We start from the raw sequence: 72,089 nt of genomic DNA on the forward strand, positions 1-72,089 counted from the left end.
TCACCCTTTACCACTAACAAAAAAAAAGTTAAAGGCAGTTGGGGAAGGGATTCAACTGTCAAAGTTCTCCTGAACCAGGATTAAAGAAGGGGATTTTATTCTTTCTCTGGGAAGAACATATTATAGGGGAAAACTTGTTGCAAGGAAAAAATCTGTTATAGGGGAAAAAAAAATGCTGGATTTCATTGGTTTTCTTCTACTTTTTGAAGTGTTTTAAACTGTTGGTTTTGGAGTATCTTTAAACTGTGTAGAAATGTCTCTTAGCTTATAAATGCCCCTGACTTTATCCTTCTGTATGTTAATAAGATTGGGATAGCACCCTGAAAACGAATCAGTAAAGGAAGTCTTTTTCTTTTGCAGAATTCCAGAGGTTGCTAATTGGAGCTTGATATATCAGACAACTTCTGAACTTGACTGTAAATTATTTGTCACTTTAGATCTGGATCCTGAGAGGTACTTTGTACCTCAGCCTTGCTGAAGTTTAAAGAGAGTGCATATAATTGTTTTGGAACCACATCCCAAAATGGGAGGTAAAATTTATGGAAGGGAATGAAAGTCAAAAGTACTCATTCTTTCTGTCTATCCTGTACTATCGTTGAAAAACATCTGAATCTAATGAGGTGCCTTCTTAATTTGAAGTCTTAATATCTAATATCTGGAAAAAATCTTAACTTAAAAAAACCTATGGCTTTTAAGAAAAAAGATACACGCATGTAAACATAGACTGGTTTACTGTTTGAAAAATTGCAATGACAATACAAGGAAGGAAGGTGCATTGAAAATACAGTAAAAATTACAAACCTGAAAGTATTATATGCTTATGTAAGACTGATGCAGCAGGTATAACAATACCGCTTGTACAGCAGCATGCAGCAGCCTTGACAGTTGGTGTTAGCTCAAGTAACTTGCCTCAAGGAAGATCAAAGTTTCCATCAAAAATAAAATAAACTGAAACCCCTTCAGCCCCTGTTACAGGTACGAGAGGTGAATCATGTAGGAAAGCAAGGAATCATCTATCCACACAATTTTCCAGATAAGCCATCGTGAATCCTGGGTAGGGCGACAGCCTGCCTGATAGGGCACGCAGTTGTTAGCCTGCAGACCCGACTTCTCAGGATCTGCTGGGAAGTGGAGGCAATTCATATGATCTAGTTTTCAAAGATCAATGTGCCTGACCCTTCTTAAAATCACACACACCTCTGTTTTAATCAAATAGAAATTAGCACTCCCACATCCTAATTTCTGTATGAATAAGCTTTCCCTCTTCAATAAGCCCTAGCTCTTTATGAAGTGCTGCATTTGGCTTCTCACTGCTGCTGTAAAGATACTTTGAGCTGAGGTTTAATTTAGTGCACAATGACTCTCACTAAAGGAAGTTGGCTCACACTTGGTGTTGCTACAATACAAGAACTCATAAACACAGAGCCAGTTGTACCTCGCAAGTAGAATTTTCTGCGTATCCTTGTTAGTGTATAACGTGCAGGGAGCAGAATTTAGGATTTTTGTTACAGTAAAAATAGTTTAAAAATTAACTATAAAAAATATGCTTAACTGCTAGAAACTAGTTTAAAAACTATGTTAATCCTTTGGATATTGAATAGTCATCATACTAAACAGTAGGAGAACTACGTGACTATATGCTCCCCATGTAATAAAATCTGGAATCTGTGCTACTGTATTTTGGATGAGTAACTATCAGAGTTAAAATGATTTCAGGTAGTGTCCACGGTGATGCATAGAATTTTCCACTAGGAACTGGTGAAGAACTCTAGTCCCATCAGGTTATCACAGTGTTATCAGATGATAACCACTATCAGCTTCACTAGCTCAAAAACCTCATGGGAATCCACCAGTTTTGGTGGATTCACTGAGAATCATGGTGAGGATGATGATGAATGTAGTATTTCAGCTGTTCCAAGGTTAAAAAACCAATTAATCTCAGTCCAGACTCAGGTGGATTCAAACCATATGAAGCCAATGTAAAGCATTCCATAAGTTGGTCTTGCTTTCCGAGTAGTTTAGCCCTGGGATTTAAGGTCAGCAGCACTGTGGGAAGTGAGGACAGGATCCCTGGCCCTGTGATTGCTGTCATGTTCATTCTGGCTTGCTCTCCCCCATCTCCAGCCTCCTGCCTTCCTCTCTACATGGTAGCTGGGCTCCCAAGGGAAGAGGTCAGGCACAGGCATCCTGGAACTTTCCAGATCCCTCAGGGAGAGCCAGCTCAGCCACAGCACACCTATTCCCAAAGCACATGCTCTGAAGATTGGGTCAGCAGCTACAATCACAGCCGCATCTTTTTAACAAAGAGGAGTGTGACTTGGTTGCTGTGCTACCGGTGAGATTTAGAGGTGCTCTGAGTGCCTGCCAGGTCAGGTATCCCCCAGAGACAGTACCCAGGTGCCACTCTGGCTTGCCTAGGACACAGACTGGGCAAACAGGTGCTGAACACACAGTCACCCAGGGGGAGCAGGTTTGCAGAGGCTAGTGCTCATTTTTCAGGAGGCTCTGCAGCCTAGAACGGAGACACTCACGTGGAGGCATCCTGCAGCTGAAGGAGCAGGTGTGTTCTGTGTTGGCATTTTGAACTCTAGCAGTTAATGGCACTTAATTATCATTTTCCAGCACATCAGCTCACAATCTGTGGATGTCAACCTGACGGACTTTTTGACGTTTCTTCTCTTTTCTTGCTTTTTCTGCTTTGCTAGTGCATTTATACATTTCCCCTCTTCCACTTTTTGTTTAAAATTTATACAATTTGGGTAAAAATTAAGCTCAGTCCTTACTCCAGCTGCAATAAGAACACACAGAAGCCCTGAGAGCCATAAAACTCCAGGCACAGAAAAAAATAAAGTAAAATAAAAACACACAAGAGATGTTCAAAAACCCAAGCTATTTCTGGACCTCATGAACTCTTGTGTTGAAGCTAGTTGCAGAGCCATCACAACACAGGTGCACACCACATGCCCAGGTGATAATAAAACAACCCTAGAATGCGATCTTGAGGAGCCTGATGATGGTTTGTCTCTGTAATACATCCATCCCAAGGTGCACTTGTACATCTGTTTCAAATTCAGGATTTTTTTTTTTTATTATTTTTACTAGTAGCTTTAAAGAAAGTCAAGCAGATGAATATCTACATTTAGAAGACCATATGTTAACAAGGGGCTGTGAGGTGACATGACAAGGTAGGTGAAGCACGCTCACCATACCAAAAGTGCTGAACAGCATAAGAGGTTTATAAATGGATGGGACCCTTGAGTTGTTGCAAGAAGAAAAGCTCTCTTGCAGGTTACCCTACACCCAGTCCTGAGGGTTTGCCTGACTGATTTGTGAGGTAACTTTACCAATCAAGGAAGTACCTGAGCTAGGTAAACTCAGTGCAACACTAGTAAAAAACAGCAACATATTTTTTTACTGTAGAGGAGAGCAATGAGCAAAAGGGACACCTGCTAACTGCTGTCTTACTGCTCCCACTCCACAGAAGTCATGCTGGAAGGAAAAGGAGTGAGGATTGCAATAATTTCCCTTCCAAGGAAATATTTCTTGTATCCAAAGTAAAAAGCCAAGTACTGGAGAAGAATTGAGCAGTTGGGTAGCCTCAATTGTCAAATAAGTCAGAGATAGGAATGTCTGATTTCTCACGGAAACTAAATCTCTCCTGGGATCATTGGTTTGAACTCAAGTCTACAGTCTGCTACATGGTAGACCATCTAAAATATGAAAACCCAAGCTATTTCCATAGGCTTTCCAGAACCCATGTGTTCCCGAAAGCAACTTCTGTCCTTGCTCTGAACAATAAAAATGTGTGTAACACCCTTCATTTGGCATGCCATTTTTATTTGATGTCAATTTCTTCTCCATCAAGTTAATATGCACCCTGTTTCATCTAAGTTTCTCTTGAGACATTTCAGGGTCACCCCAAATGCAAAACACTAACTTTGCTTAATGTTACGTTGCAGATTAGGTTGTGCACATCACAGAGTAACCCTGGTAGTGTGACCTACTGCATGAAGACAGTGGATACATTTCAACAACAGTGACCTGTTAAATGCATAACTTCAGTGACTAAGATACTAATCTGTTTAAGGTTTTTTGTTTCAATTTTATTTTCTTTTACTCTATTTTCTGCAAGTGGTGTGGAAAGGTTTTAAAGGCAGCTCTGATGTTATATTAGATGTACTGTTGTTTGGCCAGGAAAATAGTTATTCTTTTTGCATGTTAGGCAGATGACATATTTCTACAAATGATATCTCAGGTCTTCTGAAAGGCATGCAAGAGGTTCATACTGACCATGAGTCTCCCAGTGGGGCTCAGAAATTCTCAGCCCTTCATCTTTTGCCCTGCATTAAGGAAAGTTGGGCTGCTGAGTTAAAAGCTCCTTCCAGTTACAACAAAAATATGCCAGTTTTACAATTTGGCTATAATCTGATGCCAAAGAGAAATTGCAAGCATATTACAATAATAATGAAATTACATTTTTGATGACACTAGAAATAAACATGGAACTAACAAAGAACTGACTGTTTATAGGTGGTTGAAGGAAGTAATTATAATTTTAGTCCATTGCAAAAAACATTACATTTATCAAAAATGTATTGGCTTTTTGAAAAACGATACCTCACAAATAAATCTATAGACAGCAAGACCTGTTCATTTCTTGCATTTCCTTTCAGAAGGAAATAAAATAAAAATATCAAACACAGAGGAAAATACATTAAATCTGTGGTAATTACATGTGCAAAAAGAATGAGGTAATTTCACCTAGCTATTGTGAAAGACGGATCAGCCTCACAACCCTGACTCAAATGCTTTGCAACCAATATCTACCTCTCTACACCCAGATTCTAAACCATTTCTCCAGTAAACTTTGACTGAACAAATCCTGCTTTATATCTGAGCCTCTTATTTTGATTATGCAGTTGTGGACCACACAACGGTTATTCTCTGGTAATTTTATAGGGGAAACATGAGAATGGATTGGGAATTCCGCAGCAAAATAATTTGAAAAATTTTATGGTAAAAATCTGTGAGTTTGAGCTGAGACTTTTCACTGGAATTAATGAGTTTTTGATAAAAATTTCATGATAAATTGTTTCTTAGGCTCAGGAAAGAATCCCTAATGAAGACCCCCTAAGAAGAATGATCCATCCTAGTGTCTTACAAGGGAGTGACAAGAGCCATTTCCCCTTCCATCCACAGACTGTGCTAACCACCAGGTTATTGGTTAATTTAGGATTAATATAAGGATGTGGATATGGAAAGACCAACTATAAGATCAGATCCAGTCCTCCACAGTGATGCACAACTACACACTACAAGTAAAATTTAGAAAATCCAAGGTCTCATTCACAAAGCCATTATTTACCTTGATTTACAACACTCTTTTTGACATGTAGCAATAACATGAGAATTTGTACTAGCTGATGAAAGCCACAACTGCAATGATCCACAGAAAGAAAGGAGGAAAGATCCCAAACTGCAATAATGCGTCTCTTGTTGTCCCATTTTTCATAAGTAAATATTCCTTGGGTCAAAGGAAGCTTGGCCTCAGTTTTACATAAGCTTAGCATTCATATCGAGATGTTTTGCACCATTTCTCAAGGTCAGAAGGAACCAGAATATCAAATCCCATCTCAGATATATTTAGCTCTATTCTGTGCAACCCTGCTAAGAAATACTTTATTTGTTGCTATGGGATATGGAGCAAACATGGTGCCAGGTGACTGTGACTTATTTCTCTTTTCTACACTTTACCAAAAAGGTGTCAATTTTTATACTTTTTACCTGGGAGTGTCTCTAATGTCTATCTCAAAGAAGTGGATTTTAAAAAAAAATATCTAAGCAACTACTTTTCAATGCATAGAGCAAAATTTCCAATTGGTGATAACACCTCGTCTGAAAAACTTATGTGATAGCGGTATGATACAATCAAGCCAAATTTCACTTTTTCTTTAGGCTTAGAACTCAATGCCAGGCCCTAAGGCAAAATTTATGGAAGTGATTAAGCTAGTTTTGGTAATGGGACTTCTAAGTCACTGTGGTGCATCCAAAAAAATGCCACCTTATCTCTAGCTCATTTTGATGCACCTTTTTTTATCAAATACCTGTTCCAATATGAGACCATAAATCTGCCAAGTTGAGTCATGAGTGCACTCAGTTTATTTCAAAGACTTTGAGAACCTTAGCAAACCTTTAGACAAAGTTGGGCTGAGTTTTGATTTTGTAATGAAACTCAAAACCAGCCGAGTTTCTCTTGGTTTTGTGTTTCATTGCAAGAAACTCTAATTCTTAGACGAGTACAGCCCAGAGCACATACATTCATGATCAGTAGTAAATGTGCAGAGAAAGAAACGGTAGAACAGACATCAGATTTTTCTCTGCAGTCGGCAATGCCTGGAAAGCCGCCCTGCTTCATTGCAATGCAGATTTGCAGACTTTGGCCCAAAAAAGACCTGTTGGCGAAGTTTGATACTGAAAAGTAATCTTCTTCAGGAAATGAGTACCAAAGAATTGTTATACCATGTAATATGAAAGAAACAATAAAGATCCCTGGCGAGAAAGTAGTTCTGGGTTGATGGACAACAGTCATTATAAACTGAGCTTTCAAATAAAAATACCTTCAACCTTTTAAAAGGGTTTCTGTATTTTAAATATGGACGTTCACATTTCAGGCTGGAGAGTTTCCAAGTGACCTCCTGACTTTAAAGGTTAAGCACTATGAGAGAACAATTGCAGACACTCAGAATGAGAAGGAAAATATGATTTTATAGCTGGAACAGACTATACAGTATCTCTTCTACATTTCAGATTTGAATTAAAGAGGGAACTATTGGGAATGGTTCAAAAACATCTGAGGCTGAAGAAATGAATGAATTTACTCTTTCTATTGCTCCACAGACACTACTGGCCCAGTCAGTCCTTTTAAAGACAATGAGTAAGAGCTTGTCTGTACTAAGTGCCTGAAGTCACCTGAGGTTGGTGACAAAGATGCGAATATATAAATGGCTGTGACAATAGCTCTGGTGGTGAAGTAAATAGTTACCCAGTTAGCTATGACAAGATATGTGTGCAAATTAATCAAAACAGAAAGGCAAGAATCCCAAGAAAAATAATTCATGCAGTCATTACTTCTCCCTCATTTAAACTTCGTTAAAACTTTGGCTTCTCCATTGCTGTTTAAAGTATCATTGGCTTAAAGTAGGAAAGTGTACTCTGTCCCCACGTTAGTGCGTGTCATATTTGCAAAAGATATAAAGATATGGAGAAGAATCGTACAAACTTGTACTGTGCTGCAAAGGGTCTGGAAGGAGCTGAAAATGGTGGTCTCCTATGGTCTATCAAAATTCAACAAAATACAGGAAAGAATAGAAGAGTGTTACCATCTGGTTCTTTCTTATACCACAAATACATCAAAATATACCCCTCTGCAAATTCTGCCATTACTCAGTGTTCATCTACACTGTGTGTATGGGAAAATTATCAGCCTTTTTTTCTGATGGGGCCTTCTGCCTGAAACTTTATGCACCTTTTTGGGTGGAGAGGTATTTTTCAGAAAGATCTGCTGATAGGAACTGATATGGAAAGGAAACATTAGAAATCCATGATAACGGATAACTACAGTAATCAAAATATGAATAACTATATTCTTTTTCACTAGTTTACACATTGTGTTAAACTATGCAGTGCTACTAAATTTTAAAAAGTGGATTGTGCTTAAAATTAATGGTGGAAATCCTTCTCAGCACCACAGCTTCAGAAAAGGAAATAAACTGATCTCATTTGAAGTTCCTGATGGAAGACTCTACCAGTAACGTAGATCGACCAAAAGAAAAGTATGAAGTCCCATCATCTTAGCTGGGGCAGTTTTTGTTTTTGAGCATCTGAAAATTGTGTCAATCTCAATTTTAAATTGAGATTTTAAAACCCAATTTTAAAACCCAAACTGAAGTAACAAAGGAGGGTTGCTTTACCCTAGGGTGTTTTTTCTATAAACACACACTGGGTAGCTTTGCCCCCTCAGACAGTATTAACAGTCTGTGTGCTTGCATGTGTGTGTGTGTGCAATCAGTTTAGGGGGGGAAAGTACTGCAACCTTCCCTGCTTGGGGGGAGTTCAGTCTCCCACCTCACAGAAAGCTGGAGGCAGCTGGTCTGGGTGTAGGGCTGCTGGGGCCCCTACTGGCCAGGCTTGCACTCTTGGTGGAAGACCATGCCAGTTTTCCTGCCTTGTCTCTGCTTTCACCCTTGCACCACTCTTCAGGGGTGCCAAAGAGGAAAAGACCCACCAGCAATATCCCCTGCTTGGGTAGATACACATGTACCAGAGCACTTCCTGGGAATACCTGAGAAATTACCTCTGTTTACCTTATATTGGCACATACTTCAAAGGTGATGATATATTATAGGTTTAGACGACACTCAGAGGCCTTGGTCCTTGCTTCTCTTAGAGGAGCAGACCTTCAAGGCAGGTGGGTCCTACTACAGTGCGTGGAAAAATTATGTGGGCCACACTAGGATGAGCAAAAGGGAACAAGTTTGTTAGAGGCTCTGCCTCCTCTCTAATCAGATGAAATGCACTGTCCTGTTGCTGTGTCATGAGTTGTCTTCATCTTTCTGTAGCTTTTCTTAAAAAACAGCAACACAGTGTCCTGACTTCAACCTGGTATTTCTTACTGATGTCACAGTTCTTCACTTAGTATGTATGGTTATTCCACATGCATTTTCCCATACAGGAAAAGGTCTTTCAGGAGAACAAATATCTCATAAGTAAAACCGTACAAGTACTGTAAATAATAAATTTACACCTTGTGTGTGGCTGGGGAAAGAATTAAAGAATATCATGTTTCCTCGACACAGAAATACAAGAGAGACAACATGTTCCTGTGCAGGATCTTAGGGTTCAGCTGAAGTACCTTTGTTTGGAGCTGTGATTACCTTCAAATTACATTTTCTGTTTCAATGCTCTTCATAAAACTTGTGCTTGAAAGGGTACTATATTTTAGGTTGATTTGAAATTTATTTGGATTTTACTTTAATCAGCAAAGAGTTGGTGCGTATCTCCTACAAGGTGATGCACTACTTTGAACTCTCATTGAAGAACCATAGTCCCAATTTGCTGAAATTGGTTCTGAATTACAAAACAAACATTATGACCACTGCTAACTATATGAATCACAGAATCACAGGTTGGAAGGGACCTCAGGGATCATCTAGTCCAACCTTTCTAGGAAGAGCACAGGCTAGGCAAGATGGCCCAGCACCCTGTCCAGATGACTCTTGAAGGTGTCCAATGTGGCCGAGTCAACCACTTCCCTGGGGAGATTATTCCAATGATTAACTGTTCTCACTGTGAAAAACTTCCCTCTGGTGTCCAGTCGGAATCTCCCAAAAAGCAACTTGTGTCCATTCCCCCTTGTCCTCTCCATGTGACTCCTTGTAAAAAGGGAGTTTCCATCTTCTTTGTAGCTACTCCTTAAGTACTGGTACATGGTGATGAGATCCCATCTGAGCCTCCTTTTCTCAAGGTTGAACAAACCCAGCTCTCCCAGCCTCTCCTTGTATGGCAGGCTTCCCAGGCCTTTGATCATCTTGGTGGCCCTTCTCGGGACCCCTTCCAGCCTGTCCACATCCTTTTTGTAGAGCAGGGACCAGAACTGCACACAGTACTGCAGGTGTGGCCTGACAAGCGCTGAGTAGAGTGGGATGATGACTTTTTTCTCTCTGCTGGTGATGCCCTTTTTGATGTAACCCAGCACCCTGTTGGCCTTCTTGGCCGCAGCAGCACACTGTTCGCTCATGTTGAGCTTTCTGTCCACCAGGACCCCCAGGTCCCTTTCCACAGAGCTTCTCCCCAGCCAGGTGCATCCCAGTCTGTGCTGCACTCCGGATTATGTTTTCCCAGGTGCATGACCTTACACATCTCCTTGTTGAACTTCAGAAGGTTCTTCCAGCCTATCCAGATCTCCATGCAGAGCAGCTCTCCCTTCTGGAGTGTCTACTTCCCTGTGCAATTTGGTGTCGTCAGCAAACTTCATCACGCTACACTTGATGCCAGTATCCAGATCACTTATAAAAATGTTGAATAACATTGGGCCCAATATCGATCCCTTGGGGACTCCACTAGTGACAGGTTGCCAGTTTGAGAAAGAGCTATTTACCATCACCCTTTGGGTGCGGCCTGTCAGCCAGTTCCCCACCCACAGCACAGACCACTTGTCTAGGCCATAACACATCAATTTCTCCAGGAGGAGACTGTGGGAGACTGTATCAAAGGCCTTGGAGAAGCCTAGGTAGACAATGTCCACTGCCCGGCCCATGTCAACCAGGCAAGTCACGTTGTCATAGAAGGCCACCAGGTTTGTCAAGCACGATCTGCCTTTAGTGAAGCCATGTTGGCTTTTCCCAATCATGTGCTTTATTTGACTTGTGATGGCCCCCAGGAGGATTCGTTCCATAACTTTCCCAGGGATTGAAGTAAGGCTGATGGGCCTATAGTTACCCAGATCCTCCCTCAAGCCCTTCTTGTAGATAGGGGTAACATTTGCCTTCCTACAGTTCTCTGGGAAATCCCCTGTTCTCCACGACTTCTTGAAGATTATGGAGGGTGGCCTTGCGATGATGTCAGCAAGCTCTCTCAAAACCCTCAGGTGGATGGCGTCAGGGCCCATTGATTTGTAGGGGTCAATCTCCTGTAGTAATTCATATGCTAACTCTTCCTTCACTGATGGTGGGTTGGTGTTTGGTTCAATCGGCAATTTTATTCCCAAAGCCTGGGACCCAACAGTGCTGGTAAAGACAGAGGTGAAGAAGGTGTTGAGGACCTCTGCCTTTTCTGCATCATTGGTGATTGATTCTTCTTTTCCCTTTAACAGTGGGCCTGTGTTTTCCTTCTTTTTCTCCTTACGGTTGACATATCTGAAGAACCCTTGTTATTTTTTATGTCTACAGCCAGTTTCAATTCAAATTGGGCTTTTGCTTTTCTAACTGCATCCCTGCATGCTCTGGCAATGCCCTTGTAGTTCTCGGCTGATAATCCTCCACTTCTCCATCTCTGGTGTGCTTCCCTTTTGGATTTGAGTAGACCCAGGAGGTCATGGTTGAGCCAAGGGGGCCTCTTGCTCTACTTACGCCCCTTTCCTTTGTAGGGGATAAATTGGCTTTGTGCTTCCAATAGAGAGTTCATGAAGAACTCCCAGCACTCACTAGCTCCTTTGTCTTCCATGGAAGCTTCCCATCGAATCCCTCCCAACTGAGCCCTGGGTGCACTGGAGTTTGCTCTCTAAAATCCAGAACCCTTGTCTTAGTACCAACCTTCAGCATGCTCAGCAGGATCCCGAACTCCACAATACTGTGGTCACTGCAGCCAAGGCTATCACTAACCGAGATACTACAAAGCAGGCTTTCTTGGTTTGTGAATAGCAAGTCCAGCAAGTGCCTCCTCCCTGGTTGGCACATCTAACATTTGTATCAGGAAACAGTCCTCAATACATTCCAGGAACTTGGTGGATGACATGCGAGCTGCCATATTGTTCTTCCAGCAGATGTCTGGGTAGTTGAAGTCCCACATCAGGAACAGGTTCTGTTGGCCAGAAGCTTGCTTTAGTGCCTCAAATATTGCTTCGTCAGCTTCATCACCGTGGTTAGGAGTTTGATAGCAGATGCCCACTGTGAGGTGCTGCTTGGAAATGACCCCCCCTTTGACTTTAACCCAGAGGCATTCAATAGAGCATTTGCAATTGCCATAGTTGACTTTGATACATTTGAGGTTTTCTCTCATGTAGAATGCTACTCCTCCACCTCTTCTATCCTGCCTGTCCTTACGAAAGAGCTTGTAACCGTCCATTGCGATCCCCCAGTCGTTTGAGTTGCCCCACCATGTTTCAGTTACTCCTATGATGTCATACCCTTCTGAGTGGGCACGGAGCTCCAGCTCCTCCTGTTTGTTACCTAGACTGCGTGCATTCGTGTACATACACTTGAGGTGATTACTCTTCTGTTTCACATCTTGGGAGACAGCTAAGGAACCTTTATCACCACACTGCTTGGCCTCAAGGGAATGGCGTGAAGCAGTGTCTTGCTTTGGTGGAATTGCATTATGTCAGAAGATGGGGTTCTCAGGCAAGACTCACAGTAGCAGTCACAGTTTTCCTTTGCTTTTCCAGTGTATTTTTAATTAAAGTGAAATTGAGATCTGTCAGCTGATGAGTCTGTGAGTCAAAGCAGCATAGAAACTAGCCTTCCAATGAATACCGATGGCTAGAAAAACAAGCGATGGGACACAGTTATATTAAAATAGTCAAAAAGACCATATCATTTTATAGCAGAAATACACACATTTTCCTCTGTACTTCCCAGAATGTTTTTTATCATGTGAGAAACATGGTCCCCAGTAGTCATGCCTGCCATAGCATAATTAGGGTGTTTATAAAACTCAGATAATTTGTTGGTAAGTATTAATCATCATGTAACTAGAGATGAAATCCATCCAGATATATTACTGATTGCTTAAGTTTTGCAAGCATTTTTCAACTAAAGGCTCCACATTTTGTTCATTATGGTATGGGACGAGTGGAAAGGATCCATATCACATAAAGATTAGAAACATAACTTAGTGTTTATAGAAATGGACACAAATACTGTAACTCAGAAAATGTGTTAGTAAGCCCTTTTTTATATATATGCTGTGCTAAAACTGGCTCAATCACTGAAGCAGCCAAACCACACCTGGTGTATGAGATTATCCACTGAATAACAAACATTTGAAGAGAAATATTTAGACCTGCCACTTGCTGTTCTAGGAGAGTTGAACATGCTACAAAGAAGGACATAACCTGAGTGTCTGTCCCAGAAAGCCCAACCTCCCTCTTGAGCATGCACCTGTGGACAACAGAATTCTGTAAGGTCTGACAGCTAAGTACACAGAAGTAGGGATGTATTAGTCATATAGTATACTGACAGTTTCTGTCTTTCCAATGCCTGATCCATCTGACGTGACTAAAGGATATAAACCAGTTTACTGAGTGTAACTTGAACTCAAGTTTCCAAAAAAAGACTTTCATCTGGATATGTTCAGATGTTATCTACACCTCTTACATGTCTTACACCTTCGCTAAATGCTTAGTTTCTGTGGTCAGTGACATATCGTGCAAGAGAAGTAAAGAAAGATTTTTACTGGAAAGTGTCAGCCTATCAGGATTATGACTTCAACTGATTAGAGAAACTGACAATATAAAAATGTGATCCTTGGAAATGTTTCATTATTCGTTAATTCTTGGTAACATGAGAAACTATTCAGCACAAAATGCAGTGGAAGGACAGAATTTTCAGAAGCAGTCCCATTGCAGTGCAGGCAGAATGGTGTCAGAGATGAACGGTTTGGTTAGTATTGCTGGTAGTGCTCTCAACCCTGGCGCAAGTGAAGGTCAATTGCACGAGGCAACACACATAGTATGAAGCAACAGTGATGAGAAGGTCAAAGCAAGGAACAGAACACTTTGAACAAGACCACAATGTCTGTCAAAGCTTTTCTGAAGAGCAAATTGCTTGCAGTATATCCTTATTTTCCCCACCCACCTAAATCATGTCTCTATCAGGCACTACAGTTTTGTGACACAGAGGACAGATCTGGCAGCTTGTGCAGAGCTGAACTTGTCTGTGCCCAGGAACACACTAAATGAACAATCAGTTCACACCAGCTGAGCAGGACCTCATGAATACTGGTGCTCACACATTATTTCTGATCATTGGCAGAGCTCCTAAGCAATGACAGCAAATCCTAGTGCACTCTGATGGCAAGCAGAAGGAAACTTCAGCCCTGAATTTGTGAAAACCGTTACTTCCTGAATACCATACCTACCACACTTCAAATACAAACAGCAAACCATTATCTACACATCTGCCAAAGGTATGAATGAAGCTTGCTAAAACACCTGAAATGATGGCTTTCATTTAGCCACTCTTGGTACTGATCTCCCATCAGACCAGCTTGTATCTCAGTGCAAACTATAACAATTACAGAAAGGATTGTGCTGGCTAGTCTATTTTCAACATTGTCATAACAATGCTCTCTTGAGCTAATTTTAAAACATCCCTGAGCTACCTATGGTTGCTATGCCTTTGACAGTGAGCAGGTAAGCAGAAGGACAGCAGGTCTTACTGCACCGCTTGCATGAAAAGATGAAAAAATTTATAAGAAACAGAAAGGTTTTCTCAGTTCTGTTAGCTGAACCCTACATTCCGTCTGGTGCAGTGGGGGATGGCAGGAGACTGTCAGAGGAAATGTGTAGATGGCATAAGAAACGCATATTTAAAATTCTGTCCAGCTGTACTATAATGTCTGGTTATCACGGGAATTGGGAAGAAATAAGAGAATATGGGGGAATTCTGAACATAGCCTGTTCTTGGTGGCAAAGCATGAACTGCTGCAAATATCCAAATAGACCACAACTTTTAGGCATGGATAAGAAATTAAATATTTCTGGAGGTGTAAAGAAGTGGCTCGGCATGTTCCAAGGCCTGCTGCTGGACAGCTGCAGTGCAATTAGCCACAAGATCATCCGAAGTTTGAGCTGGGTCTTATGGGTTTTGTTGTTTCTCCTCCATCTGCCAAGTAATTCTTCAGTAAGCTGACATCACACATATCATCTTTCCTTGCAAGAACACACTCTATGTTCTGTGTCCTGCAGATTTTTTTCTCAGCTCTTCTGTTAAAATGAGAAACGTGGTCCTTTACAGGTAGTTTTTCTGATTAAGCTGGTATTTTTAAGAAAGGAATGTAACATTAAGCTCTGTAACAAGGTTTATGGATGTGACATCATGTGCTAAAATACAGAGTAAGATGTAAAAACCTGTTATTTATACAACTCTATCAAGTCTTTGATTATAAAGTACAACAACTTGACTACCCCAAATTCTCTCTGAATTTTTTGCCAAATTCTTTCTGACACCCTGTTATCAGTGAATTTTGCCATTTATATGAACTACACTAGGATTTATACTCTTACATTTCTAACTTGTTATTCAGTTATTATGATGGCAATCAATAGAGTATGTCTTGTATCTGATGGCATCCAGGAAATGCATCCCACTGTACAAAGGCAGAAGAAAAAGCACCTTAGAAGTGTATAAGGAGGTAGTGCAAAGACCCTCACTTTGTTTTTCATCCTGTGGCTCCTTTCGTGAAGTGTACCCTTTAAAATGAGTAGAGTACATAGTGATATTTAAAGCTGGAAAAAAGTAATCCTCATGTCCTACTCACTAAGCAGCAGACTGCAGCCATTGTTCTTCTCCACTTGCTTCTTATAAACTCAGAGAAGATATAGATAAAAATATAGATGCAGACGTTATGTGTTTTGCTAAAAGAGGTGTTCTGAGACTGACTGAAGGTAACATTTTAAATGCTGGAGAGGAATTATAATGAGAATTGGCTAGGCTGTGGCACACCCCAAAATGTTTGTGATTATTTCAGCCTCATAAAAGTTGCCAAAGTCTATGAAAACGGCTTTTGTTGTCCTGGTATGGTGTGGTGGAGAGGTCCCAGATTTCCTATGAATCTGAGTGATTGGAGCAATGCAGCTGACTGTGTTAGGTGACACATACCAGGACTTTGAACTACCTATGAAAAATAGGTCTCATTTAGCATTAGTATTAGGCATTTGGCATGCAAAGATGCAAGGTTTTCTGTTGCCTTCAGCTGGTTGTTGGGAGCATGCATTGCTTTCCTGCACGAAGGGGAGGGCCAGGGTGTAGACGTGCTGTGGGCTGGAGGGAAGGCTGGGAGGGAGGAACCACCATGTTTGAGGGAGATCTGCAGCCCACCTAAACCTCTGTCATAAATCTGTCATGGGAGGAGGGATCAAACAGTGCACCATGAACAAATGTGTGGTATAATGATTATAGACTCAGGAGCCCAGGGCTCAGCCCTGAGACAGTTACCATATAAAGACAGAAAGTTTTTCTTTCCCCTGCAGGGCAGGTTCCTTCTGGAAATTGTCCCTAATCCCATGTTTTAATGACTCCCTAGAATTCAGCCACCTTTGGACAGTGGCCTCCAGGACCATCCTAACATAAGATTTGTGTCCTTAAGGAGTCCATGTTGGGCCACTGTCCTGCAAGTGACATGCAGTATGCACTTTTCTCCCTTTTTAATACATTTCACCATTGCAAGGCATCTGTCCTTTTGTCATCAGCCTTCTAGAGCTCTTCTGACATTTCTGAAGTAGCTTTTGAGACCAATCACTGATTTTAGTTCCAAACAGCTCTGCAATGTATGTTTCTTAGTTGCAGTTGAAAAACAGCAGAAAGGAAAAGGCAAAATCCTCTTCTGTGTAAATGAACTGTATTCCCTTTGCCAGCATTTCATTTATGCATGGGTTTTGGCCCAGATTCCTCCTTCTTAACCCTCCACTGACAGGTTATATGAGAAAGGCTTTCGGTAACTGTCCTTCCTTAGATAACTTTGAAATAAAATAATGTAGTGTCAGCACTTCAGAAATGTTTAAAACATTTTGGATGCAGACACAGATTCTCATACTGTACATGTTTTTTTGCTTGACATTTTGTCATAAACTAACAGCTGAGTGTTAGCTAGGATACCGGCCTGAAAATATGTTCATCAGCATCCCCCATGGGAAGCCATGTCCAAATTCCACCTTGCTGATGGTCCTTAATCTACAGTAATTTCAAGAATGTGAAGAGGCTCTTACTGAAGTTTTTCTCCCCTCCCTCAATGGTATAAAGGTTGTACCCCACTCCAGTCCTCTTGACAAAAAGCATCCTAAACCCCTTTGCTCATTTCCAAAACAGTGCCCCAGTAAATGCTGTTAAATTTTCTTGGAAAAGCACAGGTTGAACCTTTTTCATTTTTCTTGGAGGCTTTTTGACATTGCAAGAATGTAGCAGCTTTCCTGCTGCTGCAGACTGTACCTCTGCCACACATCACATGTTCCCTCACAGGTGACATTTTTGCAACTGTACAGACAAGGGGAAGGAGATACATTCATTCCGTACATCTGCATTCGAATTTTGTAGCAATGTTTTTGAAAATATTATTTCCAAAGGTCACTAAAATTTAACCTGGGGACCACATATGTGAGAAGTGGGACATTTCTACCTTAGTAAGTAGCTGTTAACATCATTAAGATGTTATCTCCACGATTTTTAGAACTGGTTTTCTGTTTAGTGTTTATGAACAAGTTACAAAAGACAATTGTTGTTGTACTTTTCAAGTATGGTACAACAGCAAGTCAGTATTTAGAGGTGTTCGAGCAGTAAAACTGGGAGAAGAAATTATGCCCTACAAAACCAGTTTAAGATATGTCCTTTGTAGTTCTGTCCAGTTACAGTTTAGTAATAACTGTGTATAGTAAACAGTGCATACCTTCTGTACAGGCTGGTATCTGATGTACTGGAAGAAAACTGTGTTTGCAGGGAATGCCATGTTCATCCCTTCCACTTGGAGAGTGTTGCCCTTCTGATCCAGACAAAGAAGATGCTTTTCAGTGGTTCATCACTGTCTGTAAAATCACTGTAAATAGAAAAATTCCTACTCCCTTCCAAGTGCTATCATTCACATTTGAGTCCCAGACCAACTCAAACAATTACACAAGTAACAGTGTTACATTGACTAACCTCTCTAGCTACTTCCTGCAAGCTAGAAGAGATTTCCTGCCCCAGTTCTCCTGGTGGGAGTGGTGTTGCTTTTACCACAGTCTGTTAAAAGAATCTACCTTCTATATCTTATCTATAAATGTAAGTATATAAATATAATATACGACAAAGATATTGGTATATCTTATAAAACCAGACACATCTTGGCGCTTCAGTCTCATCAGCACTCTTCTCCTTTGTCTGAAAATACAAGTAGTTAGCATGGGGAAGAGTACTTAGCGAGGAAGATAAGACAGAATTAAGAAAGCAACACCAACTTTGCTTGGTCATTCCTAGAAGGAGAATGGTACACATTTTCTTGGGTAGACTGGCTCCTACCTGACACTATCCCACCTCATCAGTATCCAGCATAATAATAACTTCTGAAACACCTCAGCAACCAACCAAATACACAGAGAATACCATGGGGATCTGAAACAGAGTGCCTTCCTACCCTTGCCTGGCCCGTGTACTTCCTTCACCCCTATATACTCATTATGATCTTACCAGCACTGTTTTTTTTGCAAGCATGCTTTATTGGACTCTCTAGTGAGGCACAGAGGGTGCATGCACAGCAGGAGCTTGAGCTGCTCAGAGTCGGGTGGTGGAAGCACCTGTACCTTGTCTTTGGAGCCAGCATGAGGAAAATCTCAAAAGAGCTCTTTTCCCCCGCGTGAATTATTGCCAGAACTCAAAATAGAGCAACTAACATTTTAAAATCCAAATTACAGCAAACTTCCTTTTAAAATAGATCAGTTTTGATCTGCTAGACAGAGCACAAGTTTTTATGAAGAATTTTCTCCCTACTATGTCCTTGCAGAGGCAGGTCCTTTTCCAGAGATTGTCCTGCAACCCATGTTTTTAGTGACTCCCAACAATTCAACCACCTCTGCACTGTGCCCTCCAGGTCCATCAGAAACAGTTTTCTCCTCCAATTAATTCTGAAGACCATCTCTGTGTCTGCTCTCTGGGCTCTGCTGGTTTCTACTTGCCCTCTGGAGAGTGTTTCTCCCACTGTGTCTTGTACTGTGCTGGGTTCTCAGGCTTGCTGCAGCTATAAATTTGCATTTGTACTTGAGGCAAAAGCCAGCCTCCCACTTTCTCCTCTGACTAATTCAGAAGAGTGCAACTAAGACCAGGCAGCTTTCTTCCTTCTGCCTTACCCCACCTCTTCCTAACAAGACAGACATTATGTTGCTTACAATATAAAATGCAAATAAACAAATTAAATTGTACAATCTGTCACATGGAACTCCAGTACCTCCATTTCTCTTTGGCAGGTCTCAGAGCGCTTGCAGCACAGTACTATCCATATGCGGGAAAGGACTCAGGGTGGACAATGCATCCGGCTGATCTTTCTGCAAGCTGCTCCTCTGCAGTCCCTCAGCAGCAGTCTTTTTCAGTGGGTTTGGGTGACAAATACTTTTGCAGTCAAATCAAACAAGGTCATTTAGTTTGAGCTTTCTATCAAGCACATGGCTTGTTGAGGAAAATCACCTATTTCACAGGTTGGGACTGTGCTATCTCTGCACGCTGGTACATGCTTGGCATTTTGCATTCAAGTACTTTAGACATGCAAAATGGTAGTGAGGATGATCTATGTGGCTAAATGGAACAAGCAACAGAGTAGCAACTATGAAAATTTATTGGTGTTCTTTTTCCCAGATGTTGCTGTCTGTTTGTGAGTGTTACTATGAAGCTTACTAAATCTCTCTGTTGGTTTCTGCAGTTGGACACCTGAATGTAAAGACGCAGTGCTTGTAAGTCAGTCAGAGGGTAAGCTTAGGGACATCTGTAGAAATAGTTCTGAAAGATGAATAATGAGCACAGCTCACCCTGTGTTTTCTGAAATAAAAGAATTCACCGGCTTCCAAGTAATGAAATTAGTCTTATATACACAGGGTCCTTGTGTTGTTACTTCCATTCAGTGGCAGTATGACATTTCCTTGCTACTAGCTGGACAAGGTTTTGAATATGGTAATAATAATAATACTAATAAAAAGAAACTGAAAAAGAATTGGCTTATATCCACTTTGAATCCTCCCACAAAATCCCTCTTCTCAGCCCACAGAGTTCACTAAATCACCCTCTTTTATCTCCCTCCACTGCCTCCCCTTCCTCTATGGTGTTTAACATAAAATACTTTATTTTATTTTCAGAGCCCTTCACAGCCTCTGCACACCAGTTTTTCATCTCTCATTCTCTTATATGTCAGCTCTCCCTTCCACATCTATCACCCACTTATTAGATTTTCAGTCTTTGTGCTTTTTTTCATGCTGCCTCTCATAACTGAGAGTAGCATCCTGCCAATATTAAGAAGTTAAGAACATGCCACGCTCTTTCAAATCTCTCCTTAAAACTCACTTTTCTCTGCAACGCCTTGCCTGTGTGCTGGCCTATCATCCTGTTGTGGGTAAACCCCAGTAGGCAGCTAAGCAAAGCACTGCAGAGCCTCTAGCTCACTTCCACATACACACCCCCCCGCCCGGAGCAAAAGATGGCTAACCCTCCTAAAAAATCCCTTTTCCCCTTTGTATTGCTGAGCATGATGTTGTATGGTGTGGAGTATGCCTTTGGTTAGTTCAGGTCATCTGCCAGGTTGTGTTCCCTCCCAACCTCTTACACACTCCCAATCTATTCTGGTGGGGCAGAGTGAGAAACAGACACTGACACTGTGAAATACTGTTCACCAACAGCTAAAACATTAGTCAGTCTTCATTGTCTTGGCCACCAATATAAACCACAGCACCACATGCACTGCTATGAAAAAATCTAAATCCCTCCTAGACAGACTCAGTACACATGCTGACCATTGCTATCCACTTCTGCCTTTATGCAACCCATCTGCTGTAGTTTACTTTATACTTAGCAATAGACTCTTCTGATCTACAGCCTGGCAGAGTTACATCCTGGTCCTTAGGACTCTGTGATGCTTCAAGGACTACTGATAATCACCATAAAACCACAAACATGACTAGCAGATACATACATTACACAAAGAAACCAATTTCTGTGAGCTTACAAATACACCTCTCTGAAGAATAACCTTCAAACACGTCAAATGGCAGAAATCGGCTAAGACATCCATTTACAATAGTCATAGCAGACCTTTTCTTCCAGTTATGCTGGCAGCTCTTGACCATCATTTCCTAAACACCTACTTCTTCCTTAAATCTTCTGTCTAAGATCTACCAACTATCCTCATGCCTGATTCTCCTTTTCCCCAAGGGACATATCTAGACTCTTTCTGCTCCTGAGTTGAGTGTCTGACACCACTAACCAGCGGGAAAACTTCTTTCTGGACAGCTTAAAGACATTAAAGACAGCACCAAGCAAATATTTTGTGGCCCAGCTGGATTAAGTATCTGTGGGTTATTTGGTTCAAGCAAGCACCACAAACCCCAGGAGACTGTACTAATTTCAGCCTGTGGTCCAAATTTTCTGCTCCCTGAGTGTCCTCCTGGCACAGAGGGATTCAACAGCTCTTCTGATGGGTTAAATAGCTCTGATTTCCTGCTTCTCTCTTATGGTCATACTCTCTTCACTGTTCCATTCTCAATGTTTTTTTGGTCAGTCTGTGCACTGGGGGTGGTCTTCTCATTTTACTACATTGTCTTTGCTGAGAAGGAAACATTCACAAACACATGAATTGCTCTCCTATGGTTGGATGAAGTATGAAAGAGCCTTGTGAGGAGGTGTAAAGAGAAGTCCTTTGCATGTGGCAGCGAATATTTAGTAGCCAAGCTACCTAGTTCCCTGGGGAGAGTCCCCGGATGACAGCTTCCAGGGGAGCAATACCAGCCACCCCACCCATCCTTAATCTCTGCCTTCACCTGTAGCTTTCTTCCATGCCAAGAGCTTAACTGCTCTTTCAGTTTTCAGGTGGTCTGTGGACCACAAAACTTTGTAATGTCTGAGTTTCTTTGCTTCTAAATCCAGAAGAAATTAAACTTCCCTCCCCTTCCACCCTGCCTCCCCACCCAGGAATGAAAAGTAGATAAGTAGTATACAGCACAGGAAAATTCAATGCTGGCACTGACGATTTGTGAGGAATTAATTTTTCATGAACTTTAAGGAAAGTTATAGTCAGCAAAACTAAAATTTAGAAAGAAATCACTTTCTTAACACAGTTTCAGAAAGGGTTTAGAAAGTGTATCCGATTTTTACCTACAGGTTTTTGGCATATCACCTTTGAGACAGGTACTATATCACACAGCAGGGTCTGAAAAATGTCACTGAAGAAATGAATAAGTTATATATATTTTCCTCCTCAGAAACGACATGGCCTCTGAAAGGCCATTAAGATAAATGAAGTTTTTGGCAATATTAGTCTGGAATTGAACTTGTGAAAGACACCTGAAGGAAAAAAGTAATTTGTGACCTCGTGGTCAGTTTGTTGTTCAAGAACCCACCTGGAAAGGTCTGAGAAACCAGATATAAGGTAAAAGAAGCAGTTTTAAAGCCTGTATTTCCTTCTACCGGCTTATTGTATACTTATGCATGTGAGACTAACACCCTATTGCAGCTTAAAGATGCAGCAGTCAGTGTTTAGACTGTCCAGCACTGTCTGCAGCCTGCTTTTTGTTAAAAAATCTCTCTTGTGGTTTTGTTGTAACTTGAACACTAGAAGAGCTTTAGTTACCTTTTGTTGTAGTTGTTTTCTGCTGTAAAAGCTGGCAAACCAGGTACTTTTAATGTGTCATTTAATTTGAAACTTTTAAAACCATTCAGTGAACGAAACTGTAAAGACCTCATTAATTTCTTTTCATTAAATTCCATTTAGTTGGAGTTTATCAAGGCTCACTTTCCTGGCAGAAGGGATATCCTGCATATTGTATTTGCACAGTAAAATAGAAATATTGTTTATGAAAACGCATATGCAACTGATATGTTTAAAAACTTATTTCAGGGTTTCTAGTCTAAAAAGAGAAGAGCATAAAAGATTTACAACCTAAAACACCACAGAAAAATAGATGTAGCTGTAAATATCCATATTACTTTACCTCATACCAGTTCTACCTAAATTTAATAGATGGCATACAAAACCACTATTCTGGCTTTAGTCAGGTAGAAACAATGTTCCTATCATTTTATTTATAAAGAAATAGCTAAAAGGAGGCACTAGAAGGTGTACATCAGCATGTGCTTGAACATTCATTCCCGTGGTACGTAATTGCACTGAGAGGGGTGTATCTTTTATTTTACCACCTAAACATCCTTGACCACAAATGATTCGAACTGGAAACAGACAAAACTGGGCATTTAAGTTAAAGACAGACCCAAACTTCACCTTGAAATTCAAATGGAAAAACTATTGTAAGTTTATAAAAGTTTGGTAACATGTTTCTGTATGGCCTGATTTTTTTACAATTTCTTTGTTTTGACTAAGAACAACAATACCACACCATGTGTGGCCCAGTGTACTTCTGTTCAGGCCAACGTAAAATAAAAATGGTAAGAGTATAAAAATATTATGGATTAAATTTTTACCATTATCTCTAGGTAGAAGACAACCAATGAAGTCTATTTCCAAACAGTGAGCTGCCAAATGGAATAACCTTGGAAATGGAAAAGATGGAATAACCTTGTAGCACCCACTGGTTTCAGGCACACCAAACAGATACAGAGGTCTGAACAGACTCTTCTTTCAGGTGTTATACAGAGAAATCTAGAAAGGAAAGACCTATACTAACAGTTAAAAATACAAGTTTATTTAGCTTTTCATTTACGTCTAAAAGGAAATCAGGTTTCATCAGATTAACAATGCTGAAAAAGAAGTGAAAACAGCTAGTGCCGGTTCAGGGTTTAAATTCTTTACTCTACTAGGCATAAACCTTTCCACATAGCTATGCATCTGTATAACAATATAAGCACACACACTTTTGGGAATAATTGATTATTCAATAAGAGAAGGAATATCTGTTTTCAGACATCCTTCCTCAAAGGACAGATGAAATTTAAAAAGCACACAACACAAATATTTTCTTACCAGGACATGGAGTCCGATAATAACTGATGAAATAAATGGTTTTACTGTAAGTAGAATACTTTTCATATTAAGAAAAACTCACATGCTTATCCTTATTTCTCCTTCCTTTATTTACATTTCCTCTGGTTGTTCTTGCTGTTTGTTAAAGAAATGTATGTTCAAACAAATTTTCAACTCTCAGTGCTCCCTTCAGAGCTGAATTTGTGACATCTTTCTTGTCAGTGGCAAAAGAATTTGATATCAAGATGAGTTCACAACTGCAAATCCATTGCAAAAATAAATGTATCGAAAAGCTGAGGTTAAACTAGAATATAAGGCTGAATAACCTTGGTCAGAGGATGGAGAAGGGAGGCCTGGAGGTTGGTAATTTCTATATAAACCCAGAACCCGTGGCTCAAACATATCTTTGGAAAAGAAGCTGAGTGACAAGAAAGAAATAGCAGATTTGAAAAGCAGTGACGATATATCTTTTTCTGTATTTTCTCTCTCAGAACTATTTCTTAGTGTGAAAACGCAGTTCTTAATAATGCTTCATTTTCGTCATTCCCTATTGCTGTACATGTTCTGTACTTAGATAAGGAAGAGAGCTTGTGGTTTTTTTCCCCTCTCTCATTTAAATAGGTCATTGTCTACAAACCTGGCTGGGACTATTCTTACTCAAGGATGCAGGTGGCACCATCTGTCCCAAGGAGCTATGTGCCAGACAATTCTGGCTTTGCTTTGTATGTGAATATTTTTCCTGCATAAAATTGCCATATGCAGAGCATGTGAAACTGATTCTGCCCAAAACACAGAGCTGCAAATGCACAAAGCATACGAAGTAACAAAGACATCAAGGATTTATTTTATTTCAACAGCATATAAAATGCAAATTTCTGTTTGATGCTTTCCCATGAGGTATCTCAATCAAAGTTAAAAATGACATCCTAAATCCCTAAGGTAATATGAGGGCTGTTTTAGAGGTTTTTTTTTTCCTGAAGAACACAGACATTGTCTGTATTTCTTTCTAGGTAGCCTGAGAATAAAACCTCTTTCCTGTGGCCACAGTGCTGCTGAGACACAACAGCATTTTCAGCTTCTGTACCTGCACTACCAGCTCTCAGGGATGAGTGTCCTACTTGCCCCAGGCATCCAGACCAGGGCAATTCCAGTGCGGGAGGCTTAGTCTCAGATAATAAATCAGCTTGGCTTTGTGCTCAAGATGATGAACCTACTGTCCCACAGAAAGCCTTGGAAAGGCAGGGCCCTCATGGTCTCTGAGGTCCTATTTGCAGACATCTTTCCCATTAGCTGTAGCTCTTGAGCTAGTCTTCCCTGCAGGACCTGTACCTCCACATTGGCCTAGGGTCTTGGAGTTGAAGATTCACAGAACTCTGCTTTTTCACAAGAAAATAACAGAAAGCTCACCATGACTTCTGACTTAAAATCATCCCACCAAGCTGGAGATGTCTAGTAGCAAAGCTCCCCGTTTGTCAGAATGTCCATTTTTAGGGAAAATTTTCCAGGCAAGGCACCAGCCTGGTAAAATGATTTACTGTTAAAGGTGCTTACAGATAGAGTGGGTCTGATCTGTGACTCCACCAAAGTCCACTGAATTTAGTCACTGGGCAACACAACAGAGCTCCACTGGGATTAAACTCTCAGTTACATGCATGCAACCCCAGTGGATTCAGTGGAGATGCAAAGATATATATGATGGCAAAACTTGGCTTGTTGTTATATATCAAGACACAGGTGGCACCATATGCAATGGGTTTCCAGTCACTTGGCAGATGTTCACAGCTGTCTGAGACCAGAGGAAAAACTCACATAGTTAATTCACATTTGGGAAGCGGCCTGTTTGAGGAAAAATTACATTTATTTGCTTTTTCAGTTTGCTGATGTTACTTGTCACTTTGAAGTATGCTGGAGAGAAAAGGAGAAAAAGGGGACACCCTCTCCCCATCATGATTCATGTAGTTATTCATTCCAGGACAAAAACGGACAAACATTCACACAGATTTTATATACTATATACAAACATCTTCAACATACAGGTTGGTTAAATGTTACTTACTGTCTGTTTTTCCACTCCACAACATTGTTTTTGTTCCTAGAGTCCTTTAATCTAATCTATTTATCTATGCAGGTTTTAAAGCTTGCACTCAGCATGTATTTTGGAACGTCAGAAATGTGTGTCATTGTTTCATAGGAAACCTAAATAACTGTCTTGTGATAAAGGACATGGGAGAGAGAAATGCTTAAATGTAAACAATTGTGATTTTACCCTTTGGAAAATCCAAGGGAGGCTATTTGTTGACAGCAAAGTTTATTACTGAATTATGTGAGCAATTTTCTGATCTCCACTGATCTGCTCAGTTGCTTTTCTTTTTTCTTTCCCTTGCTCTGTCTTTTCCCACAGGCATATGTTCAGGCAGCTGTAGATAATAAAATGACCATCATCTCTGCAACATATTCCCATTTGAAGCACAGCTTTTTCAACTATATTGCCACAGTTTGACATTGCAGATTTAAAAGAATTTTTTTGGCAGAGCTTGCTCATGCTGACCGGCCTACAAACACTTCCCAGTCATACAGATTGTGTTACAGCATTTGCAGCGAGGACTGAAAAGCACAGCTAGCCCTCTGCGAAGTAGCTCCCAGAAAGCCAAATCTGAGCGCCTCAAACAGGGCTTCAGGAGGAAGGGGGCTGTTAATGCCGTTGCCCACAAACACCACCAAGGCTCAGAGGAAAATTTGGTGTTTCTCTCTTGCAAACAGTGAAGGCTCACTGCCACCTGTGGGCAGCGACTAGCATCAGCACGTAGTGCGATCCTGCAAAAAGTCAGAGCCAGGAGGTCACTAACTGTGATGGCTCTGCTGATTAAAGACCCTCTGTCGCTAAAGGTGCTGCAGAGCTGCCCATGTGCAAACACCGGTGGGCTGCGGTGCCTGACGTCCAGATCTCTGGCTTCAAACCAAGCCACCAGGGTGGCTTTCTGGGTTCCAGCAGACTGGTCTCCTGGGGGATGGGTTATGCTAAGGCTGGGCAAGAGCTCTGATCCATGGTCTGTTTTGGCGCATGAAGCCTTTGTGATGGCTCTGTCTGTTCTGAGTCCTCTAGCACCCCATAAGGGATCACCACAGGTGTCCCTTCTCTCTGCCTGGATGCTATTTTCTCCAGACTTGGAAAAACTTGGTGATACTGGTTGAAACACTCGTGGTGAGAAGGATGGAAAAATAGAAACAGACAACAGTTCTAGTCTTACAAGCCTTGTAAGTCTTGTAAGTCTTACAAGAAACCTGGGTTAAAACTTGGAGTTTACAACTTAGATATACCTACAATCAGTCCTCTGGATTCAACCTAGAACTTGATTGATAGACAACAAGTTTTCTTTTTAATAATTTTTCTGGAATGGCAACCCTGTTGATCTAATTTCCTATGATGTTTTGTAGGGGAAAAATCAGTCTATATAATTTTCATAGAATCACAGAATATCTTAAGTTGGAAGGGACCCATAAGGATCATTGAGTCCAACTCCTTGCTCCTCACAGGACTACCTAAAACTAAATCATATCACTCAGTGCTCTAAGGAAGAAATTTCGTTGATTTACAAATTATTGGCTTGACCCTAACTGATTTTTAATGTAATATGCATTAGGAAGACCAAAACAAAATTGAAACTATATAAAAAGAAAGCATACAGGTAAGGAACAGCCTGCATTTCTAAAATTGGTAAACTTTTTACAACATAAGAAGCAGGTGAAGTAAACAAATGTAAGCCTATATGCCTGAGCTTAGATTGGTTCTGTATGTACTATTTTATAACTATGTCCTGTGAGAATTTATACATCTACACATGCACATTTACATAACATTGCCTTTAAGTTGTGAAGGCTAGAGCCGTACTTCACACATTCATTTGCATTCATGAACTCAGGTGTAAATTTCTCTACCCCTGAACCAGTAAAGACAGAGCGGAGTACCTAAGCAGAATCCAACCACACACAAACAGACATGCTGAAGTCTGTATGTGCACAACGGAGTGTAAACCTCTCCACTGTGCCTCCACCAAATAAGAATTCAGCTACGAGGAGACTCTTTACATTTAAAATACTCATCAGTAGCTCCCTGCATTAGGGGCTCAATTGCTTTCCTTTTGTTGAATCCCATTTCATACCGCTGCTCAGCTGCAGCCAGGCAGGGAGTATAGAGGTTAGGAACTGCACCTTTAGAAAGCCCTTGAGTGAGCTGTGGCTGTGCAGAGTGGTACATTGCACAACAATGATCAGTTAAGAGCTTAGGCACCGACTGCAACGGAGTTCAGCCAGACTTCTTGGCTCTGAGTGAGTTGCCAAACACCACAATAGGTATGTGATCTTATCTTCTTAATAGTGTGTAAAAAACTTAGCACAATTTGGACACAGTATATATATTGTTGACAGTGTTCTTTAACAAAATTATTCATAGCAGCTTAGTTCCAGCTGCACAGCTCCTGCTATGTCTCTTTCTTAGTAGTACTCGTATAATAAATATTTACAATGCAGTACCTGTTTTCCCAAAAGGTACAAAGATTTGTTTATGAATTATTCTTTCAAAAAAATAGCAATTTTTAATGTATTTCCAAACTTATAATAATTTATTATGGGTTTGGCAATATCTGAGATGGCTGTACATAAAAGGATTTAGGACATCTGTTAATCCTAGGATATGTAATTAAATATTACTACATAAATGTAACAACTTACTAAATATTTACATGCTGAGTAATGTGGAAATACAAAATTTCACTTTATGCCTATTCTTGTGAAGACAGATATTTTCATCAGTGTTCATGAAACAGAGCCAGAATAAAATACATTTCAGCTTTTCCAACACCAAATACAGGATGAGACATAAAAATAGAAGACTGCTCTACTCTAGAGAAAAATACACATATGTATGCTTGTGCCACATGCATGCCTATCTAAAAAATGAGTTAGATAAGCTAATGGAAGAAGGCTTATCAAGGATTATCTAACATGAAGATGCTACCTCTTGCTCTGAAGCCTGCGAGCTGCATGTATCTGGAAGCTGGAAGGTCATGCTGGATGTTCTCAGCATATGACTGTTTTTTCCCTTTTACTTTACCCTAGGCCTCCAGTGCTTATCTCCATGAGATGGAAAACATAGGTAAATTGACCTTTTTCCTGCCGTACTACAACAATTCTTAACTTAAGCTTGTAGGAGAAAGCGAGATCTGTACTGAGAGAAATTTATTCTTTTTATGGGGCAACAGTTTCCTCTAGCTCCCTGCCTTTGCCATGTTCCAGGCTGGGAAGGGGCTTGGGCAGCAGCAGCACCGTGGCCAGGCACAGAGTTCTGAAGCAGAAAAAATGTAGAGTGGACCCTTGGAAGTGGAGCAGATGGACCACTGAACTGTATTGTTCTGCTCATGCACTCCCAGCCTGAGTCCATCTAATCTTACAGCTGTTTTCTTGCTGGTGTAACTGTTATATGTCTTTCAGTAGAGAAGGATGGAGAGAACCATCAGTAGGAAAACAAGCTGAATCCCTTCTGCCAGTCCCCACCTAGCTTGCATTTGCTGCCTGTTGCCTAGAGATCCAGCTGCCTGCTTCTTCTTGCAGCCAGAAAAAGTGGTTTTTCTCATTAGAAAATGATAGTTAATGAGACATCTTAATAAGTGGATTCTGAGTTCAAACCTTCCTGCCCAGTCATTCCCAGTACAAGGGCAAACACTTCCGTTCTGCCTACGTGGGCCTTTACGCTCCGCTGAATACTGAAGTATGTGAGGGAAAGCTGTGCCACACCACTTATGCCAAAGAAAGAGCACAGTGAGGGGAGCAAAAGAAAGAAGATGGGTCCCTATAGTAGACCCCTGAAGAGAAATTTCCTCTTGCCTGTTGACAGTTCCCAAACAAATACAGAACTTGTGCAGCTGCATTTCATGCCATTTCCATCGCATACCAGTTTCCATTTCTCCCTCTCCCTGAATATTTGGCAAACATATATCTGCATTTATGTATTTGCCTTTCTTCTAGTACTGTTGTGTATGGGGCCTGGGAAGTTAACAAATGCAAATATCAGCTCATAACAACTGCTTCCTCCTCATGCACCTGCAAACAGGGACAGTACCAGCCCATTTTGAGGATGCAAGGTCCTCACACTGCTTCTGCTGGAAGCAAAGTGATACTCCAGTATCATAATTATTTCATTTAACTTTAGAATTTGGGGCTTTTAGAGACACATCACTGTGCGGACACAGAATAGCTCTGCATATACTCCTGGTAGGTTTCCTTCACCTTCTTCATTTTGGAGTAATTGTACTCCGAAATGGCCAGAGTGGCTCTTTGCCTTCCTGAAAAGCAACGTAGAAAATACATTCAGGACCTGGGATCTAAGTTTAATAACTATTGGATACTGAAGATCATGGACCAAAGGGAGACAATGGTATATGTTTGCTCCAGCCATGATATATTATCTGATTTAGGCCTGAAGGGGAAGGTATAAAGCAGATAATGAGAGACCTAAAGAAGAGGGCTATGGGGAAACAGGAAGTCTTTTACCTACCTTGTATGCTTTCTTTTATGATTAAAGTTATCAAACGGAGTACCTTATCTAATGCCTGTGCTGGGAAACACAGATACAAAGAAAGAGAGGCCCTGATACTAAAACAGCTGATGAGGACCTCCGTTGCTCTGCTTTGGAGTAGGTTCGGTACCGTGGTGAGACATGATGATGGTGATGGTGGACAGCTAAGGCAGTGAGAAAAAAACATCTTACTTCAAGTGGTTTACACAGGCAAAATTGTTACTGTGCCTCCGGAGGTGCTTCCTGTAAGAGGTTAAAGTAGACTGCAAGTAATGTATTTCAAAATGAATGAATTTGCCTCCCAGACATTGGTTTGACTCAGTGAAGTGCATGTACTTTTCCTACTCGTGTTGCTCCTCAACAGGAAGCAAAGATTCTCAGAATTCTCAGGGCCATAAACACCTCTACTGTAATTCTGCTGACTGATATCAAGTTGCCTCAGGAAAACATTTTGCCCATGGCAATTACCGCCATTGACATGTAAAGCAGCCTCACGTGATGCACCTTCCAACTGGAACAATGCTGTCCCTGAATTACCTATAGGTCCAAAATTCTTTTGCTCTTAGCCTAGGATGCCCCTCCCATCACCAATATTACCCTTGTAATAATATCACCCTTGTTCTTTAGGTTTCTGTTTTTCTGCCAGGAAAATGTAATAAAACTTAGAAAATGTCAGGAAAAAGCCACATAAATACATGCGGATGGCCTTACACTTTCCATTCAATATTACTCCTGCATTTTTTATTTCTTACTCTTTCTTTTACTGAACTTTAATCTTCCCTTTCTTTTCTGTCTCCTTCTCTGTCAATAACTTATTGCATGTTTGCATTCAAAAAAGAATAACATTTTGGATGTCCTGGCAGCATTTTAGCTTGAAGTGATTCCATAGCAGCATTGTAAATTAACTGACAAGTCAGTTAGCACCACCAATGCTGAAATTTAAACGATCAGATTGAACAACTACTTCAGCTACCAAACTGCAAAAGTGAAAAAAACCCAACACAGAGAAAAGCCTCCTTCGCTAACTTGCATTTGGAGCTTCCTTGTAAAAATCCAGTTGCAGTTGCTTTCCAGTGCTGTCCTACACTCATGATCAATCCCTGCTGTCCTGGTGCCCACATGACACTGTGGACCTGATCTTTTTCAAACCTCCTAGCCCTGTCTTCCCTATATTGCTGTTGCTTTGCTATAGGTAGAGGCCTATTCTGATATTCCTTTTTGATACATATTAGCCTCAGGGCCTAATTCTTGCCTGCATTTTAATGGGAGAGTGGAAACACACGCAAGATACTCTGGTACCAAGCAGTGCAGGGATGCCATCCAGTTCTACAACATTTTGAACCTTCTAGTCTAGGGTCAGACTTGCTGCAGAAGTGTCTCTACTTCTATGTTTTTTTTTTCTTAAAAATAAAATGTATTTTACGACATGCCAAACATTTCCACCTGGGTTCACATTCACTCTATGTGTATTTATTTAATCATCTTTAACTTGTTTATTTCCACAATTTTTTTTTTTAAACTTTTGCATGAGTGTGTGTGGAGGTAAAACATTGCTGGAACATGTGTGTATGGAATTTTTTGCAGTGTTTACTCTGGCCATGACACTACAGAGATGAACCTGGCCAAGATTTGTCAGACATGGTGAGTAATTTTATTTTGCTGGGTTTTTTTCAGCACACGGCAGAAATTGTGGGGGAGCCTGATCCGAAGGACCCCAAAAAGCAGCTTGAATTTCAGAAAATAAAAGTAATTTTTCCCTTTGAAAATAGGTATCTTGACTGGGCAGACACCCAGTTGTCCCACTCCTGCTGCTGCTGTCCAGAGCTATATGGGCAAAACCAGCCAAACAGCAAGAGGGCAGAAGGTTACTGAGAGGATAGCTGCTTTTTTTTTTTGTCCTCCAGGTCGCCTTTGCTCCAACAGAATATCCCAGCATCCAGAAACATTAGAATAATCAGAGACAATAAAGTTGTTCCTCCTGGAAATGCAGAGGTCAGAGGTCTCAACCGATGGGAACAGTCTACTACCTCAGAGCAAGGGAAACACAGACTTCTGGAAGGACAGAGGTGTAGCTTGATCCTGAGACATGGGCTGTGGCAGGGAGACAGCAAACTGTTACAATTCCCAGTTAAAGAGGACAGCCTGACCCCAGAGAGGATGAGGAGTAGGCCTCCATCATGCCAAGGATGTGAGTTACTAGAAAACCTCCCCTCGTTTTCATTTAACAATGCTCTAAGCATGGATGTTTGCTGTCAATACTTGCGCTTGCTCCTTTTGCCTGGGGAAGACCTATTCCTGGCTGGAATAGCTACTCCTGCTGGCAGGAGAAGCACAACTCAGTGCACTCCACTGCACCCCAGAATTAGTCATTCTTTTTTTCTCATGATGCGTGAGTTGTGGTTTTTTCCTCATTGCTAGCTTTTGCAGGATAGTTTAGCATGAATTCTTGCTCCTTCTCTTCAAAGGAGCAAGAATTTAAGTACTTTGTTGAGGACGGGCCCCTAAAAGACGTCTGAAATGTTTTGCTGCAGGAAGATGAGTACAGAAAAAGCTTGCATGGATTGAAGCCCAGTCTGTTACTGGAAGGGAAGCTTAACAGTCAGCTTATACTGTCAATTTCCCTTCAGTGCATGTATTGCCAACGTTATCCTGAGAGTTCCTGTGGTTCCATGCAAAACCTACTGCCCATCCATCAGCAGAATACAGGCCTTTTAATTTAGCCATGGTGATATATGTGTAACTGAGCCCAACAAAAAAACACAAGGAAAAATGCAGTTCCCCACTCCCACCTCCTCCCCAGCCCCCCGACCTCCCTCCTTCACTCTGCAGTTGGAAAGTGAAAACAGAACTTTAGCTCTGTTTTCTCTCTCCTGGTAATCCTCTGTCAAGAGGCCGTCTGTCACTCTTTCCACCTCAATGAAAACATCATCAGCTTTTTCATTTTAAGTGTTGACTTGAGAGACAAACCAGCCCTCATTTGTACCTTAATGTTCGTCTAGAAAGTGTTTTAAGATTTCAGGTTACACTCAGCAAGCCAATGCCCAGTGGGTCTAAGGGCTTAGATGGAGCTGGCGTCTCAGCTAGGAATTTATTGATTTGATACAGTTTCTTTTGTTACTTCTGAAACACAAGGCATGGAACAGGGAAAGGGGGAAGATCTAAATTAACAAAAGCATGAAATAAAATGCGTATGTAAAGAGAGGTAAACAAAAGGCTGGGAGCAGACGACATGTAGGAATTGAGTTTGCAAAGATAACACAGTCTCATATTGTTGGAAAATAAAGATAAAAAAAAATCCAAACTTTTCATTCCATGGTTGTTATGGTCACAAGCAAGGCTGTGCATACCAATCCTTCTCAGAAGGTCTGTGCCACACTGCAACTGTGGCTCAGTCAGGACAGTCTACAGGTCTCCCTGTTCTGGTTTTCTACCCTGCACTAGAGTTTATTACAGAAGGAGGAGTAATAGTTTATGAATTTAAATTGAAGAGAAAAATTGATGGAGCTAGTAAAACTGGTTTACCACAGGTTATATACAAGTAATTTTTTACCAGCTATTGTCATTTAGAGGTGTCTGACACACTGCATGTAGGAGAATGGGTGGTATTTTTGATAATACTGGGTGGGTAGCTGCTGGATAGTGCGGACCGTTTTACACAGGCTGTGCTTGTGGTAATCCTTATTTTTGCCTCAAACATCCATGATTTTACTCTGACACACAAGCAGCATGAACCATTTCCTTTCCATACTTAGAGATTTGCTGGCCAATAAATAAAGTAGCCCAGAGATGCTGTATTGTTGGCATGCTGGAAAAGGTACCAGGGTGCACCCTTCACAAGCCCCTAAGACCAGGCAAGGTGGCAGACAATCTGATTTGAACTACAGACTGAGCGTATCCCTGTTGGGTGACTGTGGTGATAATGATGATCAGTAGAACAACTCACACCCCCAAGAACAGAACCAGGCAGAAGAGGGGGCTTAAAATGATATTTAGAAGAAAGTCAGTCCCTATAGTACTTTTATATGCTGTTCTGTCACACGACCTGTACCTTCATTGACTTATTCTGGATTGCCATGAGAGTACATAAGGGTAGGGTCACTTTCATGGTCTAATCTAGTGGCTATTAAATGATGCTAAGCACCCAGTAATGCTTCTGAAAAAATTAGATATTATAAAAATAATAGAAAAAATGAAGGATGGGAACAAAAAGCTGAGTGCTGAATAACTTACAAAGCTGGAGTAATAATTCTCATGGGAATACTTAAAAGCTGTAAAAAGTTGGAAGTGTTTAAGTAACAACTGTTGAATTGTAGCAGCACTGCTGACGAAGACTGACATTAAATGTAATAATTGGATACAAAGACTGCTTTTGCTACCACATTATTTATTAGTTTCATTAATGTAAGATCCCTGGGGGAGTGGAATAATTTGAGGTTTAGGTTTTTGTATTTTTATACCTACTTTATTTTTGCTCTCTATCAATTTTTAAGGAGAATGATATAACAAACTCACTTTGGTAGTTATGTGGGAAAAGACTGCGAAGAGTCTAATCCATATATATAGGAGAATTTAGCCTTTCTCAGAGTAGAAAAGAGGTTTAAAAATGTGTAATTTCCATTACATGAATTATTTTGTATTAACAAAATGAAGCTTCTTAAATGAAAGAGTAATGCTCCCCATCCCCACCCCTCGCCATCTTGTCTGTAACAGTGAAGTGATAGGCTTGATTTACCATTGCTCTTTTCCAATGAATGAGACCTCATGGAAACTATATTCCCTTTTTAAATAAGGCTACTTTTATAAATTAGTTTAACATATGATTGATATTTTAATCGATGCTTAATCTACTTCACTAGATCCTTAAAGAGTCCAACAACTCAATAAATAGTTTATAACCATCTAGAATACATTAATCTCAGTAATACGGCTATAACATCTGTTAATCATTTGTTACCCACTTGTACACCATTTATAAATGCAACCTTTACATAAAGTTTGAGTGAAATATTTTGTGTTTGTACAACACGTTCCTTTCAAGGAATGCAAAACACTTTGTAAGCATCATTTAGTTGAGGCTTATTACTCCCACATGTTGTAGCCTCATTTTACCAACAGACAGACTAAGAAATAGGGTTACATCCATACTGGAAGAAGAAAGCGGCACTTATGAGCTACATCAGATCAACAGAATCTTTCATCCCACAGACTTCCTATATGAATTCCTGCCTTTAACTAGTACCACACAGTGTCCATATTGTGATTCTGGAGCCTCATGCCTAGGCATGAGACTTAGGCTACTGCAAGCCCTTCCTGAAGTGAGTATGAATAGATACAGGCCTTCCAAGGAATGGTCAGCAATCCCTCAGGAAGATCTGCTTGAATCCCAGGTCTGCGTTGGCTTGTGCCTCCTGTACTTAGAGCTCTCAGCCTTCAGGCACGCAGAGATGAAACTTTTTGCCCATAGACATTCTTTAAAGTATCAGTGAGCACTGAAGCTTGGGTTAGAGCCTTGTCTTAGCAGGAACCTGTGCGTTCAAGCATGGATGTGGATGGTGGGTGTCCCTGGTCCTTGGAGTAGGTTTGGATGCATGCTTAGCTTTCATTTCTGCAGTACCCCAAGTCTCACTGTTTTCATGACACAGTGGAGGAAGGTGTGATTTGACCAAAACAAGAGGTCAGGCTTTATTGCTCCATCTCAGTCACAAATCAGTCCTCTCTCCTGAACAGCCATCAGGTTGTACAAATAAAGTTATACAAATAAAATTCCTGCACTCCTATTTCTTTAGAGCCAAAGCCATGACTGTGCCATTTTCTGGGCTGAGTGAGACAGTGCTACCTTTGTAGCTATTGCCATTAGCGAGGATGTCATCTTTGCAAACCACCATTTGGTGAGTCTGTTCCACCCATCACCCTTCGTCTTCCACCCTCCTGGACACCATGTATTTCTACACTCCTTGTTGACCCTACACTCTTTTATAACCACAAAAACCCCACTTATGGACATCTTTTGTTTGCTCCTGAGCAAGGCCTCTAGTCAGCAAGCCAGTGGCAAAAGATGTGTTGATGTCCAAAATACAGCACAAGAGCTGAGCTATTCAGGAGACAAGGAATTCAAATATGAGTGATTGTACTGATTGCCAGACTCCATTCATCTCATTTCCAGTTCGTTGGATGTATTCATATATCTGCTTTCTCACTTGTGACAGGATATTTTACTGACTGTCTTACACATAAGCCTCCAATTCTTCTGAAACCAGGACAGCTTTACATACCATTTCTGCCTAAAAAAAATTATAACCAATGCTTTCTTTGGATCTCATTTTTGTGTTTAGAATGAGTCAAAAAGCTATACCAGAATAAATTTAAAGAGAGTGAATTTGATAAATACACCTGGCCCGAAAGGCTCCCTCAGGTGTGGAAAGAGTTGCAGCAACGTGAATCTTGCTCCAAAGTATCATGACTATCTTGTGGTCATTAGTCTACCTTGGTGACCCCATAACAAGGCAGGATTTGCAATTTGTGGAGTTGGAAGGAGAAGCTATTCAGGCAGAAGATGCAGGGAACACACAGCCTCCCTCTGTGAGATCCTCCACCACAGCCTGGGAGGAATTACCCCTGCAGGCACCTATTAGCACTTGGCCAGCCCTGCAACTGTGCTGCTCTTCGGTCCCACCATGAAGCTGCCTGGAGTGGCTGCTGCTCGGGAAGGCTCATCTCCAGAGAGTGAAACCAACACCGATCTCATCCATCACAGTCCTGTGCACTTATCCACAGCACAGTATCACTCCCTGTCCTAAGTCCAGTGGGACTGGGTCAGGTGGCCTGAAGTTTGCTCTCTGATGCGAACCTGTGATGTATCTACCTTGCAGACTGCTGTGTGTTATGGGCAGATCTGGGTGAGCTGTAAGCAAAGATAGATGGACTCCTGAAAACAATCTAGCTCTGATAGCAGAGCACTTAGCAACACTCCAAATTAGAGGCTAACTCATGCTTGTTTATTCCACAGCTTTAAGCCTTTTCCCCATTTTTCCTTACCTGTTGGGGGAAGTATTTGCTGATGGCTTCCCTCATATTGTGGTACCTAATATACCATACTGTTACTCTACCATAAAGTGACAGTCCCTCAGACTGTGATGCAATTTACCCATGACCACTACCCCAGCTGTCTGACTTTGTAATGCCAAGTTTCTGCCTTAGTTCAGCAGCATGATCACTTTCTACAGAAAAGAGTCGCAAGCCTCCACTTGACTTTATTTGCCATTTCTTCTCCTATCAGACAAAAGCATCATTTCTGTAGACCTTTCGTATCAACCCAGAAACTACCCACCCTTTGGATACTGAGGACTACCCCAATGGTGGTCTCAATAAGTATTGTTTCTTAAGTAAGTTGTTGAAGAAGCACTGATGACTGGAGGGAAACAAAAATAATATATATATATAGGGTATCTGCCTTCTCTCCTAGAAATTTCCTTTAATGGGAAATAAATATAATATTTGTTCACCTCCTCTGGTTCTTCTAATGCAACTACCAGGGCTGCAGCAGGACAACATGTATCTCTCCCTTCTTCTTGTTTCGCTGTAAGAAAGTCACAAAACTCATAAGGCAGTAAATGATATGGCAGTTGGACTTCTTCAGCACAGGTCTGTCCCCCCCTGAGAGCTGTACTATCTTTGCCCAGTTATTAAGGTCCTCTTCTCCTCCACAGAGACTCCATGACTTAACAACTTGTAAATATAATTGTGGGTAGTTTGATCCTGTACTATAACAAATGTCACAGTCTCTCAGTTGTTTTAACAGGCATATCCACTTCAGACACTCCATGAATGACAAGCACATCAATGTAGAGCCTAAAATTTCCTGTTTGTCTTATGGTGTCTGTAACTTCTCCAGGGCAAACATCAGTGTTTATGGTGCCTATAGGCTTGCCTACTAGTGCCCAAGTTTAACTTAATAAATGGCTCATCCTATTTCAGGCTGACACTCCATTCTTTCCCTGTGCAATGTTCCCTGTTTCTCCACTGAGGAATTCCCCTGGGAGAATGGTGCTCTTACACAGTCATAGAATACAGCTTTGCAAGGGATCAGAAAGCCATCTACTCCATCCTTCTGCCTCAGGGAGAGGTAACTGCATTAGGCCACTGCTGAGTTTTCTTCATTGATCACTGGCATTGGCAACCTATTGCAAAGAGCTGTGATCCACCAAAGTTTGTGCACCTTTCTCCTACTGCTGGTTGTTGGTAGAGACTGCCAGTGTGAGTGAGGCCCGAGGGACGCCTTCTGAGGACTTTGTGTGCTGTCCACCTTGATAAACCTGCAGTCCAGCCTCAGCAGACTTCCCTGTGCTTTTGCTTTGTCAGTGGCCACTTCTGTGCCTTGCATGAATTTGTTCATGAGTTTTTTATGCCATGCCCATGCCACCTCCTGGTTCTCTTGCCAGGAGCTCTCCAAAATGCGAGGGCTGGCTTTTCAGCCCTGAATTGACCATATATATTTCACCTTTCTGCACTTATCTGAACTCCTTGTCTGAAAATAAATTATCTCATTTTCCAGTGATATGTAGCTCTCTCCAAACATCTATACCACCATATCATATTTAACATCCTCGGTCCAGGTCAGTTGAAACCATTTAAAACATGAAGTTCCTTAGGGATCACTATTGTCAGAAAGAAAGTTTCTATCAGGTACCATCTTTTTTGCTTGTAGGTACATACCGGTCAATGAGATGCATAAACTTTTTCCACTTTCCCTCCACACTTCTGTCCAGTGTGATGATGCATTAATTGCTTCGTGCTGCTACGGTGGATATTTTTTAGACCCTTCAACTCTTGCTACTTCAGGCTGCCAGAAAGTCAGGCAGAGATGCCCTTCCAGCAGTACTGGAGGTTATGTTGGCTGGCAGCATGTAACACAGGTCCTGGAATAGCATAAGCTGTTCCAAATGTGTCTCACAAGGTACATTTAAAAATTACAGTTCCCCACTTTATTCTCTGTGAGAGACGAAAGTCACTCTTCCCTTTACGACTGGCTGAGAGTCACTTAAATCTCCATGCTTCAGGTACAGGTCCCTGCCTGAAACATGACCAGATGTACAGAATACCAGGATAACAACAGGAACAACCAAACCCTCCCTTGCTTTGATTTCCAGACTGTCACAGCTTTGTATTGCAGCTGACACAGTTGAGTGTGGCAAGGGGAAGGGGGCTCTGTGCTTGCTGGTGCACAGAAAGGTCTCTGACTGTCTTGAAGTAATGAAGGAGTTGCATGGAGATAGTAGGTTACCAGATTCCTCAACTGAAAGAAATATTAGGCTGTTTCCCTGTTGCAACTATCCAGCTGCCTTGTAATGCCTCCTTTCAGGTGTGGTTTCCTCGATACAGCCCACCTGGTCAGCTTGGCAAGCTCCTCACCAACCTGGCAGAGCCCAGGAGCCTAAACCTGCCCAGTATAGAGCACTGCCTGGCCCACACTCCCTCATGGGAAGTAAGGTAGCTCAGCAGTTTGAAGGGTTTTTGCTCTAAAGGAGATCTCCATAACTTGAAGGGTGAAACTCATTCCAGTGAACATATGAGAACCTCTTGTTCTGAAAGCCCTTTCTGAATGATGTACAAAATACTGAACAGACGCAACATGCACTTGGACTTCTTGCAATGCCTATTATTACCAATTACTGCTGAACAAAAGCAGGGAAAGACCTCTGGAGGGCAGCCATACATTTTCAGCTTGTTCCTGAAGGTCTTGCAGTATTTTGGCTCCTCTTTGATCTTTATGGAGCCCGGAAGAGCAGAAGTTACGTATTCAATATATATTTGAACTGTAGGGTCTATAAAGAGCGCAACATATCCTTACATTTTGAAAGAGGTCTTTGCCCTCAGTCTTCTCAACTTCTAAAAACCACCTTTTTTGTGCATTTTATTCTGTTTTGCCCTTCTTGTTGTCCACCTCACACTGAAGTCAGTATGTAATAAATGCTCTTTGATCCCACTGTGGACAAACTGAAGACCAACTGAATGTACGTCCTGAAGGTTCTTAACCTCCCTTAATTTACTGCATGTGCCTCTGACAAGTTCTTTCTCTCAAAACCACTTGGAAATTTGTTTAATACAAAATATTAATAACATAAGTCCTAACAGCTTCTGAAGTTATATGAGCGACAGAGTGTCTTTTTATAAGGTGTTTCAGGCACATCTTTTCCTTACTATCAATCAGCCTTGTGTTTGTCATACCAGTACCTACCAGCGGTAGCAGAGTCCTGAGATTTTGGAGCTATGACACAACTGAAGTAAGGGAGAGTTCAGTGTGCAGAACCCATGGTGTACATGTCTGGTAGGGCAACACAGAGGAAATAGCTTTTCCACAAGGCAAAGTTATCTTCAGTGCTAGGACTAAGTACATGGAAGTCTTTATCTTAAAGACTTTGCATTAGGTATGTCATTAACATGCTCAAGGAACATACAAGATAGCAAGATGGCTTCTAGTTGCTGTTCAAGGTAGTGTTCAGCATCAGGTGATACAGGTGAGTCAGCTGGCTTTAAAGATAAAAGAGGCAGCTAAAGATATGACACAGCCAGTAAAAATATAATTAAACCCTTTCTCTAAAATTATTTTTCCAGTCATTTCAGGCCACATTTTCCCACACTTGCCTCACTTCAGAGATCAAACTGCCTGTTGTTTGGTACTCATATGCATGGCAGCCTGTCCTACAGATCTGCACAGACAAACTGCCAGTAGAAGTACTTCAGGAAAGAAATCTTGGAAAATCAAAGACTAGCTTCAATTTAGGGACCTGATTTTGTTAAATGCAAAAGTCAAGTGAATTCTCCAATTTGCATATATAACATATATAATGTATTTTGCATAATAGAAATGGCTTAGTAAAATTGTTGGCTCTTATTCATGATTCTGTGAGAGTCACATCACTAGCATCTCATGCACTATATGTCCAGTTAAAGCATACAGAAAACTGGAGTGTCATTGCTGATATGATTCTTCCACCTTATACCTTCCCAATAATTACACAGATGGTGACCTGTCTTTAAAATATAGTTCATGGGATACACAAATAATAAGGTCACCTGACTGACAACTTTCTGTGGTACTTTACAACACGAAGCAATCATTCTCTCAAGACCATGTTGAAGTTTCATGCTTGCAGTTTGATTTCCAGAAGGGCACATTCCACCTTGAGTTAGTTTTCAACCACTTGCCAAAAAAGAAAAATAAGCTGCTGCATTTGGGTATGGAGTGTGAAATCACCCGGATGGGAGTAATGTGAGTGCACATAATTGTACACCTGTTAGTTATTTCTGAGAAGGTAACCTGTTCATGCTACAATTAGGTACAGTGTAAATCACAAAGACAGAAAACACATTCAATCAGTTGGACATGGTGACGGAAAAAAGTAATCAGATTTCATGGCTTGATAGAAAAATCACATTAGGGTCTAAATGAATTATTTCTACAACTCAAATAAATTATCACCCAGGCTTACGATGGTATTAACAAGAAGAACATTTTGGGGAGAGAGAGACTTATATACTCCAGGGGAAGGTGGGTGTAAATCATTGCAGTCAAGGATACAGGGGTTTAGCTAGGGTACGCACTGAGAGTTGCTCTTAGGCAGGGAAATGTACTTCTAGGAGGGAGGCCAATGAGAAATTTCCTTGATGTGAATGGTACCATATCTGGTGCATTTTCCAGACATAAGCCCACAAAACTTCCATCTGCGGTGTCAAAAGATGATTTGCTGACATCACATCAGTAAACCCATTTGCTGACATCACATCAGCAAACCCTTGATTTGAAGATAAAATGTAAGCCATTGTTATGGCAGCAGCCTTCAACACCATGTCAATAACACTGAAGGAGTTTGCACTGCATTTTTGGTACAATAGAGAAGTGAGCTAGCTTTAAGCACTGCTGTGGAGTTCAAAACTTGACCATTCATTACCCAAAACACCAGTGGCCTGGTGCCACTCTGATGCTGGCAGCTTGACATGGTGCCATTCCCTTTCTCAGTGGCTGCTGTCTCACGAAATTCACCCTTGTGCTGTTGTGCGATGGATTGTGTGTCAGGGTGCAGCATCTACATGAATCCACTTCCAAAATATACAGTACCTCTACAAGAAGTTGTCTCACTCGCTCCACACTTTTGCTCAAATAAGAGTCCTTATAGTATAGCAAGCAACAGGTTTTGCGGGTTTCTGCAGCCTTGAGAAAAAAAATAATTGCATTTTACCCACATACTTTTAAAGCTCTAACAAAACAAGATCTCCAATGGAGACTCAAAATTTTTGCCTAAGGGTAGTAAAAAAGCTTATACGAATATATTACATGAAATACTCATTCTGTATTGCTGCATCCTGAAATAATGACCCACATAAACAAGCTGTATGTTACAACAAATATTACTAAATAATATTTTTACATGCAACATTCAGCTCAGTAAGCCCTGGGATTTATTTTGACCACATAGGCCTTTATTCAAAGCCCTCTGAAGGCAGTAGGGGTCCTTCATCATCTGCAATAGGCCTTGAATAGAGCATATAATTTTCTGAGCATGCTTACGGTGTCCTTCTGTAATAGTCAGGTGCAAGGCTGATGAAGTCCATGGTAGCACAGCTATGCAAAATGAATAGAAGATGAGCACAGGAGCAGGCACATGCAGCAGCTCTTACAAAATCATCAATCATTTAATTCGTTCTAACATTTAAATTTACTTTGATTTGGAAATGTTCCAAGCCAAAAGGCAACGGCGCACAGCCAACAACTTAAATATCTCTTAACACCATAAATATGATCCTCAGTCTTTGCATATATCCACCATTAGAGTCAATTCCACGTAGACATCCCTTCTGAAGAAGCAGTAGATGGTCCAGATAAATAACCTTCTCTATTACATCTTCAGACTTACAGCGTTTGGACTCCTGTGGAAACAGGTTTTCCTTTGATAGCAATAGGTGCATGTTTATGTATCAGCAAGAGTAATCTTTAGCACTTATAAATCCTGCATAATCAATTCCTGACCTAGGCAGTACTGGTGGCATATCTGTCATGATAAATGAGAATATACTAGTGACTGCAAAAGAGATTATCACAGCAGAACTGGTGGCTGGGTGACTTTGGAGCTTTATTTTGTCTGAAGCTTACTAAGCAGTTCTAAATATTCAAGGTATGAAGCAAGTTAGATTTAATGATGATTTATATGAATATTAAAACCTAATTAATGTATTTATTAAATTAAGGTTTTTTAAATGACACCTTAATGTGCTGTAAGTAAGACGTAAGATGGTCAGCATGAATTCTACTACAGCAAGGAAGGAAGTGTAAGGGAACTCAGATCAGACCATCTCTGGAGTGTGTGCTGCTAGTACTCTAACAAGAGGAATTGCCTCTGTTCAGAAAGAAAAAAAAGGAACGGTAGATACGGACGGCTGAGCTGGGGTTTACAGAGTTTAAGTAGAATAAAAAATAACAGGGCAAGTGATTCCACTTAAAAATAGAAAGTGTACACCCTGTGGACACAGGGCTAGCTTTGTGATGCCAGTCTCTCTCTAACAGTAGAATATGTCCCAGTGTTGGCCACCCTTCATCTGAGGGGCAGCAGGATTCTGGCCACCTCAGTGCAGCTGGGACTGTGCCTTTTTCTGTGTCTCTAAAATAACTACTGTGCTTTGAGCAGTCTGCTACAATAATAAACACTGACATGGATGATGGGAGTGGCGAAGCAATCAGCTGCACTTTCTGCTAAGTTCATTTTGAGTCTCATTGCAGACTGAATATTTTTTATTTCATCTTAATGCTGAAACCACAACTCCAGCAAAGTCAACCTGGGAATTGCGAGCCAGGTGAAATAAGTGTTAATTTGGTAAATTCTTGTACAAGATCCTCTTTCATGATTAGTAACTGAGGTGTGGACACCAGGCCTGCTTGAAGGGGTGCGTCTGTCACCATTAACAAGATTAGAGCATACAGGCTTCGAAACAGAGGAAAGCTGATCTCCTAGTGTAGCTTGATGCCTTCAACACAATTTCCAGGGTATCAGCACATCTGTAAGCAAAACAGAGCAAGGACATGAGACTAAAACAATGTGTGAAAGAGCAGGAGAACAGCCAAGGCTCAAAGTGTCTTTCCACCCTGCAGCAATGATCCCCTGGCTAGCAAGGAGAAAGAGAGCAGATGGAAGGATTGGCAGATGATGCTTTCCCACAGGGAAAAAGACTTTATGATTTACAGGAGAAGAGCAGCCTAGAGTCTGGAAAAGAAAAGACGGACTTAATTGTAATTTTTACCTTTGGAAACTGCAATGGTCATTGCACAATCTGTTGGACAAAACTGCACAGCTCAGGTAATTATGAAAGGTACAATGCTCACACCTTCCCCTTTGTTCGCAGGGAAGAGACAGAAGAGCAGATGGCATGCTGGAAAAAAAGGTTCCTAGTAAAAGAAACTAGCAATAAATTCAGTTCCAAAATTTTAAAAACAGGTAGTTATTCCCAGAAAATCTGAAGGAAACATGGTTGCATTTCACCTTCTATGGGAGAGACTGCTGTGCATCTTGGCAAACCCAAACAGAGACGTAGATGCAGGCCTTGTTGCCAGGGGCAGCAGAGACAGCAAAGCTGTGTTGGTACTGAGAACCTGCAGAGACCCTTTTGGTTATGCTTGGTTTGGATCTGGGCAGCCACTTCCTTCTGAACTGGAAGTCTGCAAATTGTTCTTATGCTGTCAGTGCCTACAGTAAATGTAAGTTGTTAAAAGAAAAAAAAAGACTATTTTAAAGCTCTTTATTTAAAATATATTTTAAATTGAATTAAACTGCACATGGTGCAGGCAGAAAAAACTGAGTGCAGGAGGATGAAAAGTGGGCACCTATGAGATATCCTGAACAATTCATTCCTGAAAGAGCAAAGTGATCTATAATGCTTACTGCTTCTTTTTTTTTTAAATGTTTTTCTCTTTAAGTCTATTTATCGTCCAAGTCCAGCGGGTTCTCAGTGTCAGACCAACATAATGATAGCTTTGCTCTGTCAAGAGAGACAAAACAGTTTGCTACATGCTTGCCTGACACTCCTCATTATCATCTGTGCAAAACAAGCACTGAAAGAGAAGAAATAAGAAAAACTAACTCCCTCTTCCTAGAGTCATTCATCAAGAGCTTTAGTAGCAAATGTTCCCAAACTTGCAACACAACCTCTTGAAACAAGAGCTGACTTCTTGCTAAATTCCAATATTAGTCACAGTTCTGCGGTCACAGCTCTTTGTTTTTAAATAGAAACCTTTCTCATGGCTGTGACAAGTTACTCTGTGGAGGTAAGAAAGGAAGGTAAGTGAACTTAGGCTGCTGTTTGCTGTCCTCTGTGGCAGGTGACCACAGAGGGCAGGGCCATGGGGGAGGAACAGAACAAGCGCTCCAGAGGCTGACAGATGCAGGGCTTTCTGGAGAGTGAACAATGCAGGCAGTGTTACCCGCAAATGGGACCTTTCAACACCCTTGGAAAGGAGAAAACTTAAAAAATTAAACACTCTACAGTGGGTTCCTAGTGGCTTACACTCATTGCCAGATATAGCCAAACAAGCTTGCTTGTATAAGCTTGTTAATGGGGAGAAATACATCTGATTGGTATGGCATTTGAAGATGATTAATGAGAGGGCTTCTGACAGGATAAACTTTCTTTCCTTTTATGTGTCCTTGGCTTTAGGCAACACCTGTTCACTTGCAGTGACGCGCTATCTAGAAATCTGTCACTGGAGCCGGCCGCATGCGTCAGCGGGACTTAAAGGGCTCTTGCATCAGGTGATGCAGAAGGATGCATTAATAATGGTAACAGAAGGAGTTGGGGGTGCCAGGCCTTATGGCAAAGGTCCCACCAGACGTGTACTCTGGCTCCCTCGTACCACGTGGAACAGCCATATAAGGGCTCATGTGAAATGCACGGTCTCAGCCTTGCTTCTGGTGGTCTTATTCACACACACCCACCTCTCCTGATCACAGAAGCAAGGCTGCTGACTCAAAAGGGCTGGAGATGAAACTGCCCTGTCAGTTAATCCATACTGGAGCCCTCTGTGGAGGAGGCCTCTTCTGCTGCTGCTAGTGCCCCTGCCACCCCTGCTGTCAAATATGTGCAAGCCCTCAACTTTTTTATTCTAGTCTCTGTTGAGCCCCTGATCACTCACCCACTCAGTGGTGAATTTTCCTCCCTCCCCATGAAGGAGGAGGAAACAGGGGTCAGCCATCTCGACGGATACCAGGGTCTGAAAGGTTTCTTCTGTCTCATGAGAAGCCAGGGAAAGGCTGGACCAGGAGAAGCAAAGCCATATGCTGTCATCTAAATCCAAACTTCCAGAAAATTTTGATCAGAGCACAACAGGTCTGATATAACTTATTGAAAGCTACACTCAGAGCCATGCAAAAATCTCTGTTAGCTGTGGAACATAAACATCCCATCTGAGCAAATGTGGTCAACAAAGCAGCTAGGACAGTACGTGTCGTGGACTCCTTTTCTCTGATCTGAGGGGTTGGTGCATTCTCCTTTGCCTGCTCATACACAGGAGAAATCAAAGGTCTCATGCCATCTCCACCTCCCTCCTGGAGGGAATGACATCCTCTCAGACCTCAGCACCAGGAGGTCTCTCACAGTGCCTGTCCAGGACCTCTGGCTGCTGCTGGAAGTGTTACTGGCAATGACCTGCACCACTATCATGGCCTACCCCTCTAACATGAGCACCCCCACCAGCTTGGACCACACCAGCATTGTCTTCTTTTCAAAGACCTTCCACAAAGTAAGAGAAAATAGGAAGAAAGCTAACTCAATAAAAACTGAGTATTTCCAGGCTTAAAGGTCTTGTCTTCTTTACCCCTAGTATCTTTCCACAAGGAACTTCAGTAGGTAGCATAATCCCTGGTTTTGTTGTCCTTTTTCACCTTGCCCACACTGCTAGGAGAACTGTATATGAATTCAGCTACCAGTGTGCCATAGCACTGAGGCAAGAGCACAGGGCTTAGTACTAAAATTCACAGGGTTTGGGGATCAAACTACATATTAAGCATGGTCTTCCCCACCAACCATGGAGGAATACTAACAGAAAACTCAGCTAAAGAGCTTGAATGAGCATTTCCTAGCACCAGCCCTCATTCTTTATCATTCTTGAAGTTAACAGCATGGGCACCATCAGCTCATGAATTACTGATTTCAGCCTATGGGAATTCACTGCTCCATTGTAAAAACAAGTGGTTTGTATCTCACCCTGTTGTTCTAATTGTTCCCAGAAAGTTTTAACTTACATCCACTAAAAGTTGAGCCAAACTTGAATGAGGAAAGATGAATAAGGACAGGATTGAAACTTTCACCAAGAAAAACAGAGAGGCAAAACCCCATAAAAATACTTTACTAGAAGCCAAATCCTTGCTTATCTGCAGTGGGACAATTAACAGTGATACGTATACTTAACCTCCAGGATCTATAATTAACTATTCTGCAATCAAGTCATGAAGAACAGAAAAAAGTTGTTTATAATTAAAAAACTGAAAAAACCAGAAGTAACTGAAAGAGACAGTCAGATCATAGCACAAAGATTTTCAAACACAATTGTTGGCTTTGCAAAAAGAAATCTGACAGAAAGAGTACATAGTACATACCTGTAAAATAGCTGCACAGGTACAACAGTTTGAAGACCTCTTAACCTGGGAACCATCAGCTCTGAATATATAGCACTCTGCTCCAACAGCTGGTATATCTGGATTTTGGGATATAGTCTGCAACCTAATTAAAGGCTGAGGAAAAGCCTCTGAACATTGTGGATCATGCGGTTTCGTGATGTGATGAGGCAAATTCAATGAAATTGAGAAAGATGGCTGTCTTCATGCTCCAGACAATCTGCCAAGGGCAGTCTTTCTCTTAGAGAGTCTAGGTAGACCTGGAGGGAGCCAGAGATAGGGGTGGTAGACAATGTGATGTGAACCAATTTTCTAACATCACAAGTTGGCCAAAAGAGTACTGCTATAAGACTGCTCACAAAGGAACTCCACCAAAACTTCTCAATTTGAGGAGGACTATCTTTGAAGCTCTGCTAGTTGACAGCTCCTGTGACCTTTCTTGTTGTAGAGAGTCTGTGATTCATGGTGTGCTTGCCTGATGTTGCTATGCGTAGCCAGAGCAGTGGCAATTTGGTATGTGTTTTCAGTTTTAAGCAATTGCATGCTTAGGCTTGTGTAAGCATAATTTAGACTGACTTTCACTTACAGTCATGCTAAATTCCTTAGAATCTTTTTTATTTTGAAGAATGCCTTTACCTTGTACTAACACTTGAAACATATAGTAGTACAGCTATTAAATATGCCAGGTTTTTTAACTGTGGCAAAAGTGAAAGCATGTTTTAGGTCAAAGGAGTACCTAGAGAGTCTGCTGAGTTTATTTTTATTTTGTTTTAGACAGAAATCTACCAGCCAGCAATCAGCAATAGTGGAATTATCACTTTATTTATCTTTGAATGATGGTTTTAAAACACAAAAATTGTTTCTTTTGTTTATAGGAGTGGGAGGATGAAAACCGAACAGGAACTCTGAGGGAATGGATGTCAGAAATACTTTCTATCACATGCTACTTCTTGTTTCCAAGAGGATGTGGACAAAGATACGTGTTACAGGAGTTAAAACTGGGCCTTTCCACGAGGCTAAAATGACTATGTTGAATCTCTATATTTCACTAGTTAGGTCTTGAAAGCAAAGGAAGTTTCTGCAACATTTTGACAACTACTTATCAGCTTATTTGATTTCTAACTAATTAATTGCAATAAGCTAATACGGATAATTATTAACATTATCCTGCCAGCAAGAACAGGCCAGACCTATCCCTGCTTTCTGTTAGATTTGTTCATGGTGAAAGATGTTGGTAAAAAGCACACAACTGTGCATGCATGCAATGTCTATTTCTAGTGCAAAGACAGAAGCAATGTGTCAGAGGTCACCTATGCAAACTGGATCCTTGCAAATCCATGGTCCCCGATGGGATGCACCTGCGAGTGCTGAGGGAGTTGACGGATGTTCTTGCTGAGCCACTCTCCATCATCTTTGAAAGGTCATGGAGGACAGGAGAGGTGCCCGAGGACTGGGGAAAAGCAAATGTCACTCCAGTCTTCCAAAAGGGGAAGATTGAGGACCTGGGAAACTACAGGCCAGTCAGCCTCACCTCCATCCCTGGAAAGCAGTTCATCGTGGAGGTCATCTCCAGGCATGTAGAGGACAAGAAAATTTATCAGAAGTAGTCAACATGGATTCGTCAAGGGGAGTTCATGCTTGACCAACCTGATAGCCTTCTATGATGGTGTGACTGGCTGGGTGGATGAGGGGAGAGCAGTGGATGATGTCTATCTTGACTTCAGTAAGGCATTCGACACTATCTCCCATGGCATCCTCACAAACAAGCTAAGGAAGTGTGGGTTGGATGAGAGGACAGTGAGGTGGATAGAGAACTGGCTCAACAACAGATCTCAGAGGGTTGTGATCAACAGAGCAGAGTCTGGATGGAGGCCTGTCACTAGCAGTGTTCCCCAGGGGTCTGTGCTGGGTCCAGTCCAGTCCATATTCATCAATGACCTGAATAATGGGATAGAGTGTAACCTAACAAGTTTGCAGATGATACCAAGCTGGGAGGATTGGCTGATACACCAGAAGGCTGTGCTGCCATCCAACGAGACCTGGACAGGCTGGAGAGCTGGGCCAAGGGGAACCTCATGAAATTCAGCAAGAGTAAGTGCAAGGTCCTGCACCTGGGGAGGAACAACCCCATGCACCAGTACAGGCTGGGGGCTGAACTACTGGAAAGCAGCTCTGTTGAGAAGGACCTGGGAGTGCTGGTGGGCAGCAAGCTGACCCTGAGCCAGCACCGTGCCCTTGTGGCCAAGAAGGCCAATGGTAACCTGGGCTGCATTAAAAGGATTGTGGCCAGCAGGTCAAGGGAGGTTATCCTCCCCCTCTGCTCTATCCCAGTGAGACCACATTTGGAGTGCTGTGTCCAGTTTTGGACCCTCCACTTCAAGAAGGACAGGGAACTGTTTGAGCAAGTCCAGCAGAGATCTATGAAGATGATCAGGGGACTGGAGCATCTGCCTTATGAGGAAAGGCTGAGAGACTTGGGCTTGCTCAGCCTGGAGAAGAGTGAGGAGGGATTTCATCAATACCTATAAATATCTGAAGGGTGAGTGTCAAGAGGACGATGGGGCTAGACTGTTTTCAGTGGTGCCCAATGACAGGACCAGGGGCAATGGGCACAAGGTGGAACACAGGAAGTTCCACTGAAACATGAGAAAAAAACTTCTTTACTTTGAGGGTGACAGAGCAGTGGCACAGGCTGCCCAGGGAGGTTGTGGAGTCTCCTTCCCTGGAGACATTCAGAACCCACCTGGATGCGTTCCTGTGCCCCCTGCTCTAGGTGTCCCAGCTCAATAAGGGGGTTTGGAGAAGGTGATCTCCAGAGGTCTCTTCCAACCCCTACCATTCTGTGATTCTGTGATCACTAGAAGCCAGGGTGAACAGCTTTTGGTATGAGAGATGACAAAACACACCAGGTAAGAAGAAAAGAAACAATGAAACAGGAACATATTCTAAACCCTGCTTTAAGCATACCACTTAGTCAAGCAACATCTGCAGGGCTGGTAACTTACCTAGGAATTAACTTCAAAAGAAAGAAGCAGTGAGGCTATGACTTTGAGGCAGAGGGGCTTCTGAATAGTGTTTCCATGGTTTGCTGAAATGGTGTGACTCCCCCAGGCTCAGTCAGGATGAGAACGTAAAAGCAGAAATTTGGAGATAACACAGCCTAGAAGGCAACATTTGGGACTGCTTTCAAAAGAGCTGAGGAGAATTAAGAAAGAACAGGGTTACAGGGGATGTATAGTGGAAATATTTAATCTGCCATTTCAGATTTCATTCATTTTCATTTGAAGATACAAAGTCCATAATGAGTTGATTATTATAATCCAAAAGTTCATGTTCATACTCCCATGATAAAGTAGCACAGAATCCTTCTTTGGAGCTTTTGGAAACATAAGAGAGACCTTGAAGGGTGCAGCACAGATTGACGTCTCTTCAGCTGGGCCATATTAGTAGTAGTGGCCTCTCTAACACACAGGCTGGGTTCATGGCCGACTGGCGCTGCACTCTCCAGCGCATACTTAACAGGAAAATGGGTGGACTGGGCCCAACAAAGCTGGTGAGGAGTGTATGTTTGAGAAAGACAGCTCTTCACACTGCTCTTCTCTGCATGACTAGATTGGTGCTTTGCCTGGATTTGGATATTCAAGAATAAAACTGCAAGTAGCTACACATTATAGGGAATGCATAGAGCACAAGTGATGAGGTTTTCCTAGACCTGATCTTGCTCTGGTCACTCTGAGCTTTTGTGTTGTGCTCCAGTGATTGTGCTTTGAAAAGCCAGCTGAAGTGAGGAGTCTGGGTCAAAAGTCAGTGGAAGCCCCGAGACTGGGAGTAGGAAGTGAGAGCTGATATACTGAGATGAATTTTAAAAAAGCCAGGAAGCCTCTGTACTCTATTAATGTGTCTTCTCTGCCTCAACATCTCCTTGCACTGGTAGTTTCTGGAGTATTAAAAAATAGTACTCTGATCATTGAGCTGAAGCAATGGATTTTCCTTGTCCAAGAGAAGTTCCAGTAACTGTGCAAAGGCTTAAGTATAATGGATAAGGCTTAGCATTAGGCCATGAAATAACCTGGTCCAAAGAAGAAAACCTGTTACAGACAATGGAAAGTTAGAAAGAATAATTTCCAGACACAGTATTAGTAAAATAATCCCGGTTCCCCAATTCAAGTTCTGCAGCTTTCACATGGCAATGCAGACAAAGTTAATGCAAAGCTTTGGAAGAAAAAGTCTGCCTCCCCCAAATAGTTCTCTAGCATTTAAGTAGATATCCTATCCTATTTTTTTAAAATTTGTAATGTATTTTATTACATCTTTTAATTGTATTGTATATGTATTGTATTTTATACACATGTCATACATATACATAATTTAATATAATAATTTACATTATCCCAATTGTTGCTGAAACTTACTTATAACAAAAAGATCTGTAAGTCGTCAATGTCTGATAACAGTATTCTCTTTTAGATGAGGGTGGGGGAGTACTTTAAGTTTCACAGGCTTTGAATGCGTAACCTGTGGCATTGCTACAGGGATAAAGTGCAAAGATCAGGGAAACTGTTGAGTAAATGCCATTTGTAAGAGGACTGAATAATTGTTGGGTGTGAGAATCTTATAATTCTTCTGGCATATAATGAAGCAAATACCACCTTGCAAAGAAGCTCTAGCAGTTCTCTGTGCCTCTTCTTCATGTTAATTTCTGCCTCCTATGCAGCCAGTGTCCACAATAAAGATGTCCATAAAATGCAGTACCCTTATTATTATTGCTGCATAGCTTTCAGTTCTAGACTTTTTTAAGTTTCCAAAGCCCACTCCAAGCAAGCAAAAAGCTGCGGGTTTTTTTTCATGTAAACAATAAACCTAGAAAAAAATTCCTAAATTTGCTTTATATATTAAGTAACGTACTCAAAACACTTCCCACCACCAAAGACAAAAGCTGTAGCAAGACAGTAAAGGCAAAATATTTAGGAACAAAAGGGTCTATTAGACCTATTCTTAATGAACAGTAGGACTTTAACCTAGAAAAAAAAAAGCTGAAGAAATCCTACAGACTTTCAAAACCACTTGTTAATAGAGACATGCTGATGACATTAGTGTAGGTTCTGTGATTCCTTGTGTTCTTCTAAGTGTTTAGCATTTAATATTGCAATTCTACTCATGAAAGGAACTTAACATTTTAGACCTCTGTGATGAGGTGGTAGTAGGTTTCCAACTCCATTTCACTGTGGTGAAAGTTTTGTGATGTTTATCATAAAAGATATGATAGTAGTTACCTTGCTGCCAGTAAGAGGTCCTTTATGCAAAGGCAATCATGAGCTTCCTTAAACACTACCCACCTGCTTTCAAGGTACAACAGAAGGAGTGAAGTAGAAAAGAAACCAGCCATGGACACAGCTGGAGAGTCAGCCACACAGGAGACTTCAACTAAATGCTGTGAATGAAGCAGTCTCCCTGGGTGCACACATGTGGATGTAGGATGCTGACCCCATCACTGTTGTGTAGGCTCTCTGCAAACTCCTGACTCGGGTTGTTATGCCCATGGCAGGGACTGCTGAGCTGGGAGTGGGTCACCTGGGAGGAGTTTTACAGGCAGGCTGATTGATGTAGGCAGATTTCTTAGCTGGGTTACAGCCAGTGCTTTAACTGCCTATAAGAGGCATTTCAGCATATGAAATCAGCTTAAGCAGAGTACTCTAGCAGAAACTGAAAAACAAGCCATACTTTTTACCTTGATCATCATCGTGGTTGCTGGCCCCACCCTCAGCATCTGCGAACGTGATTTCTGTTAGTGCAGCATAGTGTCTGGTGTACTGATAAAGATCAAAAAATGTGAGAGGATTACATGGAGATCAGATCAGGGTGGCAAAGATCTGTTGTCCCAGGACTGCAAAGACTTTCTTTATTCTCAGGAGACAGGAAAATTTTGGAGTTTTTCTATATATTTGCTTAAAATGAAGACATCAACTGTACTTTAGGTGTCCATGTAACAAAAGCAAAACCACATTGTGAGTGAAGAGAATTATGATCTTCTATACTCAAAGAATAAAACCAAACATACCTCTTGTCAAATCTGGTGAGAACTTTGCTGAAGCATAATACCTCTGCAGCAGCAATGACATCCTGCTCCAAAAGGCTGAGATTTGTGTCAGAAAGAGCTTCACCAAGTCTAACAAAGAAAATGAAAGGTAGGATCTGATTTCTGTACCTAAGCCCTTTCTCCTGTAACTAGAGCTGGGAGGTTGCTGTGAGCTTCCTGGAAATGATTGAAAATGTGTGAAATGGAAATAGACCAGCCTCGTTTCCATGAGTGGTCAGAAATGTCCATCTGTGTCAGCTGCATGCAGGCATCGCATTGCAAATGAACTAAGGAGCAGTGTCTCTGTGGTGACAGCCTTGTGGAAAGATCTAGTCATCCTATGGATTATCATAAAGGACTGCAACAGTCCCTTGTGTTCCTTTTGGGGATAAAGCTTGAAATCTGGTGATTTATGGACTCATGACATCAGTTTAATAACAGACATTTTACAGAAGTCACCAAATCTTTGAACCTGAAGTATATTTGATTCTTACCTTAGAAACCAATTGCAGGCTATCAAATAAGGGCAAAAGCTCCAGTCAGATGGCAGTGACAAACTGTGTCAGTTTTCTATTGATACCCATTGCATGAAAACACGTAGCTGTCCTAAATCCTGTGCATTTGCAGCTGGACAGACACATGGGAACAGTAATCTCTGATCAAATCAAAATATCCACCTGATAGTGGATATCCTATCTGATAGTGACCAAACACAGATTCTGGTAAAGGAATGAGTAACAAGAACATGTATGAAGTGATATTTCCCCAGAATAATTATTCAGCCTCCAATGAATTGTTCAGGTAATTTCAGAGTCAGAGGTGGTACCTTTGCATTTTACATACCTTGACAGATTTCTCATCAGCATTTGTTCAGCTGTTTTTTGAACTTGTTTAAATTTTTAGCACCCATATTGTCCCATAGCAACCTGTTTCACAGAGTATTCCCAGTTGGTATTGAAACTACCTTTTTGTTTGGAACCTGCCATATGATAAGTTTCATTTCATACCCAGAGCTCTTGTAAAGAGACAGTATTATTTAATATCTGTAGAAAGTAATGAAAGAAAACTGCTTTACACTTAACAACTAATAACTCTAACTACATGAAGTTGACTTCAGAACATGTTTAGATTTTTTTGAGCTGTCAATTTAATAGTTTTCTGAGCTATTATCACAGAATTATAATCTCCACATAGCAGCAATGAAGAAGAAAGGGTAACAAAAGGAATGCATACCATGTTTTAAATACTGAAGTTGCAAGAGAGCAAGCCTTTAAAAACAACCCATTAACAGAATTCACTTCTGCAGAAACAAAGGTATTACTTTCTTCTTGCCCTATTCCAGAAGATGGCATCCTCTGAAATTAACGGAGAGTAAGATGAAGTCACACAGAAGGAAGAAACATTCCCACACACAGCAGACTATCAGTCTGTGAAGTTCACCGTTCCATGAAATCGAGAAGGTAGCTTGTTTTTATGGGGTGGATAACTTTATGAGCGAAATAGCACATATGGCAATAGTAACCATGACAGCAACATTCTGAGAAGACTGAGACTGCTTCCAAGGACCAGAAGGGAAAACTCTTTTGCACATCACAGTTATCATTATCTTGTTCTGCTTTTCCCTGTATGTCTTCCTATCATCATGAGAAAATGGCAACTTCCGTGAAGTTGTTTCTGGGATCAGAATGTCCATGCTGAAACCATGGGAACAGCTGCAGTTCAGTAAAACAAGATTCTCCTAGAAATCACTGGAAACATGCCAGAGGGAGAAGTGGAAGATGCTAGTTAAAGTGGAGCACAAGAGATTCTTAAACACTCACAAATTCCCCGTACTTTATAAGCATCAGTGAGGCAAAAACATTTGAACCCAACTGGACAGGTATTAGAAGAAAACCTTCTGGAAGCTAATGTTAAATAGGAAATGCATACTTCCTGTACTGATCAGACAGGGCAGACTGCTTTAAACGTCACTGATACTGGCACTGTCCGAATACTGAGATCATGCTTTAAAAAGTGCCAAAACAGAACAGCAAGTTCCTGGACCAAAAGGTTTCTTCCTTACCAGTTGTCTGCAATTTAATGGCACACATACTCCCCAGACTCCTTAAAACCAGGCCTTGCTTAAGGTCCCATGCAGCAGAAATCTCTCTTCCATACCCTCAACATGGAGCAAAGCTCTGAAATAGTTAAACAAGCTAAGCAACACATGGGTATTTGCTTCTGTTTTGAAGTTTAAAGGAAAGAAAAAAACCTCCATCACTAGCAAATCCAATGCAAGTTCCTGCAGGCAGAGCATAAGGGTGAAAAAGCCTTTCCACATCTGTGTTTATTATGACAAATACCATTTAATCTCCCAGCCTGCATTGCAACTGCTGGCTATTTTTAACAACATGACAACAAAGGGGGAAAAATGGAAGGTGTGTCTCACCCGTATGCCATTATCTGAAGAGCTACTTCGAGCAAATTGCTGTTCTGGGTTATCTGTCAGCTCTCCACTGTCAATGTCAGACTAAAAAGAAAGACGGGAGACTAGCCCTGTGTTCTTTACATCTGAATAAGTAAATACTTTCCCAGCAATGTCAGCACAGGGATGAGAGACAAACCCACTCATAGAGAAAGAACAAAGTTACAGGCAGGTTAACTTAAGCCATAATTAAGTGATTCCATTTGTTGAATTTCCTTGCCTCAAAATACAGAATAGGAGAGAATACTCAAGTGGAAAAGGGTCACTCAGAAATTCTCCACTTTTCTCTGAGTCCTCCTGCATCAGCTATGGGTATAACAAGCAGGCAGTGGAAGCCAAAAGAATAAGGTGTCAAAGACGGACACTGTATAAACTTTTGCTATATATTGGGATAGTTTAAATGAAAATCTGGACAAAAAAATTACTGTGGGAAAGCCTTAGGTTTCCATGGTATATTGTGTTGTCTCATTTCTAGAGAATCTGCTGTGCATGGACCAGGTACTTTTCTCCTTCCTGTTGTAAAATACTGCAATGGCTGTTGCTTGAGTATCACTGCAAGTGCCTATTCCATAGATGTCTACCCTAGTCAACCTCAAAAAGCCTACTCTAAGACAAATACTGGTGTCCCTAAGACAAAGAGGCCAAAAGGACATACCTGCAATTCTTGATGCTTGGACTGAAAGGGTGCCAGTGCAGACCTGGCGTGCAAGGTATTGGTCACTGGCTGACCCAGAAGTTTTGCAAAGCTGTATTTTTTAATATCTAAAGTGTCCTTATTTTATATATATTCAAGGTATTAACAGAATGCTGTACCAGATGCTCTGGGAATTTTAGGACTCTGAATTTAGAATAGGTCTGGGAAGCCCAACACTAATCCTCACTGCCGGAAGAACCTTCTCAGCTTCCATATGATTTGGCCCATAAAGCCTGGATTTTGCATGATTACTCTTGGATCTAGAAACACTTACATAAATTTTACCTCCCAGAACTATCAGTATTTATTCTCAAAGTTGCTCAATGAAGTTATCCTCTGCAACATGTAGCGAACTATTTTCTTTTTAAATTCTGAATTTAATATTTTTTTTCATCTGTGAAAATTAAATACTCCTTCATGAATTTTAGCCCATGGTATCTTCATCAACAGCACACAAAATCTAAGTGTCAAGCTTAAAGGCATCTGCCTTTTTGCTCCCAGTCACAACTCCGTGGGCAGTGTCAGCCACATATGGGTGCATCAGTGCAGAAAGCATGGGAGTGCCTCAGCCCCACCACTAAGCACAGCCTTTCCCCTTCTCTTACACCAGTGGTTAGAAGTGTCACAGGGAGTGCTTAATGCGAGGTGAACGGTAAAGAAAAGGCAATGGAGGATTTTCTTATTATATGCATAAATTTCTTTTCATAAACCTGAACTGAGCAGTCTAGTCTCTTTGACAGAGTCGTGATGCGTGGTGGTGGTCTCAAGACAGGACAGGCTCTGTATAAGCCATGCAACAGCAACTCCCTGCTGACACAAACCAGTATCTTTCTATCACTCGAGGAACCCTGAGTGACAAATAATGAGTTTATGTCATGTCTTCTTTCAGAAAGGAGACTAGACCTACTGCTCTTGAAGGTCTGCCAAAAAACTCTTAAAAATATGGTCCCTTAATTGGCTGATATTTCTCTCTATATGTGTAATTGTCTTTCATTGATTTCACTAGATAAATCAGATAAGTAATTTCTTCATTGCAGTTTGGAGAACTATTTTACATTTTTAGCTTTCATGGCTATCTAGGCCTTGGTTTGTTTTAGAGCTGCCCTATTTAAGAATTAGGGCTTCCCCTGCCCATAACAATGTCCAGTTTGCTTGGAAGAAAAGAAAGTAGAAAGTTTCCAAATTTATTATTAATTTACTTTATATTTTAAAGTTTTCTGGTGGTTTAGCAGGAGCGTTTTAGGCTTTCAGACTGGCTGATCTATTACTAATTTTGTGTAAGAACACAGACCTGGAAAGAAAATAAAACAGAATATCTTTTTCACACTAAACGGCTGAAAACTTAAGCCTGTCACTAATTGTTTTTCATAGGTCCTAGGTAACTTCAGATGATAAACTATATAAATTGCATGACAGAAAACTCTTTCCTTCTCTTTTTCTGATTTTCAGTTCAGATAAAATGTACCGAATGTTTCTTCTGTTTCTGTGAAATATAAAGTCTTTTTCCTTTTTCTTCTTCTTTTTCTTCTTCTTTTTCTTCTTCTTTTTCTTTTTCTTTTTCTTCTTCTTTTTCTTTTTCTTTTTCTTTTTCTTTTTCTTTTTCTTTTTCTTTTTCTTTTTCTTTTTCTTTTTCTTTTTCTTTTTCTTTTTCTTTTTCTTTTTCTTTTTCTTTTTCTTTTTCTTTTTCTTTTTCTTTTTCTTTTTCTTTTTCTTTTTCTTTTTCTTTTTCTTTTTCTTTTTCTTTTTCTTTTTCTTTTTCTTTTCCTTTTTCTTTTTCTTTTCTTTTCCTTTTTCTTTTTCTTTTCCTTTTTCTTTTTCTTTTCTCTTTTCCTTTTTCTTTTCCTTTTGCTTTTCTCTTTCTCTTCCTATATCTCTTTCTCTTCCTTTCCAGTCTTGTGATTCAATTGTAATTCAACTGCATTAAGCAAAGGCTGGAAAGACAAGCAGGAAATACTTAATCAAAAGAGGGAGAAACACTCTTCAAACATGAAGGAAGCTGGACTTCTAAATGTTCAGACCGACACACGTGTAGAGCAAAGCATGACCAGCAAGCAGAGTGAAGCGGTGAAAGGTCACCGGGCAGAGTAGATGGTAGAACTGAGAAGTGTTTCAAGCTCTTAGAGGGAGTTGAGTTTTCTCCTTTTTATAGCTTCTTCACAAAAGCCTTCTCTGAAAATGGAATATCTTTCTTTAAGTGCTGTGGGTTCTTGTACTAATGTGATTTACAAAGGTAAAACTATTTGATCCATAAAATGATTAATATGGCCCGCCTATCTTAGCAAAAGCACAGCTGAGTGGCTGTCTAGACCACTAAATCAAGTGTCCAACCATAATGAAATTACTAGAACGAGTATCACTGACTTCATCAAGGCTCATGCTTTACCAACAGGATTTTGGTTTAAAGGCCTTGCCAGATCAAAAGGGAGAAAAGTGAGTAACCTTTGGGAAATCCTGATGAATACCCTATGCTTTCCAGTGATGTACATGTGTCACTAACAAGCAAACCTTTATGAAAAAGAAAATCTAAGCCATTTTTTCTCTGGACCTGGTTATGCGTCTCTGGGTTAGAAAGCTATATGACTATGAATGCATAAAAATAGCTAAATATTACAAGCGTGTATGGTGGATGGAGCACTCTGAAAACTGTTTTCTGAGTTAGAATAGTGAGAGGACACTGAGACAATCTTCTTTCTGGACTTCCTGCCAAACATATTTACTTACACATAGAAGCAAACTACTGAAAAGAAGCCTTGCTGACTAGCCACTTTCACTGCTGCGTTTTTCTATTGGCATATTCCACTATTAAAACTCAATTAAAGGGGTGTTGCAGACATGGTAAACTGCTGGGACTCTTCTTAAATGCACACACACATAACTGAAGGCCTGCTCAGATAAGAAATAACGAACTTCAGCTAGAGGTTTTGTTTTGCTAAAGAAACACCCTTTAATTTTCAGAACCAAAGGTTATCTTCGGTGTGAAACTAATTAAAACTCTTGCTGTGACAATATTTTATCCTGTTGTAGCTGAGTTCCAGTCTCCAAAAATGTAGAAAGCTACTTCTGTATGTAATAATACTGCAACACGGGCTCTTGGGCAAGAGACTGATATCAACATCCTTGTTCCCATTTGGAAGAGTACTTCAAATCTTCTCTATTGCTTCTTCCTGACTTTGTCATCTGCAGCACCATTAAACCCTCCAGAAGAAGACAACGATGAAGTTTATTGTAAGCCATGTGGGCTCTGGTAGAAAAGAATCGTGCATGCTGAGTGTTTTGCTAAGCCCCTGAGAGAAGAACAATGAAACAGGGATCTTGTAAACGATTTATGATGCCTGGGATTAAGGAAATGTGTGAATGCTCTTGCTTAACTAGTCTGAGGTAAGAGAAACATGTGGAAAACTTCAGTGCAGCATTACTAATGTTTCGATGCAGGTGCTAAACAAAACAAATGCTTTTATCAAAGCTCTTGTTCCAGACATCAGATAAGCAAACAGAGCGAAAAATTCAGTTCAGAAGGGAACTTAGGAAACTATTCCTCTTACTATAAACACAAAGGCACTTTGTAGGCTGTTATGGGGATATAAGCTGCATTCCCATTCATGACCGTACCTGGCTTCACTTGCAGTCACCGGAATTCTATCTCAGCAGTCTTTGGGCTGCAGTTTTAGTGAAAGGGTGAAGGACAGGAGGTATCTATCAGTGAACAGCTAACTGGAATATGGATCCCACTGCTAATCTCATAGCTCTGAAATTGTTATGTTTAAATGCTTGCTTTATCTTAAGCTTTCTGGAAGACCTTGCAATGGTTATTTTGTGTTTGTGTCTTGTCTGCCAAGCCATAAAATGACCACAATAACACTCCATGGTGCAGTATGTTTTCGAGTAGGAAGGCATCATCAGACCTTTTGGCTTAATTTCAAGAATGACAAGGGCCACAGAACATTTCCCTGTGCCTCTTGCACCATCTCACCATTGAAGCAATATTTTTGGACTACACATAATATTGTCCTCTTCATCACAGAGATCTAGAGATTCAACAGTATGACATAAATATGGAGGCATCTATGGCACTTGTAAAGCTATTTGTTCTATCAGAGACAAGAGCAGCAGTTCCTTGCTCACTCTCAGGTCTGTAGTCATCAGCCAGAACTTGCAGTCTCTGTTGTCAGGTTCTTATTATTTTGTCTTCTGCAGGTGCTGAACTATAGTAACAGGTTTACCACTGTTGTATCAATCAGTCTCTGATCATTACTAGGAATTAATTACTTCTGATATTATTTTGTTCCCTTGCTGTTGAGCCAAAAGGTACACCTCTCTGTTGAAGGTATGGCAGAGCTAAATCTGTGCCTACAGTCAGGTCACAACTGCTGGAAACCTCACTGTTCTTGAGTGTGATTAAAAGACAGCTAAGGCATGTGTAACTGGAATTTACAAATTCAAAACCCTGCTGAGAAAGATGAGGGCATTTTGACAGCCTGAGGTTATGCAGCTTCCTGCACCTCCACTCTTGCTTCTTCCTAGCCACCATCTCACTCTAAGCCTTCTTCCCATACACAAAAGCTGTACTGCAGTACTTCTAAGTGATGGAGGTATGAACCTTTGTAGGCCTGAAATAAATGATGCAATGGAGCTGATAAAAAGCTGGCCTGATTTGTCTTTATCAGGCAACAGAATCAGTGGTAGTTTCAGAAGTTATTGTTTCTAAACTACTGGAGAAAACATGTGTTGCATATTACCGTAGCCTTGTCACTATTGGTGTCTCTAACATGTTGTGCATGATGCAATACTTAAACATGTACATGCTTTTGCCGAGTAAGTGTATTTACACAGTTAACTATGAAATTGTCATTCTAAGTAATGTTTAAAAAGACCCTGTTGAAGGAGGGGATGTATGGGATAATGTAAGAGGTACCATCTGCTCAGGTTCTGTCTTGAAAAACAGACGTGATAGTTCTGATCAAAATGCTACTCATAAACCTTTCTACCATCTGGCTGTAGTAACTGTTGTTGAACACAAGTGGTCTACAGAGCCATGAACATCTTGCTTGATAAAAGCAACAAGATGTCACAAAAGCAATAAACCTGACATTTCTGCAAATGCAGCTGCACTAAGATGGGGCACATACCTGAGAAAGAAACAGCTAAAGTTCCTTCACATTCCTAGTCCTTGAAGTTAGAAAACATGTTATTATCTTGTGACAGAAAGAAGTGTTATAGCAGACCCCTCTTTTCAGTCTTTACAGTGATTTTATGGCACTGGAGGAACTAGATAGTATTTGATTTTTTTTTCTACTGTGGGAGCCCATCCCTTTGAAAGCTAATCACCTAGTTTTATTTAGTAGGTGTAGAGTAATGGCTTTCTAGGCAAAACTGACAAGTTTTGTTTCTGGCTGTTCATTTGATACTCCCCCCTTTTAAACTGAAAAGTGATACGTGATTTCAACTTGCTAACAATGGCTCCTGCAATATTGATGTAATGTGTCTGACACGGTGTCTGATGCATAGCATTTCAGGATTTGTTTTGTAAGGTAGTATCCTGAATCAAAAAATGCCTTGTAGTCTTTGAATTTTTACAAATAATTTGTACTCAATAAATACTATTTTACTTGCCTTCCCCCCATCTTCTTTGCATCCTTATTAGATGTTATTGCCAAAAAAGAGGCATGAAAAGTATCAGAAAAGCTGTGTTCTAAGTGAATTCTGATAAAGTATAAAACAAAGCTATACAATAAATTCTCAATTTGAGATGGATACACTGTGATAAGACTGGCTGGGAGGCCTGGAAAAAGAACTATTTGCTGTGTTAGGCTCAGGGAGATTCAGAGTTGCTTCTCCCAAGGAATAAAATACCTATCGTTACAAAGCCCCCTTAGCTGTTATTATAAATAACTCCTGGCTGCACTATAGTACCATACAGAAACACCAGACAAAACCTGGGCTCTGGACAGACATTGTCTGATCTCCCTCTTGCCTTGCATATGGTGTCATTTTCAGAAAGCTGTAATGGCAAATGCTTAAAACATCAGATTTTGCTGGTTTACATCCTTTCTGGGTACTGGAGCTTCTGACATTGTAGTTGCAAAGGGCTAGGGGATCAGGAGTGGGTCTTTCTGTTCCTCTAAAGCAGATCCTTTTAATTAAGTGTGAAGGCTGCTTTCAGCCTAGAGTCCCCTGTTTCTGGTCTCCTGTTTTCTTTCCCTTATGTCCCTGTCTTTTCTCCCTTGCATTCTTTTGAATCTCTGCTACTCTCACCTGTCCTTCCTGGGCAAGCAGCCCATTTCCCAAAGCACTTTGCATCCCCAATGCTAATGTGCATGTCTCTTGTTCCTGCTGCCGAACAGGGGTTACTTAATTTATATATATACATATAAAACTACATGTATATATATTTACAACTTTTGTATTTTTATATAAACATAAATATCTAAATATATAATAGGGCCTAGTTAGCTGGCTAGTCCCAGAGTGATGAGGAACAAAGAGGCAGAGGTGGGAAGAGAAGGTTAGACGTCTTCAATATTTTGCATATTTTGCAGGCTCTTCTACCACTCATTTCCACTCCTCACACTGAGTTTTTGAATATAAACTGTGTTTGAAATGAAGAATCTTCTACTCCTCCCTTCCTTTCAAAGGAAATGGATTAAGCTATCTTTAGTCACAAACTTCAAAGGCAAAATCAACAAATTGTCTCAGGGAAGATATTGATGCCGATGTGTCTGTTGGGACTAATGACTGCTGCTGTTTGGAGGAATGCATAGAGACAGTGGTCTCTAGAGAAAATGAAGAAGAAAAATGCTGTACAGAAATAAAGTACAGAAAGACCTCCTTGAGAGTAGTGAGGAGATACTGTCTGTGTTGGGAATGAAGACTATAGGACTGGATCTACAACAGGACATAGTACCAGTCCCACAAAAGAGTAAGTTCTCTGCAACTCAGGCACCACTAACCAACATTTCCTCCCTCCCTAAACTTGGACATGCCAAGTTCCTTACAAATGTAATAGCCTGTTTCCAGCTGTACCTTCAACAGTGTCAACTAGCTAAGAAGCTACTCCAGACCCTGCTCCACCCTGGAATTAGAAACCAACACCAGGAAGAACTTGAAGTCAAGTTTCGTGTAGCCAGTGAGATTGCACTGACTAGTACATAAAGATGGCTGCTGTTAAGTTCCTCCATTGCCCCTGGAAAAAAAATATGTACTCAGCTGGCCATGGCTTTGCCAACCAGAGCTGACACATCCTTGGCTTTGGTCTCTGGATCTGCCACCTCCTGGTTCTGGAAGGTGAAAATGTATGTGGTCCTGACCTAAGTGAATGGTTTGGCATGTTTAGAGCAATAATATTGTCTTGTATTGTTTCTCCAGTGTTGCAGGGAAGGGGACTTCTTTAGTGAAAAGGCCAGCTCTATGCCACAGTAGACTAAAGACCAGATGACTCTGCCTTCGCTTCTCATTCTCATAGCATCTTTGGGAAACAAATTTTCCTTTTTTGACTTTCCTAGACCACTTTCCTGACAGGCAGTGCTCTAATTGTACAATGGGCCTCTAAATTAGAAGCTGAGTGAGCTGATGAAGCAACTTTGCATCTGACAGTTTTATTTGAGCTCCTAAATAATTGTCTTGTTTTCCCATAAAACAGACGATTGTACTGTAAGCTACTTTTTTGTCTTGATCTTTTTTTAACCTGTCTGATGTATTTCCCAAGAAGCATTTATGTTAAAATAGATTTAAATAGTTTCTTTCCACAAATGCTTTAAGGAGATTTCTTTTCTTAATCTTTCTGCTTTAATGAAAGATTAATTGTAATCCCAATTAACTCCAAGAGTGAAAGTGACCCTGATAAATAATGTTCTGAAGAACTTGGCTGAGTTGGGGCCAAATAATCAATAGTTTCTGTCAGAAATCTCTCAAAAATGAGTCATTCTCTTCCCAGATAATTTATATTATTTGATTTGTATTGGAAGTTGCATAGGTAATGTCTAGGTTACAGCAACACAACATTCCACAGAAATGGCTGTTTGTGCTTATCCATATGAATAAAAAAAAGAAGCTCAACCCTCAGATTTCAATAATCACTAAAAGTAGAACATGGGAAAAATACAGCACTAAAAGAAAGCAACAAAAAACTACTCCCAGTAAACAAACTTTACTGGTGTCTACAGGTGTCATTTACCTAAGAATTAGGTAAAGGATGCAGTATCTGCGTACAGGAATAAATTCAGAATAAAGTACTGCTTAAAAACTTTTTAGAAGCAAAAGGGGTTAATCTAAATTTGACATGATGCCTCTGTACTTTATTACCTGTGGTCAATGCATAAGTTTTTTTCCAAAGTAATTAAAATTTTTTTGGTTGTGATAAAAATATTAACTCTCTGTTGAGTAGCTCTTGTTTGGTGCATCAGGCAGTTGCCAAAGACCAAAAACTGTTCAGTGAGAACTGTTCAGTTCTCATCCTTTCCCTGTCATACATAACCCTCAAAATGTAAATTAATCATCTGAGTGCTGCCAAATGATACAGGTGTTTTTCCCACCCAAAGCCCAGCAAGAATGAATGTGAACTTCTCAGGCCAGTTAGGAGTATTATTTCAGTCCCTACAGCTCAAGGATGATGCAAAATTCCTTTCTGAAAACATTATTGGGTTGATGATCTTGCTTGACTGAGGTCTGGCATTTCTCTGATCTTTCTCCATGTGGTCTATCTGTAGTCTAACTAATTTAATTCCTTTAGCAGGCCAAAGCATCTGTGTTGTGAGACTTTCTAATGGATTAAGTAATTTTCTAAGACAAATCTAGAAATAATTTTACCATATTCAATACATTTGGTAAGAGAATATTTCTCCTCCACGGGAACAGAGCTCTGATTCATTATTTATTAGCATAATATGTCATGAAGCATTTCTCAGGATGATACAATTGTAGATTTATATCAATAAACATTTCATTATCATTTATTGTTTCTTAAGGAGAATATCTTAATAATTTCTGTTTGATATGCTCTCAAGATGTCTTAATAAAGAAAAGGTACTACTTTTGGTGCAGACTCTATTGCCTCTAAGCACTATTAATTTGGGTTATTGTTTAATTTCACTAGCAGTTTGTACTGAATTTATCCTTTTTCATCACAGAATCACAGGTTGGAAGGGACCTCAGGGATCATCTAGTCCAACCTTTCTAGGAAGAGCACAGGCTAGGCAAGATGGCCCAGCACCCTGTCCAGACGACTCTTGAAGGTGTCCAATGTGGCCGAGTCAACCACTTCCCTGGGGAGATTATTCCAATGATTAACTGTTCTCACTGTGAAAAACTTCCCTCTGGTGTCCAGTCGGAATCTCCCAAAAAGCAACTTGTGTCCATTCCCCCTTGTCCTCTCCATGTGACTCCTTGTAAAAAGGGAGTTTCCATCTTCTTTGTAGCTACCCCTTAAGTACTGGTACATGGTGATGAGATCCCATCTGAGCCTCCTTTTCTCAAGGTTGAACAAACCCAGTTCTCCCAGCCTCTCCTTGTATGGCAGGCTTCCCAGGCCTTTGATCATCTTGGTGGCCCTTCTCGGGACCCCTTCCAGCCTGTCCACATCCTTTTTGTAGAGCAGGGACCAGAACTGCACTGCACACAGTACTGCAGGTGTGGCCTGACAAGCACTCAGTAGAGTGGGATGATGACTTTTTTCTCTCTGCTGGTGATGCCCTTTTTGATGTAACCCAGCACCCTGTTGGCCTTCTTGGCCGCAGCAGCACACTGTTCGCTCATGTTGAGCTTTCTGTCCACCAGGACCCCCAGGTCCCTTTCCACAGAGCTTCTCCCCAGCCAGGTGCATCCCAGTCTGTGCTGCACTCCGGATTATGTTTTCCCAGGTGCATGACCTTACACATCTCCTTGTTGAACTTCAGAAGGTTCTTGCTGGCCCACTCTTCCAGCCTATCCAGATCTCCATGCAGAGCAGCTCTCCCTTCTGGAGTGTCTACTTCCCTGTGCAATTTGGTGTCGTCAGCAAACTTCATCACGCTACACTTGATGCCAGTATCCAGATCACTTATAAAAATGTTGAATAACATTGGGCCCAATATCGATCCCTTGGGGACTCCACTAGTGACAGGTTGCCAGTTTGAGAAAGAGCTATTTACCATCACCCTTTGGGTGCGGCCTGTCAGCCAGTTCCCCACCCACAGCACAGACCACTTGTCTAGGCCTTTCTCCAGGAGGAGACTGTGGGAGACTGTATCAAAGGCCTTGGAGAAGCCTAGGTAGACAATGTCCACTGCCCAGCCCATGTCAACCAGGCAAGTCACGTTGTCATAGAAGGCCACCAGGTTTGTCAAGCACGATCTGCCTTTAGTGAAGCCATGTTGGCTTTTCCCAATCATGTGCTTTATTTGACTTGTGATGGCCCCCAGGAGGATTCGTTCCATAACTTTCCCAGGGATTGAAGTAAGGCTGATGGGCCTATAGTTACCCAGATCCTCCCTCAAGCCCTTCTTGTAGATAGGGGTAACACTTGCCTTCCTACAGTTCTCTGGGAAATCCCCCGTTCTCCACGACTTCTTGAAGATTATGGAGGGTGGCCTTGCGATGATGTCAGCAAGCTCTCTCAAAACCCTCAGGTGGATGGCGTCAGGGCCCATTGATTTGTAGGGGTCAATCTCCTGTAGTAATTCATATGCTAACTCTTCCTTCACTGATGGTGGGTTGGTGTTTGGTTCAATCGGCAATTTTATTCCCAAAGCCTGGGACCCAACAGTGCTGGTAAAGACAGAGGTGAAGAAGGTGTTGAGGACCTCTGCCTTTTCTGCATCATTGGTGATTGATTCTTCTTTTCCCTTTAACAGTGGGCCTGTGTTTTCCTTCTTTTTCTCCTTACGGTTGACATATCTGAAGAACCCTTGTTATTTTTTATGTCTACAACCAGTTTCAATTCAAATTGGGCTTTTGCTTTTCTAACTGCATCCCTGCATGCTCTGGCAATGCCCTTGTAGTTCTCGGCAGATAATCCTCCACTTCTCCATCTCTGGTGTGCTTCCCTTTTGGATTTGAGTAGACCCAGGAGGTCATGGTTGAGCCAAGGGGGCCTCTTGCTCTACTTACGCCCCTTTCCTTTGTAGGGGATAAATTGGCTTTGTGCTTCCAATAGAGAGTTCATGAAGAACTCCCAGCACTCACTAGCTCCTTTGTCTTCCATGGAAGCTTCCCATCGAATCCCTCCCAACTGAGCCCTGGGTGCACTGGAGTTTGCTCTCTAAAATCCAGAACCCTTGTCTTAGTACCAACCTTCAGCATGCTCAGCAGGATCCCGAACTCCACAATACTGTGGTCACTGCAGCCAAGGCTATCACTAACCGAGATACTACAAAGCAGGCTTTCTTGGTTTGTGAATAGCAAGTCCAGCAAATGCCTCCTTCCTGGTTGGCACATCTAACATTTGTTTCAGGACACAGTCTTCAATACATTCCAGGAACTTGGTGGATGACATGCGAGCTGCCATATTGTTCTTCCAGCAGATGTCTGGGTAGTTGAAGTCCCACATCAGGAACAGGTTCTGTTGGCCAGAAGCTTGCTTTAGTGCCCCAAATATTGCTTCGTCAGCTTCATCACCGTGGTTAGGAGTTTGATAGCAGATGCCCACTGTGAGGTGCTGCTTGGAAATGACCCCCCCTTTGACTTTAACCCAGAGGCATTCAATAGAGCATTTGCAGTTGCCATAGTTGACTTTGATACATTTGAGGTTTTCTCTCATGTAGAATGCTACTCCTCCACCTCTTCTATCCTGCCTGTCCTTACGAAAGAGCTTGTAACCGTCCATTGCGATCCCCCAGTCGTTTGAGTTGCCCCACCATGTTTCAGTTACTCCTATGATGTCATACCCTTCTGAGTGGGCACGGAGCTCTAGCTCCTCCTGTTTGTTACCTAGACTGCGTGCATTCGTGTACATACACTTGAGGTGATTACTCTTCTGTTTCACATCTTGGGAGAAAGTTTTTCATGACCAAGTTGAAAAGGTATCAAACAGTAGTAGCAATAGTAACAAATAAAAGTACATCAAGATCTGTGCAGATTATCTTTATGCTGGGTTGTGAAAGTGAAAGAAGACTGTCCTTTTATATTAACTATAGATATTGCAGTTGCTACCAAGTGGAGAAAAATCAGAGCTCCCCCACTGGACAGATGGCTCCCAGAAGTATGCAGTGCCCGTGGAAAAAATTACTAGTCTTAGGAATGGCTCATACACCAAATATTTGTACACTCAGCTTACTTTCATTCTGTACTCCCAGAACACCAGTTGGTGTAAAACGCCTCTTTTTTTCTCCTGCTGAGGGTACTTTGTAATGGAGTTCATCACCATGTGTTAAATTCAGTGTGCAAAAAAGTTAATTCCTTGGTTTGTGTGAAAAAGGGAGATAAAAGTTAAGTCAGTGGATCAAACCATCGGTCAGATGGACAAAACTAATTTTCACCTCAGGAAGCAGGAGTTTTGTCAACCTGACTGGTACCTACCCATGCACAACAGAGGAGTGGAAATAGTCTTTAGCAAGATCATTGGGACACTGGGTCAGTGTGTCTGCATGCATCGCTCCAAGCTGGTTGGCTAGGACTGGCTGCAGTAGGAAGGCTCAAGACAGCTCAGTACATCTGTGTGACTGCAATCGTAGCAGTGACTTCAGTAGAGGACATAACCCATAAACTATTGCTGCATCCAGATGCTTAAGCTCCAAAGTAGCTCTAAGGTTCTTCTGTGTGGGAACAGGTGATAAGAGTGTGTCTGTGCAGGATGAGAAACTGATATGAACTACCTTCCCTCCTCAAGTTGCTTTGCTTCCATTTTTATAGCTGTGGGGAAAAAAAGGAAAAAGTGTTGGTTTTAAGTCACAGATCTTACATTGTGGCACTTTAAGTTTGAACCACATCATCTGTGACAAAAACGGAGCAGGAATTTTCGACAACAGTGACAAAAAGAAAGATCCCAGCTCTGCCAAAGACATGTTCTGAAACTGTGCCAAAGATTTCAGGCTGGCAAATCAGAAAAGGAGCCCGATAAATTGGAATAAGTGTAACAGATCTCATCTATTTCAGCACAGCTTAGCCTCTTTACTATGCCATTGTCACCAATACCCAAAAATACTTAGTTGCAGGAATAAAAGTGTCTGGCTAATAAAGCAGAAACATTAGGGAAAAAAAATGTAAAGAAAAGCAAAGTGAGAAGTGTGCCCTTAACTCTGAAATAATAATATGACCAAACTATTTAGAGGAAAGGAAAAATGTTTTGTATACTGAAAGCAGAAAAAAAAATTTGTTCCTATTGTATAAAATTATTCAGTTTCCTGGTTTTCATTTACATTTACTGGTAACAGCTGCTTACAGGTCAGGTAACATTAGCGTTCAAAAAGCAGCCCTAATGAAAGCAACCATGCAGCTAATATTGGTGTTAATTCTATTTCATGCTCTTGAGCTCAACTGCACAGGGAATTGTTTAACATGGAAATGCGTCAAAAACACACTCTACAAAATGCACAAATACCCACAATCTGCCATCAAAGCAAAACCCTGAAATATATTTCTTCTCACAAAGAATGTACAGTATGTACAGTATATAAACCTCCATCAAAGGCAAGCCCAGTCTTACTGCTGCAGAAAGCCTGGGCACAGCTGAGGCATTATATCTCAGCATTGTGGGAAATGTGCCATACAGAGCACCCTTGTGCAGAATCTGCAAACATCTGCCGATTCCTCTGTGCAGGGCAAGGGCTGGGTGACTCAGGGGAAATGATGCAGGCTGACACTACACTCAAGAAGCCTTCATATCTGTTGGCCCACACACTGTGTAGAGAGTGCAACAGGCTGTTATTCCTCCCCTACAGTCTGGTGCTCAACATGTGACTGTGCATCCTACAGAACAGGGCTATGAGTCCTGCCTTTACACTTCGCCCAAATGCATACATGTGCCTCCTCAGCACTGGGCCTATGTACTGCTGAATATCACGGGAAAAAGTTTGAAAGAAAACACCCTCTGGAAATAGACCTGCTTGGTGTAAGACATGTGGAAACTAAGAGCCTGAGTTAATTTCTGAAAGTAATTGAATAAATTAATGGGAAACAACAATAAGTGAAGGCTAGAATAAAAGGGCACAACCTGAGATCAGAGTGGCACAGGGGTCGAATGAATACAGACTGGAAAAATTCTATCATATTATGTTCTTGCCTTGCTCTTAGACTATTCCTTGGGCATCTGCTGTTGGACCCTGCCATAGACAGACTACAACATTAGGCTGACCTTTTGGCTGGCCCACAACAGTTTACCATTTTACGTTCACTGATTAGGCTTTAAAGATGTGTATCAAGGGCAAAATCACCTTTTGCAGGATACAACGTAACATTTTAAGCAGCTTTCAGATAACACACCCCCTTCGTTAATAAACTCCTGTGATCACAGAGTAAGGTCTCAACAGTCTGTCCTATATAGCAATTACTGTACCCTTTAATCCTGTACCCAGGCTGTGGTATGCCAATGACAGTATCTGCTGGAAGGTTGTTGGCTACTGTTTCTGTCAGAGGAACAATACTGACACTACTGTTTTGTCCATGGGGGAAGGCACTGGGGCCAGTGGGGAGGCAAGACCTCCTGAGTGGTTTGTAAGACTTGTTCTGACATCTTGGATGTGCAAGGCTGCCCCTTAATCCCAGACCCACACTGTCCTATAAGAAGTGGCTTGATTCCCATGCTACATGAGCTTCCAGTGCCCTGGCTTCTCTATCACAGTGGGCAGACAACAGCATGAGTCAAAAATGGACAACGAAAATTAGCATCAAGGGAAGGATTAAATATGTTAAAGTTTAAATATGTTAAAGTTAAATATGCACCAGGATGTTTTTGTGTTCAAGGTAAGTGCATGTGTTAGTTGCCATAGTAATGTTGTAAGCAAGTTAATGAAGGAAATGAAATTAAATTTAGATGTCATCAACATAATCAAAAACTGAAAACCCAACAAGTTAATGTAAATTCCTCCCAA

Source organism: Phalacrocorax carbo, chromosome Z (genome assembly GCF_963921805.1).
Source record: "Phalacrocorax carbo chromosome Z, bPhaCar2.1, whole genome shotgun sequence".
NCBI lineage: Eukaryota > Metazoa > Chordata > Aves > Suliformes > Phalacrocoracidae > Phalacrocorax > Phalacrocorax carbo.